The sequence below is a fragment of the Dendrobates tinctorius genome, unplaced genomic scaffold, assembly GCF_039654945.1.
Source record: "Dendrobates tinctorius isolate UK_male_01 unplaced genomic scaffold, ASM3965494v1 ptg000030l, whole genome shotgun sequence".
NCBI classification, from domain to species: domain Eukaryota; kingdom Metazoa; phylum Chordata; class Amphibia; order Anura; family Dendrobatidae; genus Dendrobates; species Dendrobates tinctorius.
The window spans coordinates 13,929,089-14,001,177 of NW_027361698.1; positions in this window are offsets into that span (position 1 = coordinate 13,929,089).

Here is a 72,089-nt window from a genome sequence, read left to right on the forward strand (position 1 = left end):
ACTTTTGCGAAAGTCGGCGACTTTTGAAATTGATCTACCCATTTCGCTCAACTCTAGTGGCCAATAACATGCTCCATATTAATATATATGCCCCATATAATGCTGCACAAAGGTTATTGGTGGCCCATAACATGTTCCATATATGCCCCATATAATAATGCTGCTGCGATTTAAAAAAAAAATGACATACTCACCTCTCCTTATGGCATGGCTGGCTCACCCTCCCTCAGTGATACTCACCCTCCTGGCATCTGCATATCTGGCTCTGCTACATCTCAGTCCCGGCATCTGTCTGTATCTCCCTTCCTGTCTTCTTCCTGTGCGGTCGCATGGTACCGCTCATTAAAGTCATTAATATGCGTCTCCACCCCTATGAGAGTGGAGACATGTCCATATTCATGACTTTAATGAGCAGTACCATGTGACCGCACAGGAGGAAGACAGGAAGGGAGATACAGATGCCGGGATTGAGATGTAGCAGAGATGGATATGCAGACGCCAGGAGGGTTGAGTATCATGTTTCCTGCTCCCCCTCCCTCGCTGGCTTTCAGGTGTATGATTCGTGTATAAGCCGAGAGGGACTTTTTCAGCCCAAAAAAGGTGCTGAAAAACTCGGCTTATACAAGAGTATATACGGTAAGTGCAGTAGCGTAGCTACCGGGGGGGCAGAGGGGGTGGTCGCCCCGGGCCCCGAGCTCTGAGGGGGCCCACCAGAGCTATGCTACTGTAACTGTATCGGTGTGCACAGCGCGCCAATACAGTTACATTCTGCGGCAGAGCAGGGAGAATCGATCTCCCTACTCTGCCGCCCAGCCGCTATGGGCCCCAAAGAAGGCGGTGGGGGGCCCCGGTGTCAGCAGTGCGCCCCCCACTCACAGCCAGCAATGTCATCCTGGGCTATTCTGTGCGCACAGGATCTGTGATGAGGTCACGGGAGGGGCGGAGTCAAGGGGTCACATGATCAGGGGCTTCAGCGGCTGCAGGGCTCTGCTGTGCTGTTGTCATGGTGCTGGATGAGGTGAAGTAAGTTTCTGTGTGGGCTCAGGAGGGGTTTACAGGGTGGATGTAGCAGTGCTGTGTGTGTATGAGGTGTACAGAGTGGAGCCGTGTGTGTAGAAGCTGTACGGAGCAGAGATATGCATGTACGAGGTGTACAGAGGAGTGTTGTGAGTTCATTTTCCCCTTCACCGTTGATGTCTGATGAACTCCCTCTGCTGGTGAAGAGAGGTAGTGAAATTGATTGGGTTAGGAAGAACCTGTCATCTGAACAGGTGAAGCCTGATTGGACACCCGGAATCACTGAGTGGATATAAGGCAGCCGACGCCCTACAGGGGTGCTGGTGATCCTTTCTGCTCTGAGCTCTTGCAAACCAGTTCAGTACCTGTCTTCTGAAAGCTAAGTATTTGCTCTCTTATTTTTCCATGAGATATTGTCTGTTTACTTATTATTTGTGTTCTGCCTGCCCTTGTTGGAACAGGCTGAGCTCCATTTTTGTCTCTGGTCAAGTTGATCTTTTGCTCAAGTCTTCAGAATATACCTGAGTGCTGATATAGTGATTTTGAAGTCTAGTGACTTCAGGGCCTTTTTTCTGTCAGACGTGTTGGACATTACTTTGGCAGAATTTTTGCAGATTGCAGCCAGCATCTTTTCTGTCTTTTCCTATTTAGTTAGTTGGGCCCCATCGTTTGCTCAACCTGTCTTTCTGTCTGTGTTTGTGTTTTCATCTGCTTTTCACCGACAATACATGTTGGGGGCTGTCTATTGCTTTGGGGTCTACTCTGGGGCAGTTTAGATTTCCCCTTTCTTTCTTTAGGCTTATTTAGCTCTCCGGCTGTGAACGAGGGGTCTAGGGCACTGTAGGAACCCCCCACGGCTACTGCTAGTTGTGTGAATAGGATCAGGGGTCTGCAATCCGATAGCTACCAACCTCTCCGGTTTTCTGGACTTAGCTTGTATTTTTGTTTTTTCCTCCTTTGGTGACTCAATCATAACAGAATCACCAGCCATACCGCAGATTCTAGGGTACTCAATAGCAGGAAAGAATTGTACAAAAAAAAAGTGTCAGAATTTTTTTTTTTTGTATATTTTTTCCTCTATGTCTTTGAGGCTGTAGGGGGAATTTTTTTTTTCTTCTCAATTGAGATGAAGCAATTGTCTGATCGTGTGGAGCAGCTCACTGCTGAAGTGCGGGGAATTTCCGCCTATCTTGCTCATTCACATGTTGCTGAACCAAAGATCCCTACTCCTGATGTGTTTTTTGGGGATTGATCTAAATTTTTGAACTTTAAGAATAATTGTAAATTATTTTTTGCCTTGAAGCCTAACTCATCAGGGAGCTCCGCGCAGCAGGTGAAAATTGTCATCTCTTTGCTGCGCGGCGATCCTCAGGATTGGGCATTTTCTTTGAAACCTGATGATCCTATTCTAGCTAATGTGAACGCATTTTTTCAAGCCTTAGGGCTGTTGTATGATGAACCTAATGCTATTGATCAGGCTGAAAAGGCCCTGTTGGCATTGAGCCAGGGTCAGGATTCTGCAAAGTTGTACTGTCAAAAATTCCGAAAGTGGGCGGTCCTTACTACTTGGAATGATGGTGCCTTGGCAGCTCTCTTTCGGAAGGGTTTGTCAGAAACCGTAAAAGATACTATGGTGGGATTTCCTGTTCCCTCTGGTCTTTACAATTCTATGTCATTAGCCATTCAGGTTGATCAGCGTTTGCACGAACGCAAAACTGCACGAGAGGTGTTGCCACCTGTTGAACAAATGTCTGAACCTATGCAAAGTGATACAGTTTTGTCTAGGGCGCAATGTCTGGAGTTCAGAAGGCGTAATAAGCTGTGTTTTTTCTGTGGAGATGCCTCGCATTTTATTTCTGTGTGCCCTAAACGAGAGAAACGTTTTGCACACACATTTGCTGTGGGCGGTGTTCAACCTAAGTTTCTTCTGGCAATTACTCTGATCTGCTCCCTGTCCACATTTTCCGCTAAGGCTTTCGTGGATTCACGAGCAACTCTGAACCTGATGGACTTGGATTTTGCTAAACGTTGTGGATTTCCTATGACACCTCTGCGGACGCCTATCCCTTTGAGGGGTATTGATGCTACTCCTTTGGCGAAGAATAAACCTCAGTTTTGGACCCAGGTGGTAATGCGGGTCTCCCCAGATCATCAAGAAAATTGCAGACTTTTGGTGTTGCATAATCTGCATGATACCATTGTTCTGGGGTTTCCCTGGTTACAAATCCATAATCCAGTCTTGGATTGGAAATCTGTGTCTGTGGTGAGTTGGGGTTGTCGGTGTGCCCTTAGTGACGCTCCTGTTTTCTCCACCTCTCCCCAGTCGCATGATGTTCCTGACTATTTGGCTGATTTTTATGATGTATTTAGTGAGAATGAGTCTGCGTCTTTGCCTCCTCATAGGAGTTATGACTGTGCAATTGAGCTGAGCCCTGGGTGTAAATTTCCCAAGGGTCAACTTTTCAATTTATCTGTACCCGAGCACGAGGCTATGCGATCCTACATTAAGGAGGCGTTGGAGAAGGGTCATATTAGACCATCCTTTTCACCCTTAGGTGCCGTTTTTTTTTTCGTGGCCAAAAAGGATAGTTCATTAAGGCCTTGTATTGATTATCGTGCCCTCAACAAAATTACTATTAAATATCAGTATCCGTTACCCCTGATTTTGGATCTATTCTCCAGAGTTAAAGGTGCTTGCTGGTTTACCAAGCTTGACCTCAGGGGGGCGTATAATCTTATCTGCATTAAGCATGGGGATGAATGGAAGACAGCGTTTAATACTCCGGAGGGACATTTTAAGTACCTGGTGATGCCTTTTGGGCTCACTAATGCCCCTTCTGTCTTCCAGTGCTTCATGAATGATATTTTCCGAGACTTTGTGGATAAATTTTAGAGAATTCCCTGTATGTCAAGGGATCGAAATGCCTTTTTGGGGTACAGAGGATTTCATTTTTGGGATTTATTTTGTCTCCGTCAACTATTGAAATGGACCCGGCCAAGGTACAGGCCATTTATGATTGGGTTCAGCCCACTTCTTTGAAGGCCCTCCAGAAATTTTGGGGTTTTGCTAATTTTTATCGTAAATTTATAGCTAATTTTTCTGGTATTGCCAAACCATTGACTGATTTGACTAAGAAGGGTGCTGATGTGCTGAATTGGTCTCCGGAGGCTGTTTCTTCCTTTCAGGAGCTGAAGCGAAGGTTCACTTCTGCTCCAGTTTTGCGGCAACCGTTTCAGGTAGAGGTGGACGCTTCAGAGATTGGTGCAGGAGCTGTTTTGTCCCAAAAAAATCCGGTAACATCTAAGATGAATCCCTGTGCTTTCTTTTCCCGAAAGTTCTCCCCATCTAAACGTAACTATGACGTGGGGAATCGGGAATTGTTGGCCATGAAATGGGCATTTGAGGAGTGGAGACATTGGTTGGAGGGAGCTAAACATCAAGTCGTGGTCCTTACTGACCACAAGAATTTGATTTACCTGGATTCGGCCAAACGCTTGAATCCTAGACAGGCTAGGTGGGCCTTGTTTTTCACACGTTTTGATTTTGTGGTCTCTTTTTTTCCGGGCACTAACAATGTCAAGGCAGACGCCCTCTCTAGGAGTTTCTTTGCTGATTCTCCTGTTATGACCAAGCCTGCTACCATCTTAGGTGAGGGGGTAGTTCTTTCTGCCATCTCACCCGATTTGAGACGTGCTCTGGAAGAGTTTCAGGAGGACAAACCTGAGCGTTGTCCCTTTGGAAAATTGTATGTTCCTGACCAGTGGAGGAAGAGAGTGATGTCTGAAGTTCATTGCTCTGCATTGGCTGGTCATCCAGGTATTTTTGGTACTAGAGATTTGGTGAGTCGGTCTTTTTGGTGGCCCGCTTTGTCTCGTGATGTCAGGAGTTTTGTGCAGTCCTGTGGGACTTGCTACCGGTCTAAACCTTGTTCTTGCTCTAGTGGGTTGCTGATGCCTTTGCCGGTGCCCAGGAGGCCATGGACCCATATTTCAATGGATTTTATCTCTGATATGCCTGTCTATCAGAGAATGACTGTTATTTTTGGTGATTTGTGATAGATTCTCTAAGATGGTCCATCTTGTACCACTCCCTAAGTTGCCATCTTCCTCAGAGTTGGTGCCTCTGTTTTTGCAACAGGTGGTTCGCTTGCACGGGATTCCTGAGAACATTGTATCTGACAGAGGAGTTCAGTTTATTTCTAGATTTTGGAGGACTTTCTGTTCCAAGCTGGGAATTCAGTTGTCCTTCTCCTCTGCGTTTCACCCTCAGACCAATGGGCAGACGGAGAGAACAAACCAGACTTTGGAGTCGTATTTGAGATGTTTTATTTCTGCTGATCAGGATGATTGGGTTTCATTTTTGCCCTTGGCCGAATTTGCTTTAAATAATAGAGCTAGTTCTGCCACTTTGATGTCACCTTTTTTTGTAACTTTGGGTTTCATCCTCGATTCTCTTCAGGGCAGGTGGAGTCTTCTGCCTGCCCAGGTGTTGACACTGTGGTGGAGAGAATGCACCAGATCTGGGACCAAGTGGTGGATAGGTTGTCTCTCTCCCAGGAAAAGGCCCAGCGGTTTTCCAACCATCATAGGACCATTGGTCCCCAGTTTAAGGTGGGTGATATGATTTGGTTGTCATCAAAGAATATCTCTATGAAGGTGGCTTCTCCAAAGTTTAAACCTAGATTTATTGGACCTTACAAGATTTTGGAGATTCTTAATCCTGTCTCTTTTCGATTGGTTCTTCCTGTTACATTTAAGATCCATAACGTGTTTCATAAGTCTCTGTTAAAGAGGTTTGTTGAGCCAGTAGTTCCTGTGGTGGCACCTCCTGACCCTGTATTGGTGGAAGGTAATGTGGAATATGAGGTTGAGAAGATAATGGATTCTCGCCTGGCTAGACGGAGACTCCAGTATTTGGTTAAATGGAAGGTTTATGGCCAGGAGGATAATTCTTGGGTCTCTGCATCCGATATTCATGCCGAAAGATTGGTTCGTGCTTTTCATCGGGCCCATCCTGATCGTCCTGGTGGCGTGGATGAGGGTTCGGTGACCCCTCCTCAAGGGGGAGGTACTGTTGTGAGTTCATTTTCCCCTTCACCGTTGATGTCTGATGAACTCCCTCTGCTGGTGAAGAGAGGTAGTGAAATTGATTGGGTTGGGAAGAACCTGTCATCTGAACAGGTGGAGCCTGATTGGACACCCGGAATCACTGAGTGGATATAAGGCAGCCGACGCCCTACAGGGGTGCTGGTGATCCTTTCTGCTCTGAGCTCTTGCAAACCAGTTCAGTACCTGTCTTCTGAAAGCTAAGTATTTGCTCTCTTATTTTTCCATGAGATATTGTCTGTTTACTTAGTGTTTGTGTTCTGCCTGCCCTTGTTGGAACAGGCTGAGCTCCATTTTTGTCTCTGGTCAAGTTGATCTTTTGCGCAAGTCTTCAGAATATACCTGAGTGCTGATATAGTGATTTTGAAGTCTAGTGACTTCAGGGCCTTTTTTCTGTCAGACGTGTTGGACATTATGTTGGCAGAATTTTTCCAGATTGCAGCCAGCATCTTTTCTGTCCTTTCCTATTTAGTTAGTTGGGCCCCATCGTTTGCTCAACCTGTCTTTCTGTCTGTGTTTGTGTTTTCATCTGCTTTTCACCGACAATACATGTTGGGGGCTGTCTATTGCTTTGGGGTCTGCTCTGAGGCAGTTTAGATTTCCCCTTTCTTTCTTTAGGCTTATTTAGTTCTCCGGCTGTGAATGAGGGGTCTAGGGCACCGTAGGAACCCCCCACGGCTACTGTTAGTTGTGTGAATAGGATCAGGGGGCTGCAATCCGTTAGCTACCAACCTCTCCGGTTTTCTGGACTTAGCTTGTATTTTTGTTTTTTCCTCCTTCGGTGACTCAATCATAACAGAGGAGTGGAGCTGTGTGTGTATGGGGTGAGCTGAGCCATTTGTGTACGGAGCGGAGCCAAGTGTGTACGGGTCAGGGTGTACAGAGCAGAGCCGTGTGTGTGCAGGGTGTACGGAGTGGAGCCGTGTGTGCAATGTGTATGGATTGGAGCCGTATGTGTATGAGGTGTATGGGGTGTGTAGCCGCGTGTGTATGGGGTGTGCGGAGCAGAGCCGTGTGTGTACAAGGTGTACGGAGTGGATCTGCATGTGTACAGAGTGTACGGAGCAGAGCCGCATGTGTACAGCGTGTACGGAGCAGAGCCGAGTGTATACGGGGTGTAGGGAGCAGAGCTGCATGTGTTCAAGGTGTACGGAGCAGAGCCACATGTGTACAAGTGCACGGAGCGGAGCCAGGTGTTTACAAGGTGCACGGAGCGGAGCCGCATTTGTACAGCGTGTATGTAGCAGAGGTGCGTGTGTACAGCGTGTACGTAGCAGAGACGCGTGTGTACAGCGTGTACGTAGCAGAAGCACGTGTGTACAAGGTGTATGGAACAGAGCCGCATGTGTGCAAGGTGTATGGAACAGAGCCATGTGTACAAGGTGTACGGAGCAGAGCTGTGTGTGTATAGGGGGTGTGGAGCAGAGCCGTGTGTGTATAGGGGGTATCAGGTGCAGTAATAGGGAAACATATGGCAGCAGCGGCTCAGCATTGGGGTATCAGGTGCAGTAATAGGGACACATACGGCAGCAGCGGCTCAGCATTGGGGTATCAGGTGCAGTAATAGGGACACATACGGCAGCAGCGGCTCAGCATTGGGGTATCAGGTGCAGTAATAGGGACACATACAGCAGCAGCGGCTTAGCATTGGGGTCTCAGGTGCAGTAATAGGGACACATACGGCAGCAGAGGCTCAGTATTCGGGTATCACGTGCAGTAATAGGGACACATACGGCAGCAGCGGCTCAGCATTGGGGTATCAGGTGCAGTAATAGGGACACATACGGCAGCAGCGGCTCAGCATTGGGGTATCAGGTGCACTAATAGGGACACATACAGCAGCAGCGGCTTAGCATTGGGGTCTCAGGTGCAGTAATAGGGACACATACGGCAGCAGAGGCTCAGTATTCGGGTATCAGGTGCAGTAATAGGGACACATACAGCAGCAGCGGCTCAGCTTTGGGGTATCAGCAGGATGAGTGGTTTGTGCAGGTTGGGGATACATGGTGATGGGGCTGGAATATGAGAAGTGAAACGTGTCGTTGTTGTATTCTCTGTAGCAGAGCCGTGTTGGACATTATTTTGGCAGAATTTTTGCAGATTGCAGCCAGCATCTTTTCTGTCCTTTCCTATTTAGTTAGTTGGGCCCCATCGTTTGCTCAACCTGTCTTTCTGTCTGTGTTTGTGTTTTCATCTGCTTTTCACCGACAATACATGTTGGGGGCTGTCTATTGCTTTGGGGTCTGCTCTGAGGCAGTTTAGATTTCCCCTTTCTTTCTTTAGGCTTATTTAGTTCTCCGGCTGTGAATGAGGGGTCTAGGGCACCGTAGGAACCCCCCACGGCTACTGTTAGTTGTGTGAATAGGATCAGGGGGCTGCAATCCGTTAGCTACCAACCTCTCCGGTTTTCTGGACTTAGCTTGTATTTTTGTTTTTTCCTCCTTCGGTGACTCAATCATAACAGAGGAGTGGAGCTGTGTGTGTATGGGGTGAGCTGAGCCATTTGTGTACGGAGCGGAGCCAAGTGTGTACGGGTCAGGGTGTACAGAGCAGAGCCGTGTGTGTGCAGGGTGTACGGAGTGGAGCCGTGTGTGCAATGTGTATGGATTGGAGCCGTATGTGTATGAGGTGTATGGGGTGTGTAGCCGCGTGTGTATGGGGTGTGCGGAGCAGAGCCGTGTGTGTACAAGGTGTACGGAGTGGATCTGCATGTGTACAGCGTGTACGGAGCAGAGCCGCATGTGTACAGCGTGTACGGAGCAGAGCCGAGTGTATACGGGGTGTAGGGAGCAGAGCTGCATGTGTTCAAGGTGTACGGAGCAGAGCCACATGTGTACAAGTGCACGGAGCGGAGCCAGGTGTTTACAAGGTGCACGGAGCGGAGCCGCATTTGTACAGCGTGTATGTAGCAGAGGTGCGTGTGTACAGCGTGTACGTAGCAGAGACGCGTGTGTACAGCGTGTACGTAGCAGAAGCACGTGTGTACAAGGTGTATGGAACAGAGCCGCATGTGTGCAAGGTGTATGGAACAGAGCCGTGTGTACAAGGTGTACGGAGCAGAGCTGTGTGTGTATAGGGGGTGTGGAGCAGAGCCGTGTGTGTATAGGGGGTATCAGGTGCAGTAATAGGGAAACATATGGCAGCAGCGGCTCAGCATTGGGGTATCAGGTGCAGTAATAGGGACACATACGGCAGCAGCGGCTCAGCATTGGGGTATCAGGTGCAGTAATAGGGACACATACGGCAGCAGCGGCTCAGCATTGGGGTATCAGGTGCAGTAATAGGGACACATACAGCAGCAGCGGCTTAGCATTGGGGTCTCAGGTGCAGTAATAGGGACACATACGGCAGCAGAGGCTCAGTATTCGGGTATCACGTGCAGTAATAGGGACACATACGGCAGCAGCGGCTCAGCATTGGGGTATCAGGTGCAGTAATAGGGACACATACGGCAGCAGCGGCTCAGCATTGGGGTATCAGGTGCAGTAATAGGGACACATACAGCAGCAGCGGCTTAGCATTGGGGTCTCAGGTGCAGTAATAGGGACACATACGGCAGCAGAGGCTCAGTATTCGGGTATCACGTGCAGTAATAGGGACACATACGGCAGCAGCGGCTCAGCATTGGGGTATCAGGTGCAGTAATAGGGACACATACGGCAGCAGCAGAGGCTCAGTATTGAGGTATCGGGTGTAGTAATAGGGACACATACGGCAGCAGCAGAGGCTCAGTATTGGGGTATCAGGTGCAGTAATAGGGACACATACGGCAGCAGCGGTTCAGCATTGGGGTATCAGGTGCAGTAATAGGGACACATACAGCAGCAGCGGCTCAGCTTTGGGGTATCAGCAGGATGAGTGGTTTGTGCAGGTTGGGGATACATGGTGATGGGGCTGGAATATGAGAAGTGAAACGTGTCGTTGTTGTATTCTCTGTAGCAGAGCCATGGCTGGAGGAGTTGTCATGTCGGTCTGGGCCAGATGGAAAAGACGTGAAAAGTGACCGATTCCATCAGAAAGAACGTCAGCGGTAAGACATCAACTATACCTGTGCAGTAATCACATACAGTATGTTTTGTAGGACTGGTATTTACCACTGATCAAATTGCGGTAATATCCAAGTTGGTCTTTATATAGGGATTATTTTCAGTAACAGCGCAGTCATCTCCTACATCCACTATTAGGGTGCGTCACTGAGTTGTAATCACAGTTACCTAGTTAGGGGCCCACTCAAAAGTTTCGCCCCCCTGATCCGAAACCCTAGCTACACCTCTGGGTAAGTGAATATAAAAATAAGTGACATGAAAAATTAAATGAAATGGTAATTCAAAAACTGTGATGAATTTTCTGGCAAAGATCAGGAGGAGAGAATTTTTCCATATTTATAAAGCGTCTAACCATTTTCTTTGTCTATGTTCACATCTGTGTCATGACTTTCAATTATAATGGAGGCCTCAACAATCTGCCCAATGTATTGCATTGTTATGATGAATGTACAGAAAAATCATAGACTATTCGATCAGAATTGGCTTTTCTTTAACAGCAGATTCAAATATTAGTCTTTTTGGGAGCTGGATCAAAAATACTAATACAAACCCAAATCTTGCCCAAGACCACCAATGAAGGTGTCATTAACATTTCCAGTTCCCTTGAACACTAGGGATGCAAATGCTATACCTCCCTTTGCTCTATTTACCCAAGACAGTGATCTTTTTACTACTCTGAACAACCAGAGATTGCTGTTATTAACCTCTTCCCATCCCTAGGCCATAAGGGACTTTAATTAAAAAAAACTCCCTGTCTGTGGCCATGATAGATTCAGACATTAGAAACCTACACTGATCAAAATAACCAAGATATTGTTTAAGACCCAGCTCATTGAGGTTAATAATTTGACATCATACTGGAATATATATTTGTTAATATTTTTGAAAAGCCCAGTTTAGACTAACAGTACCCAGGTCCCGAACTCAATTTGATATTTCCTACAAGGTATAGAGAGAACATTGCATTCAACACCATTTAATGTTAATGAAGTTGTTAAGCCTGTGTGGTTCTTCATAACTTCACCAGGATACATGATTGTTCCTCCTCTGCTGGTGTTGTGCGTTGGTTGGACAATGTGCGTAGGGCGAGACCACCTAGCAACCCTCAACGTAGACCGCTCTCTGGCCTCAAAGTGCATGATATTTTCACAAATTACTTTATGTCACCTGAGGGGGAAACTTCTTGGCAAGAGCATGCTGTGTCTATGTTATAATATATTGGTTTATGTGTGTCTAAATATATATATTTCTTCCCCTTCTCATTCTATGACTGTTGAATTGCATTGGTAAGCGTATGTTAGTATGCTGACATAGTTTTTTGGAATTGAGACAGAGACGTAAAATGTAGTAGACAAATTTTTACTTTTGCCTTTTTTTTGTTTTTGTTTTTTTTTAAAGCAAAACATATTCTTGCCATATCACAAATGTGGAAATGGGCCAATTTGGCCTTTTTGCAGATGTGAACATTGTTTCACAATAAAATTTTCAAACAGAGAAAATACAAAAAAAAAACCAAGGGAATAACAAAATGGAAAGATTATAAAGTTTGGTATGTTAGGGGAGGAGAAGGCAGAAGACTAGCCTGTGTTTGGTGCTGGCTACTTTGCCCAACTTGCCCATCGCCCTGTGTGGGGCCATACTGTTGCCCATGATGTAGGTATTGTACTGCCTCCTGGGATTGGTCTTGGTACTGGCCAGAGTGATACTGACCAGGGGCATCTTGTTGGGTCGGGTAGGCCCGTGTCTCATACCCACCAATATAGCCATGTCGTCCCCAACCAGGTTGGGACCAGCCTCCAACACTAGGTAGGAAAAAGTGGCCATACTGGTGGGGTTGGCTAGAGGCAGACATATGTGGCTGGTGTTGGAAAGGTTGGGTAGGGGGAGGAAGGGGTGAGGTGTAGGCCCACGTATTTGAGGATCCTCAGAGCCTGCTTGAGCAAGCATGTGTGTGGGTGGTCTAAGGCGCATTAGATTTCTGGGTGAAAGCTGCCACCTCTCCAGATATTCAAATAGCTCATATGGGGTATTGAGGGGTGTGCTTGCATCAAGCAGGATCTGAAAACATCCTCGAATACGAAGCCTCACCTCACGGGAAAGGGCTCAAAGATAAAGGGCCAGGCTCCGTGAGTATGCCTCCTCTCCATCATCTGTATTCACTCTAGACAGTTCAGTACCCCTGTGTCAACATTGGTACGGGTATCTTGGGCAGGGATCTGTCGCCTTCTTCTTCCTCGCCGGGATGGTTCAGCAGGCTGTGGGGAGCCCCGGATCAGGGCAGTTGGGCTGCTGCTCATGTTGCCCTGCTCCTCCTGTATGGCTGATGGTGCAGCAGCAGACGGTCCTGGTTGTGGATGTTGTCCTGGTGGTGGAGTTTCTGGCGCAGGCAATGGGTTCTCCTGCGAGGATTCTTCACCCATGCTTCTTGTAGGGGGAGAAGATGGGCCAGTCACTTCATCCCCTACAGGATCAATGATGGGCTCTGTATCTGAGCCAGTTCCTCTATCCATAAGGTTGGACTGAGTTCTGTTATGAAATAGAACAGAGCCAAAAATAAATCAATATTTTTGGCCCTGTAAAGTATCTGTGTAATGTGGTGTGAGGTATCTACTTACGGTCTCAGATCCAGAATAGGGGCGAGGAAGGAGAGGCGGTCATGATATATGTACAGTATTTCCGCTTTAGGCGGCCCGCATCACCACTCCTGGACCGCTGCTGATGTTCCCGCCTGTATTGGTTGCAGATGCTGCGCCACCGTTTCATCACATCTTCCACTGCAATGTGACAGTAAAGATTCTCAATTTCACATATTTGATAGGTCTAATTTGCTACCAGTAGCCTAGGCATGTGGCCTTCTGGGGTGTGCTTTCTACCCAGGGAGGCATATCTAATTGGCCCATCCAGCCCAGATACACAAGGTCAATATAGTTCATGTATCAAGTATCTACACTTAAAATAACTTGTTTGGCTAGGAGAATGAGGAGCTTGTGGCCTGTGCCAAATGATGGCAGTGTTAAACCATGGGTCACATCAAAATCTACCCGCCTCATGAGGAAAAATGTACAAGCACAGGAAGGGGGGGGCTGATTCTATATGCATCTTTTGATGTGATGTCTTTTGAAACAGTTTTTAGGTTGTACTTACTCAGTTTCTGCTGCTCCTCAGGTGGCCGATCACCAAAATCATGGAACATCTGACGACTTATGCGCCTCCATGACGCCTCCTTTCTTGCCCGGTTGGCATAATGGGCATCACGTTGGTCCCAGAGTTCTGGCCGCTCCTGCACTAATGCAATAAGCATCTCCACATTGAGGAAATATGGCGCCACGACGTTGCTGTACTCCGTGGAGGCGTACTTCCTGGAAGTCTGGAGAGCTTTTTGAGCTCATTTGCATGTCTAGGCTTCCTGATGATGGATTGGCCCATTTCCTGTCACCAGCCAAAACACCTGCGTATTTCTCGCAAGTCACACGTGTGGTCAGTGTGTAATCCGTATTTCTTGCGCACCCATAGACTTGCATTGGCGTACTACGGGCGTAGACTACGGACAAGAAATATACGGCTTTTGGGAGCAAACCCATAGAGAATCATTGGTCCGTGTGTAATGCGTGCTTTTAAAACCTCTCACTCGTCCGTATTCCTCTCTAGTGTGACCCCGGCCTAAGTAGTAAACAAGCATCTACAAACACAAATAGACATACTGCATGAAGACAGTAAGCAAAAGAGAAAAAAACACCTTCATGCGAGTAAGCACCGTAAACACACTGAGTTAAACGTCACTCGGTGTGAACAGAGTGCAAAGTGCCTGACTCTGTTACTCCACAGAGCAGTACCAAAACTGAGAGCACTCTAAGCAATGCCCTGTTATATGTCACAGGAGCATAGTGGAAATGACACTAGTGGGGTCCCTCTAGCTCCCCCCACTATGCTGGTGATTGAACTTGCTCTGACACATGTTGGCTTTTGAACACTGCGCCTGAGGATGCTAAGTTCAAGCGGGAGTTCCCACCCTTCACTGCCTGTCTAGAAACACACTCGTAGTGCTATTAACGGCATATGTGCATACAGGGTGGTTACTGTCCCACTTACACACACAGACACACACACACACTCACAGCAAATATGCATGATCTTAGCGCACCAACGGGCACGCCAAAGATCCTTTTATAGATTGTGCCAATCAGACAGGACCTTGTTTACGGACCAATCCGTAGCCGGCACAGGACCTGAGCAGCTGATGACAAATCACCAATGAGAGGTCGCCACCACACCAGCCTGCTTAGTAGAGCGAATCCTGGACTTAGCCTCAGGAATGACTGCTTGCCGCTGTCTATTGCAAGTTACCATAGCTTGACCTGGAGAGGCAGCGATAAAGCGCACAGCCCAAATCTGAGCAAGACATTGAGACCAACATCTTTGCTGAGCAGCATCCACTGCGATTGACACTGAATGGGAGATCCATCCTGTGCAGAGGGAGAATCCTGGCGCCTAACAGAGGTTAATAAAAACAATGTATAAAGTGCTGGTGCAATAAAAGCTTGTACTATCTAAGAGCTTGGGTCTAAAAACACACAGCTGCTGTGAATAACCTATAGTATTTTATTTTTAACTGCCTTAACGTTTCTGAACCCTGAAGCAGATGAAAGAAGTGACATAAGATGCAACATGTGCACAGGAATGTTCATTTAACATTACCGTGCACTATGTCCATTTTATTCGATGCCAATGCAGCACTTTTTCAGGCAGATTCCAGGCTTGTTCACATACTATAAAAAAATATTTTTTGCAGCAACCTTGACATGGGTTGTGAGTGTCTGCATTCTGGCAAAAATATCAACTAATAAGGGATGAGCGAATCATTTTGAGAAATTCAGTTCTTCAGAAAGGGGTAAAAAAAATACACCAGATGTCACCTGTTTCATCGCCATCACACCCCTTCATCCATTCCTCTGTGTAGCTTAGGCTAGTTTAAAATTACATCTTTGTGTACTGCGCATCGTGCGCAAGTAGAAACGCATGCAAAAATGCATGCAAACGCAGCATTTTTTATATGCATCAGCATACACATGACGACAAAAAAAGCAGCGCTTGCATGCATTTTTGCATGCGTTTGCATTTTTTAGGCACATGCCTTCTCTAGGTGTCACATTTCACAGGAGGAAAATCCTTGAAACAGACTCCACCAATGGGACACTAGTGGGCGTGTGTCATGGAAATTCTTTATATAGACCCTGTTACAGCTGAATTCTTCAGATTTTGTTCTGTTTCCTGTGCCACCATGGATCTGTGTTGGGAGAGTTTTTGCTTCAACTTGGATCTGGACATCGTGCTGTCTCAGGCTTTTGCATTTGGTTGCCAGCAAGAAAGGCTGAGAGAGAGAAAGCGAAGATGGCAGCAGCTGAATTTTTGGATACATCCGATTATTGAAGTCTGGGAGAGCCGTGGAGCGTACCATACCCTTTACAGCGAGCTCCAGACAAACCCGGCGAAAAGTATTGACTATACGCGAATGTCCCACGAAAGCTTCATGGACTTGATGGTCATGTTCAAGGAGACATCCGGAGACAGGACGCATAGCTCCGTCGTGCGATTCCTCCTGAGAAACGGCTCTTGGTCACATTACGGTACGTAATATTTAAAAACCAATGCCTGCATAATTGTCTTTGTTCTGCCATGTACTAATCCAAAGCCTGCAGAATTATTGTTCTGCCATGTAGTAAACAAAAGCCTGCAGAATTATTGTTATGCCATGTACTAATATTTTTTCATTTCAGTGTTTTGCAAAACCCTTGACATAAATATTAATTTTTTTCTTTTTCTGTTTGGCAGATTCCTGGCTACTGGAACAAACTTGTGCATGATGGTCCTATCCAGAGGCCTTCTGCCGCTGGCGGGAAGTACCCGTAAAACTAGTGTCAGAGACCTGGGACAGGGGAACACCTGACATACCAGCTTCTTGGTCTCCAGCTGCCTGTGGTGCCGACCAAACACAATACAATACAACAGCAAAATACTTACAATCTGGTGGCAAGGACCGGTCTTAAGAAGGCCAATGCCCAATGATATCTTTATTTGGTTGAGGCCCTTGCCGCAGCACCACTGGGAACCTGGCTCTCCTTAAGGACATCCCTGTTGAAGCGGTCCTTCATCGAGCACCAATGGGTTTTAACTTTGTTCACTTTGGAAAAAAAAAATTAGACAATGCACTGTAGGCCGAGATGACACAAATGCAGGATTTACTAGCATCACACACAGTTGTGTGATCCCAGCCAAGGTCACTGCCGCATCACACAGCATTGAAATACTTACGAAATTCCTTGCGGACCCGTGGAGAGGCGTTGTCCCAGCCATCCACCAGCACTGCAGCCACCTCATTCCAGAGCCGCCGGAGCACCACGTTGTCCGAGTGCAGTGGATCACGGCTGTCCCACAACGGGACTCGCTCCTGGACCAAACTGATGAGGGCCTCATTTTCCGAGTTCTTCATCCCGTTGTGGAGTTTAGAAAAGAAAGAAAAACATTAATCTTGTAAATATTTGGAAATGGAAAAGATAAAAAAAACAGACAGAAAAGAAGCAAGATTGAAGAGGAAAAACAGGCCAGAAAAGTCAGGGAAAAAAAGAGTATGATCAGTCAGTCTATACCTACATGCCGTCACCCCGCCTGTACTTGGACTGGCTGTTCCTGCTGTTCCTCTGCTGACGTGGACGATGAGGTCTGAAACAGAAAAAAAATTAATTTGCCGCATGTGTATATGCGACAGCAATTGCTTACCAATCAGTAGGGAAGGAAGGTACTCACTTCACTCTCCGCTTGTGCCAGTTCACCAGGGGCCGGTGTAAATTCCTCTCCAGAAGACATGCTGCAATAAAAAAAGAGACATTAGTACATAATAAATTGAGAAAAAAGGACAGGCAGACTTTAGGTGTAATACTCACATTATTCCAGTTGATGCTTCTGTCTTGCAGGCTGTAGAGTAATGGACTGCCAGTGCCAACACCTTCTTTTTATAAGCACTACCCCCAAACAATGTTTCTTTGTGTAGAGGGTGGTTTAAACCACTGTCTAGACAAGTTAATTAAAAAAACGCATGCGTTCGAAAACGCAGGCGTGCGCATGTCCATGCGCTCGTATGCATCTCCATAGACTGTAATTGTTGTATTGACGCATTCTGTGCGCAAGCAAATGCATGCTTTTTTTAACAACTTTGGGCGGACCCAAAAATGCAACAAGTTGCGTCCGGTGCGTCTAGTCGCAAACCTGGAAAAAATGCATGCGCACGAAATCGCAGATGAATGCGTGCAAACGCAAGACCATGTGCACGCCATGTTAAACATAGGTGCGCATGACACATTCGATTGGATGAGCATGATGTGCTGCGAATAAAAAACCGCTAATGTGAAACCAGCCTTAGTCTGGGATCTTCTCTTTAGTCCCGGGATGGCAGCGCGGGACATCGGAAGGCAAATATACCCCGATTTTTTATTTTTTATTATTTTTTTTACAGGGGTATGGTACCCAGGGCCTGGAGGACAGTCTCCTCTCCTCCACACCGTGGGTACCAACCGCACATGAGACGCTTAACTTCCCGCATGGTGGGCATAGCCACATGCGGGAAGTAAGCGATTCTCATGCATTCCTATGGGTGCGGAATCGCGGCAATTCTTTGCGATTCCGCACAAAAAAATGATCATGCTGCGATTTTTTCCACGATGTGATTCCGCCGCGGAAAAAAGCGCAGCATTAGCACAGCATGTGCGGAATGCCATAGGAATGCATGGGGGGCGTTCTGTACACCATTTTTAAACGTTTTCGCAGTGTTTTCGCGCCGAAAATCGTGGCAAAAACGCTTAAAAATCGCATCGTGGGCACACAGCCTTAAAGTTATGTTTTAATTGTCATCTATGCTGTATATCACATTACTTTTTGGTGAGATTTAGGTATCTATTGAATATTGGTACTACCATACTTTAGCTTTTTTCAGGTTGCAATCAGAACCAATATTTAATCTAGGCCAGGACTTTTCGCTGCCCAGTAGGCACGGTAACATGTGCAGTGAAATCAAAGGACTGTTTGTGGTTGGAATTTATGGATTAGAGTGAATATAGTGTCAGAGATTTGATGCAATGGATGCACAGAGGACTAGATAGACAGATAGAAGCGGGGGCAGCTGCAGTGGCTATCTGTTAGTGACCTCATGCTGAAGCGCACTTGGGTTATGCAGAAGGACAATCATCTAAAGCACTCCAGCAAGAGGGAGACTCTAGAGATGTTTGGAAACCCTCCAATGTGGCTGAATTATAATTCTGCAAAGACAAGTGCGCCAAAATCCATCTAGAGTATTGTAAGAGTCTCATTGCCAGTTACTGCAAATGCTTGACTGCAGTTGTTGCTGCTAAGGGTGGCCCAACCATTTAATAGTTTTAGAGGGCAATCACTTTTTCTCATCGGTCCCTGTAGGTTTGGACTTTTTCCCATAATAATAAATACCTTCATTTAAAGCTGCATTTTGTGTTTACTTGTGTTATCTTTGTCTAATATTTAAATTTGTCTGGTGATCTGATACATTTAAGTGTGACAAACATGTGAAAGAATAGGAAATGAGGAAGGGGACAAAGACTTTTTCACACAACTGTAAATTATGAAGTCCAAATTGGTATGAATAAAAACATCAACTCATCCTACAGAAAAAAATCCCCACACAGCTCGTTCAAAAACAAAAAAAATTATTATAGCTCTTAGAATATGGCAATGCAATAAATACTTTTTTTTGTAACTAAGTGTTTTAGAATGCAAAAATATCAAATTATGAAAATACTTTTATAACTCTGGCAGCACTTTAATTGTGCTGATCCACAGAATAATCTTACTGTGTTTATCGCACAGTGAACAGTGTAAAATGGCATAAAAATTAAGGACAATTCATGAATTGTTTCTTATTTGTTCATTCTGTATCTCAAAAATTTAAATAAAAAATAAACTGTTATTTACCCCCAAATGACACCATTACAATCTTAATCTCACCCCACAAAAAACAAGCCCCTACTCAAAATCTGTCAATGGAAAAATAGAGGTTGTCTAGGTTGCTAGTAGTTCAGAGGCATTGTAAAAACAACATGGCTCCCAAATAACAATCCTGTAAAAGCCAAGATTTGAATGCCAAATGGCCCCCTCTTCTCAGCCCCACAGCATGCCCAAACTACACTTAACATCAACATGTATGGCACTTCTGCAGAGGGGAGAATGCACTTAAAGGTTTTCTACAGAATTAATTATTGATTATCTATCAGTTGGATAGTTTTTCAATATGAGATTGGACGAGGTCCAACACCAGGACATCCACCTTTTCAGCTGAAAACTGCTCAGGCAGCAGCCAGTCTTAAGCTGAGCATTCACCAAACACAGGCAAAAATTGGGTTGTTTCATCTTCTGTCTGGCCGGCATTCCCTTATTTAACTGTATAGGTAACCACGGCAGGCTGCACTTTCCAATACTGGGGCTTACTGCAAATAAATGTATGCCATAAGATATATGTCTATTTACAGTGGATTAATATAATGGAAGGATGCTTCAGGGTCCATCCTGACAGCGCACACTGATGGGCATATACCTCCCAAGTGCATGTACCCAAATATGTTCACAAGCATAGTGTGGACCTAGTCTAAAGGGCGTTTTACACATATCGATATCGCTAGCAATATCGCTAAAACATCACTGATTTTGTGGCGTTATAGCGATATTGCTAGCTATATCGCTATGTGTGATACTTACCTCCGACCGGCTCCCCCGCTGTCCATCGCTGATCGCGCGAGATTGGGCGGCTCCATTTCTCGTCGTCTGCTTCCTGCTGGGCTTCCTGTTGTGTGAGATGAGCGACGCTGGACGCGGGCGGGAGGACGTCAGGATCGCTGAGTGTGAAAGGTGAGTATCGTGCGCTGCGTCGCTGCTGCATCGCTGTGAGATCTTTCTGCATGGAAGCTCACTAGCGATCATTTAGCGCTGCACCAGCGATCCTGACAGGGTCGTATCACTGGTCAGATTGCTGGTGCATTGCTAAATGTAAAAGGGCCTTTAGTTTGAGCCTCAGCAGGAGCAATTTTAGCTGAGCATGAGAGTGTCAGACCCCTACCAATCTTATATTGAGATGAGTCATCAATTGTTAGGTCCTGGACAACCATTTTAACAATCTATGTGGTATATATCTCTGGAAGCACAAACTGGGCCCTATGTGTTGGACACTAAAAATGACACATCTGCAATTTTCACTCTGCAATATCAATTGTGCACTAATTTATGGAAAGCGTCAGTGGGGTTAAAATAATCACTACACTCCTGCATCATTTTCCTGAGTGTAGTTTACAATTTGGGTAAATTTTGGGGATTTCTGCTGCTTTTGAAGCTTAGAGGCTCTGCAAATGGTACGCAGAAAGAACTCCAGGAAACTCTGCTCCCTAAAAGTCAAATGTTGCTCTCTCTCTCTTCTGAGCTCTGCCATACATCCAAACAGAAGTGTATGACCATAAATGTTTTGGTCCATTTCCCTCTATTTTTCTGTAAATCACTTGGGGGTTCAAAATGCGCAGCACACCCTTAGAGGTCTAGTTTCCAAAATGAGGTCATTTGTGGGGGTTTACTGCTCTTCTGGCATTATATGGGCTCTACAAATGTGACATGGTTCCCCCAAACCATATAAGCATAGTATGACTAACAAAATGCCACTTCTTTCTTTTGGATCTCTACTGTGCCCAATCAATAGTTTTCCCTAACATATGCGGCATTGACCTTCTCAGGAGAAATTAGATAACAAATTGGGTGAACAATTTTCTCTTGTTGCCCTTCGGGGATAAAGCAACATTGTTGTCAGAAAAATGTATCTTTTCAATTTTTTATTTTAACTGCCCATAGACATAAATTCTGTGAAGCCCCTTTTGGTTCAAGATGCTCACAACACCTTTGGACAATTTCCTTGATTAGTGTGGTTTACACAGTTTAAGACAGGGCCAGCTCAAGGTTTTCATGGGCCTCGGACAAAAGAGTCTCAGTGGGCCTCCTTAACACATTCCACGATTCATGATGCACAGATAAAAAATATAGGTATAGTAAAATGCCAAATATTTCACTTACTTCTTACATTACGTGAGTGATATCTATTGTAAATTTTGCAATAGCTCAGAAACCGGCAAATCCTCATAGCACATGCACTGATTGGATTCAGAAGTTTGTAGTCACATAGACTGTTCATTTTAGATAGGACAGTATCGTTCTCCTCATAGTATTATGGACACCATACTATATATTGCTACATAAAGTATAATGGGCCACACATATTACTTATTTCTCAGTATAGTATAATGGGCATCACATAGTGCCCCATGCAGTATAATGGGCACCCTTTAATGTTCTATACAGTATAATGGGCCTTATATATTGTTCCAAACAGTATTATGGGTCTTATATAATGCACTATACATTATAATGGGCCCCAGATAGTGCTCCATACAGTATAATGGACCCATATAGTCCTCCATTCAGTATAAAAGGTTCCATATATTACTCCATACAGTATTATGGCCTTCCTATATTGCTTCATACAGTATTATGGGCCCCATATATTGCTATACAGTATTATGGGTCCAATATATTGCTCTGTACAGTATTATGGGCCCCATACATTGCTCCATACAGTAAAATGGGCCCTATATATTGCTCCTTCCCTAATAATAGGCCTGATATAATGCTGAATACAGTATAATGGGCCCCATATATTGCTCCATACAGTAAAATAGGCCCTATATATTGCTCCTTCCCTAATAATAGGCCTGATATAATGCTGAATACAGTATAATGGGCCCCATATAATGCTCCATACAGTTCATTGGCCTCATAAAATGCTGCATACAGTATAATGGGCCCATTTTAAAGCTCCATAGAGTATAATGGACCCAATATAATGCTTAATACAGTATAATGGCACCATATAATGCTCCATACAGTATGATGGATTTAATATATTACTCCATTCAGAATAATGGTCCCCATAAATTGCTCCATACAGTATAATGGGCCCCATATAATGCTCCATACAGTATAATGCCCCATACATTATAATGACCTCATATACAGTTCCATACACTATATAATGACCACATATATTGCTCTTTACAGTATAATGGCCCCATATATTGCTTCATACAGTATGTAAAGGCCAGTTATATTGCTTCATACAGTATAAATTGGCACCATATATTGTTACATGCACTGTAAGAGTCATGTGGTGCTTTTTCCCTGCTGTGCAGCCCAACAGTAGTTTTCCACCAAATATGGGGAATTGGTGTACGCAGGAGAAACTGCACAACAATTTTTGGTCCATTTTCTCCTGTCACTCTTGTGAAAGTGAAAATGCAAAATTTAGGGCTCAAGCAACATTTTTGTGACAAAAATATATTTTTTCATTTTCATGCCTCACCGTTATAGAATTCTGTGAAGCACGTGTGGATTCAAGGTGCTCACCCCACTACTAGATACATTCCTTCAGGGGTAGCCAAACTGTGGTGATCTTTGGCCTCAAACTGTCCCTATGGGTGAGACCTTAACTATCCATGTCCCGGAGGTACTCTTGAAGGTTGAAAGGCCTGAGTCTCTCACCTTGCTGTGCTTGTGTTAAATATTCTGTCCCCTCCCCCACCCAAAAAGGCATGGAACACAAATGTAAGGTAAATAAGACACAAAGACAATACAGGGATAACAGAAAACCTCTACCATACAAAAGCTCAAACCAGCAATATGGAAGAGGATAGGGACAGGGAGGAATAAACTAAATGGGAATAGGGACCAGGAGATAAACACACACGTACCACAAAAAACTACTGAAACAAGTTCAATCCAACCATTTAGCTTTAGTACTAGGTAAAACAGGAAGACAAATCTTTCACTGGCAGAGACTAAATGCTATATGCCAGTACATATAGAGACAGTAAATGATAAGCAGTTACAGCTGAGAGCAACCAGGCTGCATGATATCAGCCAGCATGATAATAGTTCTTAACCCTCTCGGCACTAAAGGAAAGGCAATCCATTCAAAATAGGACATGAATACCAAAATCTCTAAAGGAGAGTGTGATTCACTACCCGACGTGACTGTCTACCTTCCGGTCTCCCAGGGGGATGTGACACCCTCATGACACCATGATAATATATAACTGTTTCTGACCTATCTTTCTTTATCTTTCTTTAATGAAGGCAAGAGGCAAATGAGATTGCAAGAGTTAAGAGCTCTGATTAAAACTGTATGGACAAGGTATATTTTATACATCAAATTATGCATTTTCTATATGCTATATGGCTAGAATTCTATGCAAAACATTATTTTAATTTTCAAATACAACATTTTATGGATACTGTGTAACAGTCAGAGCTATCAGGTATATAATTGATTTCTTCTTTGAAGTCATTCCTAAGATGTGATTCAGAAAGAGATAAGAGACAAAGAGTTCTTAAACATTATCTTTGGGTGTACATAATGGAGAATTTCAGCAGCTGTGCTAAAGTCATTTCAAAGAAGGTTTATTTGCATTTTTGTGAAGTGGATAAAAGTTTTGCCTTTTAATCAGTGATTATCTGGATAGGTAGTTTTTTTATTCAGCAATATATAATTAAATTCTGTTTTGCGGTTTTCATTGTTTCAAATTTCAATGATAACGTAGATATTTTTAAGCTATAGCACATCAGTTCTCTTAAAAAGCCAATTGTCAGATAGCTAACTAATCTACAATGGTAAGATACATTATTCATATGTGGAATAGTTGCTAATAGAATCCATGGGTATGTCTGATCGCAAAATAATGAAGTAATTGATTTAACACTTAGCTAAATAATAGCCCTGAAAAAGATTTGACAAGCAGATTATTAAGAACACTAAATCAGGATTACAACTTTTTAAAGTAGTCAATTGGCTGGATTTTTTTAAACTAATCTATTAGGTGTTTTCCAGGCTTAAGAAATTCCTGACCAATCTCTGGAATAGGTCATCAAAATCAGATCAGGTTCAACACCCAACAATTTGACATTTGAATTTCACAGCTTTGATGTCAAAATGGCATTAAAAAATTCTCAGGCACATATTGTCTGGCAACACTACATGGAAACACAGATCTACGCGTTTTGTTTTAAGGTCTTTATCAAAACATTATGTGCCTGAGAATATTTTAATGCCATTTTGACAATAAATATTTGTTTTTAACCGTCACCCGACATCGATGGATCCTTCAGTTTTTTGTACTCCTTGAAAAGAGATATAAACATGTCTCACAAATTTCTAACAGAAGCCTAATTTATTCTTTAAAATCTATAACAATTTGATGTTGCTGCATTTACACTTAGGCCATGTTGACATGTTCAGTATTTGGTAAGTATTTTACATCAGTATTTGGAAGCCAAAACCAGGAATGGGTGAAAAATGCAGAAGAGATGCACATGTTTCTATTATACTTCTCTGATGGTTCCACTCCTTATTTTGGCTTACAAATACTGATGTAAAATACTGACCAAATACTGATCGTGGGAGAGTGGACTTACATGAACAATTATGTTCACAGGACATTTTAACTATATAATGAAGTAAAAAAAAACTAAAAAATCAATGACAGAATTGCATTTATTCACTATCAGTTTATATTGCACTGTGGTGAGGAGTGCAATTTCACTTTCACCTCAGGCTACAGAAAAGCTAGAATTAGCCCTACAGTCAAAAAAAGAACATACAGTGTAGCACAAAACAATCTTTTTCCAAATCTCTAAGCATCTAAGACATTATGTCACCTTTAAAAAAGTTTGAGGACCCTATATGTTTCATGTATTAATATAAATGGGTACAACACAGGACAGATAAGATAGACTTTCACACATTACATTAAAATGTCTCTATAAATGCATGAGACTTTGAGGCATTTTTACAGGTATTCGCTAAATAAATAAATATATATATATACACAATGCACTCGACAGTAGGATCAATCCTCCTAAGTTGTCTATATGGTCATGTAGATCTTATGAAGCTGAATTAAATGATACCTTGATATCTGCAATCTAATGCTTTATTCTAGAAAAACAACATGTTTTTCTTATATGAAAATTAACTACTAATATCTATAATCTCCATGAGAATTTTCCTCCAGAACTTATTTTTAAAAAAAATAGGTGTAATGATGTGTAATGTGTGATGTGTAGTGTTGAGCTTTCCGATACCGCAAGTATCGGGTATCGGCCGATATTTGCCGTATCGGAATTCCGATACCGAGTACCGATACTTTTTTCGTATCGGATACCGGAATCGGAAGTCCAAAATGCAATGAGCCACTTTTGTGGCTCTGATTGGCTGCCGAAATGACGTCATCATGATGCGCTGTCTGTGCGCATCATGATGCGCCGTCAGTTCGGGCCTTCGGGGGGCTGTGCCGACTGTCCGGGGGTCTGTGCCTGCCTGCCGGTGGTCTGTGCAGGCCTGCCGGTGGTCTGTGCAGGCTCCGGGGGTCTGTGCCGGCCTGCCGGGGGGCTGTGCCGGCCTGCCGGTGGGCTGTGCAGGCTCCGGGGGTCTGTGCCGGCCTGCCGGGGGAGCTGTGCTGGCCTGCCGGTGGGCTGTGCAGGCTCCGGGGGTCTGTGCCGGCCTGCCGGGGAGCTGTGCCGGCCTGTGGTCATGCTCTAAATGTATTTAGGAGGCCGTAATGGCACAGCATTTATTAAAAATATATAGAGTAGGAACCCCCATATGAGATTGCCTTGGCGCGGCGGGGTGGCTCAATTGAATTGATCAATTTTTTTGCTAAATATCTCATTTTTGAATACAGCTAGACATTATGTGCATATGCACTCCAATTTATGCGTTCTAACCTTAAGCAGTGCTGGCTTCCCCCCCTATTTTCTTGTTGTTGGTTTGTGGCTCACCACCACTGTTGCCGTGCACGCTTGGTTATGTCTGCCATAATTTTTCTGTGTTCATTGTGATGGATTAGGTTGCTGTGCACACACACGGCAGCCCCACCCTGCCCCAAGCTTTATTTAATTGTGCACCTGTGTCTGGACCAACATCACCCATCATCTATGTTTGCTGGTCAGGCAATGTGTAGAGGCCATTCCTGATATGTCTGTGTTCAGACCTGGTTGGCCTTCATCTGCACTTGCTTCATCTGGCTTCATGGGAGCGATCCAGTAATGTTCAGGTACAGATTGCACTTGATGTGGTCATGCTCTAAATGTATTTAGGAGGCCGTAATGGCACAGCATTTATTAAAAATATATAGAGTAGGACCCCCCATATGAGATTGCCTTGGCGCGGCGGGGTGGCTCAATTGAATTGATCAATTTTTTTGCTAAATATCTCATTTTTGAATACAGCTAGACATTATGTGCATATGCACTCCAATTTATGCGTTCTAACCTTAAGCAGTGCTGGCTTCCCCCCCTATTTTCTTGTTGTTGGTTTGTGGCTCACCACCACTGTTGCCGTGCACGCTTGGTTATGTCCGCCATAATTTTTCTGTGTTCATTGTGATGGATTAGGCTGCTGTGCACACACACGGCAGCCCCACCCTGCCCCAAGCTTTATTTAATTGTGCACCTGTGTCTGGACCAATATCGCCCATCATCTATGTTTGCTGGTCAGGCAATGTGTAGAGGCCATTCCTGATATGTCTGTGTTCAGACCTGGTTGGCCTTCATCTGCACTTGCTTCATCTGGCTTCATGGGAGCGATCCAGTAATGTTCAGGTACAGATTGCACTTGATGTGGTCATGCTCTAAATGTATTTAGGAGGCCGTAATGGCACAGCATTTATTAAAAATATATAGAGTAGGACCCCCCATATGAGATTGCCTTGGCGCGGCGGGGTGGCTCAATTGAATTGATCAATTTTTTTGCTAAATATCTCATTTTTGAATACAGCTAGACATTATGTGCATATGCACTCCAATTTATGCGTTCTAACCTTAAGCAGTGCTGGTTTCCCCCCTATTTTCTTGTTGTTGGTTTGTGGCTCACCACCACTGTTGCCGTGCACACTTGGTTATGTCCGCCATAATTTTTCTGTGTTCATTGTGATGGATTAGGCTGCTGTGCACACACACGGCAGCCCCACCCTGCCCCAAGCTTTATTTAATTGTGCACCTGTGTCTGGACCAACATCGCCCATCATCTATGTTTGCTGGTCAGGCAATGTGTAGAGGCCATTCCTGATATGTCTGTGTTCAGACCTGGTTGGCCTTCATCTGCACTTGCTTCATCTGGCTTCATGGGAGCGATCCAGTAATGTTCAGGTACAGATTGCACTTGATGTGGTCATGCTCTAAATGTATTTAGGAGGCCGTAATGGCACAGCATTTATTAAAAATATATAGAGTAGGACCCCCCATATGAGATTGCCTTGGCGCGGCGGGGTGGCTCAATTGAATTGATCAATTTTTTTGCTAAATATCTCATTTTTGAATACAGCTAGACATTATGTGCATATGCACTCCAATTTATGCGTTCTAACCTTAAGCAGTGCTGGCTTCCCCCTCTATTTTCCGGGGGTCTGTGCTGGCCTGCCGGGGAGCTGTGCCGGCCTGTCGGAGGAGCTGTGCCAGCCTGCCGGTGGGCTGTGCAGGCTCCGGGGGTCTGTGCCGGCCTGCCGGTGGGCTGTGCAGGCTCCAGGGGTCTGTGCAGGCATCGTCCGATGGGACTACAAGTCCCATCGGGCGATGCCTGCTACCATGACAGTGATTGACACATTAGCCAATGATGGGACAGTAGTAGTCCCATCATCCGGCTAATGTGTTGAATGTAAAAAAAAAAAAAAATTTACATGCTACATGCATACTACATACATGCTACATGTAACATACATACAAAATGCAACATGCATACTACATACATGCTACATACTACATGCATGCTACATACATGCTACATACATACTACATACATACTACATATATACTACATGTAACATACATACTACATGCAACATGCATACTACATACATGCTACATACTACATGCATGCTACATACATGCTACATACTACATACATGCTACATACATACTACATATATACTACATGCATGCAACATACATACAACATATATACTACATGCATGCAACATGCATACTACATATATATTATATATACTACATGTAACATACATACTACATATATACTACATGCTACATACATGCTACATGCTACATACATGCTACATACTACATACATAATACATATATACTACATGCATGCAACATACATACAACATACAGTGGGGAAAAAAAGTATTTAGTCAGTCAGCAATAGTGCAAGTTCCACCACTTAAAAAGATGAGAGGCGTCTGTAATTTACATAATAGGTAGACGTCAACTATGGGAGACAAACTGAGAAAAAAAAAATCCAGAAAATCACATTGTCTGTTTTTTTTTCATTTTATTTGCATATTATAGTGGAAAATAAGTATTTGGTCAGAAACAAAATTTCATCTCAATACTTTGAGATATATCCTTTGTTGGCAATGACAGAGGTCAAACGTTTTCTGTAAGTCTTCACAAGGTTGCCACACACTGTTGTTGGTATGTTGGCCCATTCCTCCATGCAGATCTCCTCTAGAGCAGTGATGTTTTTGGCTTTTCGCTTGGCAACACGGACTTTCAACTCCCTCCAAAGGTTTTCTATAGGGTTGAGATCTGGAGACTGGCTAGGCCACTCCAGGACCTTGAAATGCTTCTTACAAAGCCACTCCTTCGTTGCCCTGGTGGTGTGCTTTGGATCATTGTCATGTTGAAAGACCCAGCCACGTTTCATCTTCAATGCCCTTGCTGATGGAAGGAGGTTTGCACTCAAAATCTCACGATACATGGCCCCATTCATTCTTTCATGTACCTGGATCAGTCATCCTGGCCCCTTTGCAGAGAAACAGCCCCAAAGCATGATGTTTCCACCACCATGCTTTACAGTAGGTATGGTGTTTGATGGATGCAACTCAGTATTCTTTTTCCTCCAAACACGACAAGTTGTGTTTCTACCAAACAGTTCCAGTTTGGTTTCATCAGACCATAGGACATTCTCCCAAAACTCCTCTGGATCATCCAAATGCTCTCTAGCAAACTTCAGATGGGCCCGGACATGTACAGGCTTAAGCAGTGGGACACGTCTGGCACTGCAGGATCGGAGTCCATGGTGGCATAGTGTGTTACTTATGGTAGGCCTTGTTACATTGGTCCCAGCTCTCTGCAGTTCATTCACTAGGTCCCCTCGCGTGGTTCTGGGATTTTTGCTCACCGTTCTTGTGATCATTCTGACCCCACGGGGTGGGATTTTGCGTGGAGCACCAGATCGAGGGAGATTATCAGTGGTCTTGTATGTCTTCCATTTTCTAATTATTGCTCCCACAGTTGATTTCTTCACTCCAAGCTGGGTGGCTATTGCAGATTCAGTCTTCCCAGCCTGGTGCAGGGCTACAATTTTGTTTCTGGTGTCCTTTGACAGCTCTTTGGTCTTCACCATAGTGGAGTTTGGAGTCAGACTGTTTGAGGGTGTGCACAGGTGTCTTTTTATACTGATAACAAGTTTAAACAGGTGCCATTACTACAGGTAATGAGTGGAGGAAAGAGGAGACTCTTAAAGAAGAAGTTACAGGTCTGTGAGAGCCAGAAATCTTGATTGCTTGTTTCTGACCAAATACTTATTTTCCACCATAATATGCAAATAAAATGAAAAAAAAACAGACAATATGATTTTCTGGATTTTTTTTTCTCAGTTTGTCTCCCATAGTTGAGGTCTACATATGATGTAAATTACAGATGCCTCTCATCTTTTTAAGTGGTGGAACTTGCACTATTGCTGACTGACTAAATACTTTTTTTCCCCACTGTATATACTACATGCATACTACATATATACTATATATACTACATGCATACTACATATATACTATATATACTACATGTAACATACATACTACATATATACTACACGCTACATACATGCTACATACATACTACATACATGCTACATACTACATACATAATACATATATACTACATGCATGCAACATACATACAACATATATACTACATGCATACTACATATATACTATATATACTACATGTAACATACATACTGCATATATTACATGCTACATACATGCTACATACTACATACATGCTACATACATACATAATACATATATACTACATGCATGCAACATACATACAACATATATACTACATGCATGCAACATGCATACTACATATATACTATATATACTACATGTAACATACATACTACATATATACTACATGCTACATACATGCTACATACATACTACATACATGCTACATACTACATACATAATACATATATACTACATGCATGCAACATACATACAACATAGAATCATAGAATCATAGAATCATAGAATCGTAGAGTTGGAAGGGACCTCCTGGGCCATCTGGTCCAACCCCCTGCTCAAAGCAGGATTCGCTAAATCATCCCAGTCAGATGTCTGTCCAGCCTCTGTTTGAAGACTTCCATTGAAGGAGAACTCACCACTTCTCGTGGCAGCCTGTTCCACTCATTGATCACTCTAACTGTCAAAAAGTTTTTTCTAATATCTAATCTGTGTCTCCTCCCATTCAGTTTCATCCCATTGCTTCTACTCTTTCCTTGTGCAAATGAGAATAAAGTTGATCCTTCTACAATGTGACAGCCCTTTAGATATTTGTAGACAGCTATTAAGTCTCCTCTCAGTCTTCTCTTTTGCAAACTAAACATTCCCAAATCCTGCAACCTTTCCTCATAAGACAGGGTTTGCAGACCGGTCACCATTCTGGTCGCTCTTTTCTGAACTTGCTCCAGTTTGTTGATGTCTTTTTTAAAATGTGGTGCCCAAAACAGGACACAATATTCCAGATGAGGTCTGACCAAAGAGGAGTAGAGGGAAATAATGACTTCACGTGATCTAGACTGTATGCTTCTGTTAATACATCCTAGAATTGCATTTGCCTTTTTTGCTGCTGCATCACACTGTTGACTCATATTCAGTCTGTGATCTATTAGTATACGTAAGTCTTTTTCACATGTGCTGTCACTTAGCTCTATTCCTCCCATTCTATATATGGTTTTTTCATTTTTATTGCCCAGATGTAGTACTTTGCATTTCTCCCTGTTAAAAACCATTCTGTTAGTTGCTGCCCACTTCTCCAGTTTATTTAAATCTTTTTGAATCCTCTCTCTATCTTCTCTAGTATTAGCTATCCTCCTAGCTTTGTGTCATCAGCAAATTTAATCAGTTTACCCTCAATTCATTCATCTAAATCGTTGATAAAGATGTTGAACAATACAGGGCCCAGGACAGAGCCCTGTGGTACCCGACTTGAGACATTCTTCCAACTGGATGTGCAGCCATTTACGACCACTCTTTGGGTCCGATCACTAAGCCAGTTATGAATCCACCTAACAGTTGCCTTGTCCATTCCATACTTAGTAATTTTTTCAATAAGGATTGTATGAGAGACTTTGTCAAATGCTTTGCTGAAGTCAAGATATACTATATCTACAGCATTTCCTTGATCCACCCAATCAGTGATACCGTCATAGAAGGAAATTAAGTTAGCCGTTGCAGCTGAAAAGAGGAAATCGGAAAACCAGGGGAAGAGTCTTGAGGAGATCATTTGCAGTGCCCTCTGGGATAAGTGAGGAGTCTCTGCGAGCTCAACGATCACTGGGTTTTGGCTCATCTTTCATCATTTTTAAGAAATCTCAAGATGGAAGAGGCCAGGAGCCATCTGGTGAGCTGCATTTCTTGCTACATGTTCACAGATTTACCAGTGGAAAAGCCAAACTTCACATGCCACAAATGCAAGCTTGTGTCCCTGTTGGAGGAAAAGTTGCAAAATCTCGAAGAGAGGTTAGCTACGTTGAAGATCATTAAGGAAGGGGAAGAGTTCTTGGACAGAGCAGAATTATCTCTTCATGTTACAGAAAGAGAAGAAATTCAAAGTGCACCTGAAGAAACAGAGGAATGGAGACATGTGACCCAGAGAAGCAGGAGGATCAGGAGGCAGTCAGCACCCATACTGCTCAGAAACCAGTACCAGGCTCTCACACAGGAAAACGATGAAAAAATACATCAGGATAAGACTTTGCCAACAAACAGCAACCTTGTACGCCTTCAGAGTCCTCCAGGATGGAGAAAGAGAAATGTTGTGAAGAAGAAACGGAGAGTGGTGGTCATGGGGGATTCCTTGTTGAGAGGAACAGAGGCCGCTATCTGCAGACCGGATATAACTTCAAGAGAAATGTGCTGTCTTCCAGGTGCAAAAATTAAAGATGTGTCTGACAGGATATCAGGACTCTTCAGACCTACAGATGACTACCCATTCCTGCTGCTACATGTGGGGACAAATGACACCGCAAGAAACGACCTGGAAACCATCTGCAGAGACTTTGAAGACTTAGGCAAGAAAGTGAAAGAACTGGGAGCGCAGGTGGTCTTCTCTTCCATCCTCCCAGTGGATGGCCATGGAACAAGGAGGTGGAATAAGATTCTGCAGGTGAACAACTGGCTACGTCGATGGTGCCGTCAGCAACGATTTGGATTTCTGGATCACGGAGTGAACTACTTATATGATGGACTACTTGCTAGAGATGGGGTGCACCTTACGAAGACTGGAAAGCATGTATTTGGAAGTCGCCTTGCTACACTTGTAAGGAGAGCTTTAAACTAGAACAACATGGGAAGGGAAGCAAAAGACCAGAAAAAGCCATACACCTGACAAATGCTATTGAGAACTCTGCTATTAGAAGTGGAAAGGAAGAACAAAGACGAAAGAATCTAATTAATAAAAATATTGGAGAAAGAGAAACCAATCACAAACTAAAGTGTTTCTATACTAATGCACAAAGCATGGGCAACAAACAAGGAGAATTGGAACTACTAACACAGGAAAAGAAATATGATGTCATTGGAATCACTGAAACTTGGTGGGACAATACACATGATTGGAATACAAGACTAGAAGGATACAACTTATTTGCAAGAAACAGACTTGATAAACGAGGAGGGGGTGTCGCATTGTATGTTAGAAACACGTATATCTGCACAGAGATTGAAGCTTCAGAGACTGGGAGTTCTGTGGAAACTGTTTGGGTAAGAATACAAGGACAGAACAATGGAAAGGACACCATTGTAGGCATTTACTACAGGCCGCCTGTGCAAGCTGAAGATATGGATGAACTCTTTATGCATCAAATGGCCAAGTTCTCCAAAAAATATGACATAGTTGTCATGGGAGATTTCGACTATCCAGACATTTGTTGGGAATCTCTCTCAGGCAAAACTAACAGGTCAAGGAAATTCTTATCCTCTCTTGCTGACAACTTTATCTTCCAAAAGGTAAGGGAGAAAACAAGGGGAACTGCTATCTTGGATCTAATCCTTATAAACAGGGAGGAAATGGTTGAGGAGGTAAAAGTGGCTGGGACCCTAGGAGGTAGCGACCATGCTATTTTAGAATTTTGGATAACTAGAGGCGGAAGACCTGTGAAGACTCAGACGTCAAGGTTAGATTTCAGAAAAGCAGATTTTAAGGGATTCAGAAAGAGAATTGGAGGGATCCAATGGCTGGATATCCTTAAAGACAAAAATGTCCAGGAAGGATGGGAAATCTTGAAAAGTGAAATTCTCAAAGCACAGTTGTTAACAATTCCGAAAAGAGGGAAGAATAGGAAGCATTTAAGGAAACCAGGAAGGATGAACACAGAACTTAAGCACATGCTAAAAAGGAAGAAAAAGATGTTTATAAAATGGAAAGAGGGAGGCATATCTAAAGAAGAATATAATGCTGTCTGCAGAACCTGCAGGGCACAAATCAGATTTACTAAAGCTGAAAATGAATTGAGGCTTGCAAGAGATGTCAAAAGCAATAATAAAGGATTTTGGGGATATGTCAAAAGTAAAAGAAAAGTCAAAGATGCTATAGGATTTTTACAGGATGAAAATGATGAAATGGTAAGACAGGATGTTGAGAAGGCTGAACTTTTAAATTCCTATTTTGCATCTGTTTTCTCTCAGAAAGGAAATGTAACATCAACTGTTCTTCACTGTCCTATTAAGGGAATAGAAGAATCCAGGATATCTATAAACAGAAAGATAGTGAGGAAACACTTAGCTAACCTAAATAAATTCAAGTCTCCAGGTCCAGATGAATTACACCCCAGAGTACTGAAGGAGATAGCAGAAGAAATTTTTGAACCCCTCTCCATAATCTTTGAAAATTCTTGGAGAACAGGAGAAGTGCCAGAAGACTGGAGAAGAGCAAATGTTGTTCCTATCTTCAAAAAGGGGAAGAAGGTGGACCCAGGCAACTATAGGCCGGTGAGTCTGACTTCTATACCAGGAAAGATCTTTGAACAAATTATTAAACAACATGTATGTCAATACCTGGATAAGAATGAAGTGATTAAACAGAGTCAGCATGGGTTTGTAAGTAATAAGTCATGTCAGACTAGAATCATAGAATCATAGAATCATAGAATCGTAGAGTTGGAAGGGACCTCCTGGGCCATCTGGTCCAACCCCCTGCTCAAAGCAGGATTCGCTAAATCATCCCAGTCAGATGTCTGTCCAGCCTCTGTTTGAAGACTTCCATTGAAGGAGAACTCACCACTTCTCGTGGCAGCCTGTTCCACTCATTGATCACTCTAACTGTCAAAAAGTTTTTTCTAATATCTAATCTGTGTCTCCTCCCATTCAGTTTCATCCCATTTCTTCTAGTCTTTCCTTGTGCAAATGAGAATAAAGTTGATCCTTCTACAATGTGACAGCCCTTTAGATATTTGTAGACAGCTATTAAGTCTCCTCTCAGTCTTCTCTTTTGCAAACTAAACATTCCCAAATCCTGCAACCTTTCCTCATAAGACAGGGTTTGCAGACCGGTCACCATTCTGGTCGCTCTTTTCTGAACTTGCTCCAGTTTGTTGATGTCTTTTTTAAAATGTGGTGCCCAAAACTGGACACAATATTCCAGATGAGGTCTGACCAAAGAGGAGTAGAGGGAAATAATGACTTCACGTGATCTAGACTGTATGCTTCTGTTAATACATCCTAGAATTGCATTTGCCTTTTTTGCTGCTGCATCACACTGTTGAATCATATTCAGTCTGTGATCTATTAGTATACCCAAGTCTTTTTCACATGTGCTGTTGCTTAGCCCTATTCCTCCCATTTTGTATATGCTTTTTTCATTTTTATTGCCCAGATGTAGTACTTTGCATTTCTCCCTGTTAAAAACCATTCTGTTAGTTGCTGCCCACTTCTCCAGTTTATTTAAATCTTTTTGAATGCTCTCTATCTCTTCTCTAGTATTAGCTATCCCTCCTAGCTTTGTGTCATCAGCAAATTTAATCAGTTTACCCTCAATTCCTTCATCTAAATCGTTGATAAAGATGTTAAACAATACAGGGCCCAGGACAGAGCCCTGTGGTACCCCACTTGAGACATTCTTCCAACTGGATGTGCAGCCATTTACGACCACTCTTTGGGTCCGATCACTAAGCCAGTTATGAATCCACCTAACAGTTGCCTTGTCCATTCCATACTTAGTCATTTTTTCAATAAGGATTGTATGAGAGACTTTGTCAAATGCTTTGCTGAAGTCAAGATATACTATATCTACAGCATTTCCTTGATCCACCCAATCAGTGATACCATCATAGAAGGAAATTAAGTTAGTCTGACATGACTTATTAGTTACAAACCCATGCTGACTCTGTTTAATCACTTAATTCTTATCCAGGTATTGACATACATGTTGTTTAATAATTTGTTCAAAGATCTTTCCTGGTATAGAAGTCAGACTCACCGGCCTATAGTTGCCTGGGTCCACCTTCTTCCCCTTTTTGAAGATAGGAACAACATTTGCTCTTCTCCAGTCTTCTGGCACTTCTCCTGTTCTCCAAGAATTTTCAAAGATTATGGAGAGGGGTTCAAAAATTTCTTCTGCTATCTCCTTCAGTACTCTGGGGTGTAATTCATCTGGATCTGGAGACTTGAATTTATTTAGGTTAGCTAAGTGTTTCCTCACTATCTTTCTGTTTATAGATATCCTGGATTCTTCTATTCCCTTAATAGGACAGTGAAGAACAGTTGATGTTACATTTCCTTTCTGAGAGAAAACAGATGCAAAATAGGAATTTAAAAGTTCAGCCTTCTCAACATCCTGTCTTACCATTTCATCATTTTCATCCTGTAAAAATCCTATAGCATCTTTGACTTTTCTTTTACTTTTGACATATCCCCAAAATCTTTTATTATTGCTTTTGACATCTCTTGCAAGCCTCAATTCATGCAACATACATACATACATACATGGGAATTTCCCACGCAGCAATGGCATAAAGTGAGACTAGGGACTTTTTTTTTACAGTGGTGGAGGAATACAGTGCGGAGTTCCGTCATTGTATTCCTGGAGCTGGTAGAGAACGGTAGCATCAGCTGATGCTGCTGTTCTCCACGCAAGATCGACGTGGGACCCTCGTGGACTTCTGCGGATAGGGGTAAGTATATTGGTGTTTTTTTATTTTGATATTTATTCCTCAAGGGGACAATGGCTTCGGGGATCAAAGTGACAAGTGACGGTGAGTATGTACTCTATGTTATATGTACTGTATGTCTATATGTATGTATTGTATGTAGTATATATGTATGTTGCATGCATGTAGTATATATGTAGTATGCATGTTGCATGCATGTGGCATGTGGCATGTATGTAGTATGTATGTAGCATGTAGTATATATGTAGTATGTATGTTACATGTAGTATATATAGTATATATGTAGTATGCATGTAGTATATATGTTGTATGTATGTTGCATGCATGTAGTATATATGTATTATGTATGTAGCATGTATGTAGTATGTATGTAGCATGTATGTAGCATGTAGTATATATGTAGTATGTATGTTACATGTAGTATATATAGTATATATGTAGTATGCATGTTGCATGCATGTAGTATATATGTTGTATGTATGTTGCATGCATGTAGTATATATGTATTATGTATGTAGTATGTATGTAGCATGTATGTAGTATGTAGCATGTATGTAGCATGTAGTATATATGTAGTATGTATGTTACATGTAGTATATATAGTATATATGTAGTATGCATGTACTATATATGTTGTATGTATGTTGCATGCATGTAGTATATATGTATTATATATGTAGTATGTAGCATGTATGTAGTATGTATGTAGCATGTATGTAGCGTGTAGTATATATGTAGTATGTATGTTACATGTAGTATATATAGTATATATGTAGTATGCATGTTGCATGCATGTAGTATATATGTTGTATGTATGTTGCATGCATGTAGTATATATGTATTATGTATGTAGTATGCATGTAGTATGTAGCATGTATGTAGTATGCATGTTGCATGTAGTATGTATGTTACATGTATGTATATATGTAGTATGTATGTAGTATGTATGTAGCATGTATGTAGCATGTATGTAGCATGTAAACATTTTTTTTTTTTTTTTTACATTCAACACATTAGCCGGATGATGGGACTACTACTGTCCCATCATTGGCTAATGTGTCAATCACTGTCATGGTAGCAGGCATCGCCTGATGGGACTTGTAGTCCCATCGGACGATGCCTGCACAGACCCCCGGAGCCTGCACAGCCCTCCGGCAGGCCGGCACAGCCTCCCGGCAGGCCGGCACAGACCACCGGAGCCTGCACAGCCCACCGGCAGGCCGGCACAGCCCCCCGGCAGGCCGGCACAGACCACCGGAGCCTGCACAGACCACCGGCAGGCCGTCACAGACCCCCGGAGCCTGCACAGACCACCGGCAGGCCGGCACAGCCCCCCCGGCAGGCTGGCACAGCCCCCCGAAAGGCCCGTACAGACCCCAGAGAGGCTGTACAAGGCAAAAATAGGGTTTTTCTTATTCCGATACCGGAATTCCCATAGACTTGAATGGGACTTCCTGTATCGGAATCGGCGATACCCGATATTTTTTTTAGATCGGCCGATACCATCCGATACGATACTTTTAAGTATCGGACGGTATCGCTCAACACTAGTGATGTGTAATGGTTGCTATCTGCTCTACTGATCTAATTGCTTAGCGATGCTTGATTACAGCTGACACAGTACAGCACTAAACACATCTGCAGGTGTCCTCTCATAGTTCTTCAGCTTCCATCTCTCAGACAGGCCGTGTTGCAATACAGCAGAGCTCCAAGAGCTGCGTTTGGAAACATATATGAGAAAAAAGTTCAGTTCTACTGTTCTGTGTTAGTTTTATGTTTTAAACTTGTAGCTACCCCTTTCATTTAATCCCATTAAGACCTATGATGTATAGGTGCATCATAGATTGCCTTGCCCTCTTTGATGCGGGCTCCAGTGCTGAGTCTGCATGTTTCAGCTACAGGGGTTAGCTGAGACCCTGGAGAACATGTTCAGAGCCATATGTTCCTGTCCCCATCAAATGATCTCTGTTATTCAATGAAAATAATAGTGTGCCCACTATTAAAATCATTTCTCTCTTTTCTGAAATGATAAATTGTATTTCTTGGACTATAAGATGCACTGGACCATAAGACACACCTAGGTTTTAGAGGAGGAAAATAGAAAAAAAATTGAAGCAAAAAAATGTGATCAATTCTGTACTAATATCCCCCATCTTGGTATATATGTATATATATATATATATATATATGTCCTCAATCCAGGTACACATGGCTCCCCATTTTCATCTTGGCATGCATGGTCCCCTCATCCTCAACACGGTATACATGGTCCCCTCATCCCCAACCTTGTATACATGCTCCCCTCATACCTATCCTGGTATGCTTGGCCCCCTCATCTCTATCCTGGTATGCATGCCCCCCTCATGCCTATCCTGGTATTCATGGCCCCCTCAACCCTCTCCTGGTATGCATGGCCTCTATCCCCATCCTAATATGCATCGCCCCATCAGAATAACATTTAAAAAAAATAAACCATCCTAACCTTCCCTGCGCTCCCTCACAGTGCAACCCCCATTTTCCTTCAAATTTTTTGAGGAAAAAAGTGCGTCTTATAGTCCAAAAAATATGGTATATGTCAAAGGAGAGATAAATTATGTCCCCAAATCACCCCAGTATCTCCGCCATGCCCTAGTACGCTCCTCTTCCCTCATGAGGCCCTCTGCCTTCTTTTCATGAAAAAAATTGGTGAAACCACATACTGAACACAGATAATCATATACATCAACTTAAAGGATAAATGAACAAGTGTAAAAGAGTAGGGACATATATTTGCTTAGGATATGAATGGTAGACCATTCAGAATAAGACAGGAGATCTAAAAGAAGAACACGGAAATTATGGACAAAATGTAGATCAAGAAGAACCTGAAGACCAACCTGTTCCAGCAAGCCTACAGCCTGCAATGATCCTCAGTCTACTGAACCGCCGCACAACCAGCTCTATCCTCTCCTAGTGTATCCTCACCCATCCCTGTAGACTGTGAGCCCTCATGGGCAGGGTCCTCCCTCCTTCTGTACTTGTGTGTCCCTTGTCTTGCACATGTTTATTGTACTTGTCTATATTTCCCCTTTTCACATGAAAAGCGCCATGGAATAAATGGCACAAAATAAATGTATAATATTAATAATAATAGATTGGAAAAATAAAAAATCTTCATTAACCCCTACTGACAGCTGATGGGCTAGTATGTCAATGGTCAGACTCCTCTGCTTTGAGGTGGGCTCCGGCTGTGAGCCCACCTCAAAGCCGCGACATGTCAGCTGTTGTGAACAGCTGACATGTGCCCGCAATAGACGCGGGTGGAATCGCCATCTGCCCACGCCTATTAACTAGTTAAATCCTGCTGTCAAGCGCTGACAGCGGGCATTTAACTAGAGCTTCCGGCCGTCGGGCCGGAAGTGAGCTCATCGCCGACCCCCGTCACGTGATCTGGGGTTGGTGAAACATTGCCTGGACAACCAGAGGTCTCATGGAGACCTCTATGGTTGTTGCAGGCAGATCGCTTTGAGCACTGCCCGGTGGCCGGCGCTCAAAGCACTGCAGCAAATCTGCTACATATAGGCGATCTGCTCATCGCCTATATGTAGCAGAGCCGATTGGGTTGTGCATGCTTCAAGCCTCCTATGGAAGCTATTGAAGCATGCCAAAAGTAAAAAAAAATGTTTAAGAATAGAAAAAAATAAAAAACCTTAAAGTTCAAATCATCCCCCCTTTCGCCCCAATCAAAATAAAACTATTTAAAAAAAGATCACACATACACATATTAGGTATCGCCACATTCAAAATCGCCTGATCTATCAACAAAAAAAGCATTAACCTGATCGCTAAACAGCATAGTGAGAAAAAAATTAAAAACGTTAGAATTACAGTTTTTTGGTCGCCACGACATTGCATTAAAATGCAATAACGGGCAATTAAAAGAATGTATCTGCACAAAAGTGGTATCATTAAAAACTTCACCTCAACCCGCAAAAAATAAGCCCTCACCCAACCCTAAATCATGAAAACTGAAGACGCTACGGGTCTCGGAAAATTTTGCATTTTTTTTTCTTTTAACAAACTTTGGAATTTTTTTCACCAGTTAGATAAAAGAGAACATAGACATGTTTGGTGTCTATGAACTCATAATGACCTGGAGAATCATAATGGTAGGTCAGTTTTTGCATTTATTGAACCTAGCAAAAAAGCCAGGCAAAATAATAGTATGGGATTGCACTTTTTTTGCAATGCCACGGCACTTGGAATTTTTTTCCCGTTTTCGAGTACATGACATACTAAAACCAATGATGTCATTCAAAAGTACAACTTGTCCCGCCAAAAATAAGCCCCATGTGGCCATATTAACTGAAAAATAAAAAAGTTATGACTCTGGAAAAGGAGGGGAGCGAAAAACAAAAACGAAAAATCGAAAAAAGCACCGGTCATGAAGGGGTTAAGCAAACAATTGTATATTGTGACACTATGTGTTCACACACAGTGGTTTTTTTTGCGTTTTTCCCACGGATTTACCAAAAAATCCGTTCAAAAAACGCTTAAAAGAAGCTTCCCATTCATTTTAATGCATTTTGCACTTTTTGTGCATATTGATGCGATTTTTACAGCAAAAAAAATGCTTTGCGGTAAAAATCGCAGCATGCTCATTAATTTTACGGTAAATTCCACATTTCTGGCTATTTTCTATGTGTCTGGGGATGCGCGGAAAAAGATCGCGGCAAAAACGCATGGAAAAAAATGCGCGTTTTCTTGGAAGGGGTCCTGTTTTTATGCAGAAATTTTCTGCATACGTGTGCACAAGAGTGCCCACACTACATATGAAGCAAAATAAAATACAAAAAAAGATACATTTATAATAGTCATGGACCATACAGTTAGAATTCATAAATATATGCAATTAAAATCAATTCTAATACCAGACAAAAGTGGCTGATTATTGTATAGTAGGAAAACGAACATGCGGAATCTGAAATGATATACTCATATAATGAATATGCTTAGTGAGGTACAATAAATAATACTAAAATATTACTGTATATTGTAAATATGCAAACAACCATACAGTGCTTAAAAGAATAGTCTTGTATGATGAATACATACTGCGTGGTAAAATAATTAGTCACTTTTTTATCTAGAAGAATGGTTAATTTAACCAAATATTGAAATAATTGGCCATATACTGCAATTTTAGATGTCAAGACTGGGCCAAAAACTGAAGACAGACTTTTCAAATGTGTTATTGACTGATGAGATGAGAGTGACTCTTCACAGACCAGATGGATGGGCACATGGATTGGGTCAGTAACAAGCACAAACCTCTACTTTGACTGAGACATCTGCAAGGTTTAGGTAGGGTAATACTATGTGCTAATAATATTAAAAATAAGCTAGATGAAGCATTTCAGATTGAAGATGGACCTACTACAAATATTTTGATTGATGTGCTACAAATCAATAAGATTTCAAGCTTCAGCAGTTTGGAACTGGAAAATGTTCATAAAAATGATGATATGGTCAAGATACTCAGTCACTTAATTGTGCACAAGGTGTATACTATGCAGCTGACAAAACTTTTGACGTCAACATATTTGACTCACTTCGAGGAGGACGAAAACATGCAGTTCATGCTAAGTATTGGAATTATTTTCAGGAACTAAATATTCTTTACTAGAGTTGAGCGACTTTTGTTTTTTTATGGTCGAGTTTCGTTTCGTGAAACCCGACTTTTCCAAAAGTCGGGTCGAGCAAGATCGTCCTATTATAGGGAAAAGTCGGGGTCGTCCCGAAACACGAAACCCAATGTAAGTCAATGGGGAATAAAAGTCGGCAGTGAGAGGAGGACAGGAAACACACCTACAGTGCTCATTTGAATGCCAAAAGCATCAATTCTTCTTACTTAAGCTGGTCAACCTTAATTAACTTCATAATACAAGTTACGCACTGAAAAATGGGGGTTATTTGGCTAAAGTTGTGGGGGGGTAGGGCTGGCTCCAGGTTTTCATGTGCCCTGGGCGAAAGAGCGCCCCTTTAACACATAATACCACAACTCATCATGCTCCGATACGGCAGAGAAATAGCGGTATAGTACAATGAAAAATACTTCACTTTTTACATCTCATGACGAGGCCCATCTATTTCTCCATACAGAATCATTGGTCCCATATAATGTTTGAAACAGTATATGATGAGCTCCACATAATGCTACAGTATATGTTGGTCCCCATGGATGAAGCTCCACTGTCTTATGGGCCCAAATAATGCTCCAAACATAATGGGCCCCATTTCTAATGCTCTAGTGTATAATGGGCCCTGTAAATACTGCTCCAGTGTCTGATGTCCACCTTTGGAATGTTCCAGTGTATGGTGGGCCCCATCTATCATTCTCCAGAGTATAGTACTCCCCAAAAATTAATGTCCCAACATTGAAAACAATGAAATAAGTCTCCTCGCTAGGGAATCCCTGTACTAGTCTGGACTCCTCGTCGTCCCCATCTTCCATCTCACTGCACAGTATTTCAAAATTGCAAGTGCTGTGATCCTGAGCAAGCAGGGGGGGCCCACTCGTTGCACTGGCACAGGGCCCCTGATAGTACGTTGGTGTGTCTGATGGCGGGTGGGCCGAACCTGCACTTTCATCTGCAGCTTCCTCTTTGTCACCGTGTAAGATGGAACTGTATATGGGAAGGGTAACCTGAGTTTCATCAGGGTCAGATTCAGGCCGGGTAGCGTGCGAGGGGAATGTAGTGGTCTGGGTCAATGTACCAGCAGATTCATCGAGCAGTGGCTGGGCATCAGTGCACTTGTGTCGCCCCCAGGAGTACGGTCGCCACAGTGGCATTACCTTCCTCCTAGGGAGTGTGATGTCATGCTTGGGAGCAACGAAGGATCTCTCTAGCAGGTTAACTGATTGGGCGGCGTTATTCCCACGAGTCATGACCCTCCAAACAGCGTTCATGAAGGCAAAGTGTTTGTTTGACGTGGGCAGTATGGTTGCAAAGCTGAACCTTAAAGGAATGTCCAGAAGGGCACCACCAGTAGTGGAGCCTACGGCGTAATTTGACTCAACACGGGCAACCTCAACCATGCCAGCTACAGAACAGATGCACACATTGCAAGCTTAATTCCGTTAACGAACGAGACTCCGTCATGCCCCGCGGTCCGAGTCCGGCTTACTAGAGGGACACGTGAGGCTCTGGCACATGAGTTTGGCCAATAACTGGTGTGTCATGCCCTTACATGTCCGTGGCTGCATGTGCGCTACACTGAAAAGGCCAGCGTTTGTCGCTTACAGGTGCAGATAACCCGCTGAACAACGTTAGTGATGGGGCTCACTGATTACAATTATTACTCGCGAACGATGATTTCCCAGTAAGTGCAGGTCAACCGCAGTTCCGGAATTAGGCCTAACTGTCATTCCTGAAAAAAATGAAAAACTTACGTGTGCAAACCACAGGTGCTGTAGCTTGCTTAACAGCTCGCCAGCCGTTCTCACGCCCAGTATGGGTTACACGTGATTGCACAAAGGTGAGAAAGGGTACCGTATCCCCGGATAACATGTATGGATAGCGTACACATTCAAAAGATATGTCTATACATCAGGAGGCAGGCTCAGACGGTGTTAGGCCCAGTATGGCTTGCACGTGATTGCACAAAGGTGAGAAACGGTACCGTATCCCCGGATAACATGTATGGATAGCGTACACATTCAAAAGATATGTCTATACATCAGGAGGCAGGCTCAGATGGTGTAAGGCCCAGTATGGCTTGCAAGTGATTGCACAAAGGTGAGAAATGGTACCGTATCCCCGGTTAACATGTATGGATAGCGTACACATTCAAAAGATATGTCTATACATCAGGAGGCAGGCTCAGACGGTGTAAGGCCCAGTATGGCTTGCAAGTGATTGCACAAAGGTGAGAAAGGGTACCGTATCCCCGGATAACATGTATGGATAGCGTACACATTCAAAAGATATGTCTATACATCAGGAGGCAGGCTCAGAAGGTGTAAGGCCCAGTATGGCTTGCAAGTGATTGCACAAAGGTGAGAAAGGGTACCGTATCCCCGGATAACATGTATGGATAGCGTACACATTCAAAAGATATGTCTATACATCAGGAGGCAGGCTCAGACGGTGTAAGGCCCAGTATGGCTTGCAAGTGATTGCACAAAGGTGAGAAAGGGTACCGTATCTCCAGATAACATGTATGGATAGCGTACACATTCAAAAGATATGTCTATACATCAGGAGGCAGGCTCAGACGGTGTTAGGCCCAGTATGGCTTGCACGTGATTGCACAAAGGTGAGAAAGGGTACCGTATCCCCGGATAACATGTATGGATAGCGTACACATTCAAAAGATAGGTCTATACATCAGGAGGCAGGCTCAGACGGTGTAAGGCCCAGTATGGCTTGCAAGTGATTGCACAAAGGTGAGAAAGGGTACCGTATCCCCGGATAACATGTATGGATAGCGTACACATTCAAAAGATATGTCTATACATCAGGAGGCAGGCTCAGATGGTGTAAGGCCCAGTATGGCTTGCAAGTGATTGCACAAAGGTGAGAAAGGGTACCGTATCCCCGGATAACATGTATGGATAGCGTACACATTCAAAAGATAGGTCTATACATCAGGAGGCAGGCTCAGACGGTGTAAGGCCCAGTATGGCTTGCAAGTGATTGCACAAAGGTGAGAAAGGGTACCGTATCCCCGGATAACATGTATGGATAGCGTACACATTCAAAAGATATGTCTATACATCAGGAGGCAGGCTCAGACGGTGTTAGGCCCAGTATGGCTTGCACGTGATTGCACAAAGGTGAGAAAGGGTACCGTATCCCCGGATAACATGTATGTATAGCGTACACATTCAAAAGATATGTCTATACATCAGGAGGCAGGCTCAGACGGTGTAAGGCCCAGTATGGCTTGCAAGTGATTGCACAAAGGTGAGAAAGGGTACCGTATCCCCGGATAACATGTATGGATAGCGTACACATTCAAAAGATATGTCTATACATCAGGAGGCAGGCTCAGACGGTGTAAGGCCCAGTATGGCTTGCAAGTGATTGCACAAAGATGAGAAAGTGTACCGTATCCCCGGATAAAATGTATGGATAGCGTACACATTCAAAAGATATGTCTATACATCAGGAGGCAGGCTCAGACGGTGTAAGGCCCAGTATGGCTTGCAAGTGATTGCACAAAGGTGAGAAAGGGTACCGTATCCCCGGATAACATGTATGGATAGCGTACACATTCAAAAGATATGTCTATACATCAGGAGGCAGGCTCAGACGGTGTTAGGCCCAGTATGGCTTGCACGTGATTGCACAAAGGAGAGAAAGGGTACCGTATCCCTGGATAACATGTATGGATAGCGTACACATTCAAAAGATATGTCTATACATCAGGAGGCAGGCTCAGACGGTGTAAGGCCCAGTATGGCTTGCAAATGATTGCACAAAAGTGAGAAAGGGTACAGTATCCCCGGATAACATGTATGGATAGCGTACACATTCAAAAGATATGTCTGTACATCAGGAGGCAGGCTCAGACGGTGTAAGGCCCAGTATGGCTTGCAAGTGATTGCACAAAGGTGAGAAAGGGTACTGTATCCCCGGATAACATGTATGGATAGCGTACACATTCAAAAGATATGTCTATACATCAGGAGGCAGGCTCAGACGGTGTAAGGCCCAGTATGGCTTGCAAGTGATTGCACAAAGGTGAGAAAGGGTACCGTATCCCCGGATAACATGTATGGATAGCATACACATTCAAAAGATATGTCTATACATCAGGAGGCAGGCTCAGACGGTGTCAGGCACAGTATGGATTTGACGGCGGAGGAGCAGGGAGAGGTAAAGATTGCAAATGCTGGAGCCCTGCCCAAGCAAGGGGGGCGCACTCGTGGGAGTCGGTTATGGAACTGGGCCCCTCATAGTATGGCGGTGTGTCTGGCACCACCACCGTCAGAGACACTTGATTGCACTATGAGGGACCCTGTGCCAGTGCCCGTGCCCAAGAGTCGGCCTACCCACCTGTCCAGGGCAACGGCACTCGCATGGTGTCATGCGCTAGGTGGTGACCCCGGCCATGGGGGGGGGAGGCAGCACAGTTAGGGTGTTTTAGAAAGTGGCATATGTTGATGTTGGACATTCAGCTGATGCAAAAGATGAAATAGGTCAAGTCCCAGGAAGAGGTGGACCAAAGCAAGCCATTTTTCTGTCACCCTATGTGTCATCAGGGGAAGGTGGGACAAAATCCTTGGAAACCCATGCATGGTTCATTTTAATGAAGGTTAGATCATCCACATTTTGGGTTGACAGACGGGTCCTTTTTTCTGTCAGGATTGATCCAGCTGCACTGAAGACTCTTTCCGATAGCACACTTGCAGCTGGGCAAGCGAGCTCCTGTAAGGCATATTGTGCCAATTCAGGCCAGGTGTCCAGTTTAGCAGCCCAATAGTCAAAGGGGAATGACCTGTGTGGGAGAACATCGATATGGGAGGAAAAGTAGTTTGTAACCATGGTTGACAACTGCTGTCTCCTGTCACTTTCCATCGATGCTGTATTACCAGTTGTGTGAGCGGTACTTGAAAAATCAGTCCACAACATTGTCATGAAACCCCTGTCTCCAACGCCACTTCTGCTGTGTGCACTATGAACACCTCTGCCAAGCTGCCCCCGGCCCGTACGGCTCGTGTGGGAACCATCACCGCTGCTGTGTGCTGGGAATGCCTCAAGCAACCGATTTACCAGAGTTGCTTGTTTATTAGCCAATATTAGGTCAAGGTTCTCCTGTGGCATGATGTTTTGTAATTTGCCTTTATAGCGTGGATCCAGGATGCTGGCCAACCAGTAGTCGTCATCGTTCATCATTTTGGCAATGCGGGGGTCCCTTTTTAGGATCCGCAAGGCATAATCTGACATGTGGGCCAATGTTCCCGGTGTCAATGATGCACTGCGAGTGCTGGTTGGAGGAGCTCTTTCTGGCAAATCCACATCCCTCCAGTCACGCACAATCCCTGTACCAGACCTTGCCACGCCAACATTTTCACTTGCCCCACGAGATGCATCCTCCTCCCCTAAGTAATCATCCCCATCATCATCCTCCTCCTCCTCTTCTTCCTCCAACTCGTCCAGGAGAGGTCCCTGAGCAGACAATGGCTGAATGTCATCAAGGATTCCCTCCACCTCTTCCTCCTCGTCAACATTGGCTGCAGACGCCTGCTCCTTAAGGTGCGTCAAAGCTTGCATGAGCAGACGCATAAGTGGGATGCTCATGCTTAGGATGGCGTCGTCTGCGCTTACCAGCCGTGTGCATTCCTCAAAACACTGAAGGACTTTACAGAGGTCTTTCAGCTTCGACCACTGCACACCTGTCAACTCCATGTCTGCTCTCAAAGTGCCTGGCCGTGTATCCTCCCACAAATGCATTATGGCCTGCCTCTGCTCGCACAGCCGCTCCACCATGTGCAGGGTGGAGTTCCACCTTGTTGCAATGTCGATAATGAGGCGGTGGTTGGGAAGGTGGAGCAATCGCTGCAGCTTCTGCATACGAACGGAGTGTACAGGCGACCGGTGGATGTGCACGCACAGTCTTCGCACCTTATGGAGCAGGGCTGTTAACTCCGGATAATTTTTGAGGAAGCACTGCACCACCAGGATCAAGGTGTGAGCCAAGCAAGGTATGTGGCTGAGTTTTGAAAGGGCTATGGCTGCCACAAAATTACGGCCGTTATCACTAACTACCTTGCCTGCCTCAAGATGTACACTGCCCGGCCATGACTCAGTTTGTCGCTTCATTTACTCGGCCAGCACCTCGGCGGTGTGTCTGTCGCCCAAACACATCATCTGCAACACAGCCTGCTGACACTTTCCACTAGCTGCTCGATAGGGGGACACCTCGTGTGCAACAGTGGCAGCTGCAGATGGAGTGCTCGTACGACTGCGCTCTGTGGACGAGCTTTCGCTTCTGGAGGAGGAGGAGGGGGAGGAGGGTGGAACGCCTACAGCCAACTGTTTCCTATACGTGGGCTAGGCAGCACTGTCCCACCACCGCTGTCCCCTGTGGACCCTGCATCCACCACATTAACCCAGTGCGCAGTGATGGACACGTAACGGCCCTGGCCATGCCGACTGGACCATGCATCAGTTGTGAGGTGCACCTTTCCACTCACTGACTGCTTGAGTGCATGGACAATGCGGTCTTTCACATGATGGTGGAAGGCTGGGATGGCTTTGCGAGAGAAGAAGTGGCAACTGGGTAGGTCATAGCGTGGTACTGCATAGGCCATGAGTTCACGGAAAGCTGCGCTTTCCACCAACCGATAGGGCATCATCTCAAACGAGATTAGTTTGGCAATGTGGGCGTTCAAACCCAGTGTACGCGGATGAGAGACTGAGTACTTTCTTGACCTACTCATAGTGTCTGGGAGGGTGAGCTGGACTTGAGAGCTGCATATGGTGGAAGTAACGGTGGACAGGGCGGACTGAGAGAGGGTTGATGATGGTGATGGAGTTGGTGTTCTTTCTGATGGCCTAGATTCAGTATTTCGTTGATATAACAGTGGGATTCCCTGACTGCTGTGGCCTTGCAATGACACCTCAACATTTGCTGCTGTGCTAACCGGTGGGCTTACAGTGGGGGAAACAATGTAGCGTTGCTGACTACCTTCTTTGTGATCAGTTGCACATGTGGCACTTGAGGTTTGGTGTTTTGTCCACGCTTGCAAGTGCATGCTGGTTAAATGTCTAAGCATGCAACTGGTATTCAAATTTTTCAGATTTTTCCCTCGGCTAAAGGTCTTTGCGCACTTCTTACAGATAACCTTGGCCTGATCATGAGGATTTTGTTCAAAAAAGTGCCACACTGCACTCTTCCTACTTTGGCAGACATTTTGCGGCCTAGCACGCTGTGATGTTTTGACCCTCTGGACAAGCTGTCCAGCAACTCTTTTGATTTTTGGAACCTGTCTTTGGAGTGCTCCGGGCCTGCCATATAACAGCTGTTGCGATGTTGATGTCTGCTGTGGATGCTCCTCATCTGAGCTATTGGAAGCAGCACCCTCTTCCCCCAATGGATGCCAATCTGGGTCAACAACTGGGTCATCCATCACCTCCTCTTCAATGTCATGTGCACCTTCCTCTGTGTCACCGTGTATGGTGGTATAGTGTGCGGGAAGGGGCACCTGAGTCTCATCAAGGTCAGAATCTGGCTCTGTACACTGCGAGGACAATGTAGTGCTCTGAGTGAATGTACCAGCAGAATCATCTATCAGCGGCTGTGCATCAGTGCACTCCATGTCAGATTCATCTTGGCCTGGGTAATTCACCATTTCACTTGATAATTCAGGCATGGTATGTGAAAACAGCTCCATGGAGTAATCAGTAGCATGGCCTGCGTCATCCTTCAATCTTGGTTGTGGTGAAGGACACAAGGAAAGGTGTGGTTCATGAACATGAGCCTCCAATGACGACTCAGTGCTTTTACTTTTTACAACTTCAGAAGAGGAGGCGATAGAGCTGGAGGCTGAGTCAGCAATGTAAGACAAAACTTTTTCCTGATGCTCTGGCGTTAAAAGCGGTTTGCCAACTCCTAGAAAACTAAGCCTTCGAAGCCTTATGGAGCCAGACGATGACGCAGGCTCAACACCTCCTGCATTCGGTCCTATTTTGCTTTTGCCACTACCATCAGATCCACCACCAACACCATCATTACCAGCTGCCAACCCCCGCCCAATTCCACGGCCTCTTCCACCAGCCTTCCTCATTTTTGGTAGAAATGTAGACAAAATCCTACAAACTATATAGTAATGTAAAACAAGGTACAAGGTGTCTATAGGACAGGGAAGATTTAGATTTTCTGCAGACACTTGTGGACACTGGACACTTGGATTGTGTGAGGCCCACTGAATATCACAGCGCTATGTCACAGGCTCGATGGCACAGGTGTGAAAAAAGTGACTGCAGGATAAGGGAGATTTTGAATTTCTGGGAGATTTTGAATTTCTGCAGACACTTGTGGACACTGGACACTTAGATTGTGTGAGGCCCACTGAATATCACAGTGCTATGTCACAGGCTCGATGGCAGACATTTTGCGGCCTAGCACGCTGTGATGTTTTGACTCTCTGGACAAGCTGTCCAGCAACTCTTTTGATTTTTGGAACCTGTCTTTGGAGTGCTCCGGGCCTGCCAGATAACAGCTGTTGCGATGTTGATGTCTGCTGTGGATGCTCCTCATCTGAGCTATTGGAACCAGCACCCTCTTCCCCCAATGGATGCCAATCTGGGTCAACAACTGGGTCATCCATCACCTCCTCTTCAATGTCATGTGCACCTTCCTCTGTGTCACCGTGTATGGTGGTATAGTGTGCGGGAAGGGGCACCTGAGTCTCATCAGGGTCAGAATCTGGCTCTGTACACTGCGAGGACAATGTAGTGCTCTGAGTGAATGTACCAGCAGAATCATCTATCAGCGGCTGTGCATCAGTGCACTCCATGTCAGATTCATCTTGGCCTGGGTAATTCACCATTTCACTTGATAATCCAGGCATGGTATGTGAAAACAGCTCCATGGAGTAATCAGTAGTATGGCCTGCGTCATCCTTCAATCTTGGTTGTGGTGAAGGACACAAGGAAAGGTGTGGTTCATGAACATGAGCCTCCAATGACGACTCAGTGCTTTTACTTTTTACAACTTCAGAAGAGGAGGCGATAGAGCTGGAGGCTGAGTCAGCAATGTAAGACAAAACTTTTTCCTGATGCTCTGGCGTTAAAAGCGGTTTGCCAACTCCTAGAAAACTAAGCCTTCGAAGCCTTATGGAGCCAGACGATGACACAGGCTCAACACCTCCTGCATTCGGTCCTATTTTGCTTTTGCCACTGCCATCAGATCCACCACCAGCACCATCATTACCAGCTGCCAACCCCCACCCAATTCCACAGCCTCTTCCACCAGCCTTCCTCATTTTTGGTAGAAATGTAGACAAAATCCTACAAACTATATAGTAATTTAAAACAAGGTACAAGGTGTCTATAGGACAGGGGAGATTTAGATTTTCTGCAGACACTTGTGGACACTGGACACTTGGATTGTGTGAGGCCCACTGAATATCACAGCGCTATTTCACAGGCTCGATGGCACAGGTGTGAAAAAAGTGACTACAGGATAAGGGAGATTTTGAATTTCTGGGAGATTTTGAATTTCTGCAGACAATTGTGGACACTGGACACTTGGATTGTGTGATGCCCACTGAATATCACAGCGCTATGTCACAGGCTCGATGGCACAGGTGTGAAAAAAGTGACTACAGGATAAGGGAGATTTTGAATTTCTGCAGACACTTGTGGAGACTGGACACTTGGATTGTGTAAGGCCCACTGAATATCACAGTGCTATGTCACAGGCTCGATGGCACAGGTGTGAAAAAAGTGACTACAGGATAAGGGAGATTTTGAATTTCTGCAGACACTTGTGGACACTGGACACTTGGATTGTGTGAGGCCCACTGAATATCACAGTGCTATGTCACAGGCTCGATGGCACAGGTGTGAAAAAAGTGACTACAGGATAAGGGAGATTTTGAATTTCTGCAGACACTTGTGGACACTGGACACTTGGATTGTGTGAGGCCCACTGAATATCACAGTGCTATGTCACAGGCTCGATGGCACAGGTGTGAAAAAAGTGACTACAGGATAAGGGAGATTTTGAATTTCTGCAGACACTTGTGGACACTGGACACTTGGATTGTGTGAGGCCCACTGAATATCACAGTGCTATGTCACAGGCTTGATGGCACAGTTGTGAAAAAAGTGACAACAGGATAAGGGAGATTTTGAATTTCTGCAGACACTTGTGGACACTGGACACTTGGATTGTGTGAGGCCCACTGAATATCACAGTGCTATGTCACAGGCTCGATGGCACAGGTGTGAAAAAAGTGACTACAGGATAAGGGAGATTTTGAATTTCTGGGAGATTTTGAATTTCTGCAGACACTTGTGGACACTGGACACTTGGATTGTGTGAGGCCCACTGAATATCACAGCACTATGTCACAGGCTCGATGGCACAGGTGTGAAAAAAGTGACTACAGGATAAGGGAGATTTTGAATTTCTGCAAACACTTGTGGACACTGGACACTTGGATTGTGTGAGGCCCACTGAATATCACAGTGCTATGTCACAGGCTCGATGGCACAGGTGTGAAAAAAGTGACTACAGGATAAGGGAGATTTTGAATTTCTGGGAGATTTTGAATTTCTGCAGACACTTGTGGACACTGGACACTTGGATTGTGTGAGGCCCACTGAATATCACAACGCTATGTCACAGGCTCGATGACACAGGTGTGAAAAAAGTGACTACAGTATAAGGGAGATTTTGAATTTCTGCAGACACTTGTGGACACTGGACACTTGGATTGTGTGAGGCCCACTGAATATCACAGTGCTATGTCACAGGCTCGATGGCACAGGTGTGAAAAAAGTGACTACAGGATAAGGGAGATTTATGAATTTCTGGGAGATTTTGAATTTCTGCAGACACTTGTGGACACTGGACACTTGGATTGTGTGAGGCCCACTGAATATCACAGCGCTATGTCACAGGCTCGATGGCACAGGTGTGAAAAAAGTGACTACAGGATAAGGGAGATTTTTAATTTCTGCAGACACTTGTGGAGACTGGACACTTGGATTGTGTGAGGCCCACTGATTATCACAGTGCTATGTCACAGGCTCGATGGCAGAGGTGTGAAAAAAGTGACTACAGGATAAGGGAGATTTTGAATTTCTGCAGACACTTGTGGACACTGGACACGTGGATTATGTGAGGCCCAATGAATATCACAGTGCTATGTCACATGCTCGATGGCACAGGTGTGAAAAAAGTGACTACAGGATAAGGGAGATTTTGAATTTCTGGGAGATTTTGAATTTCTGCAGACACTTGTGGACACTGGACACTTGGATTGTGTGAGGCCCACTGAATATCACAGTGCTATGTCACAGGCTCGATGGCACAGGTGTGAAAAAAGTGACTACAGGTTAAGGGAGATTTTTAATTTCTGCAGACACTTGTGGAGACTGGACACTTGGATTGTGTGAGGCCCACTGAATATCACAGTGCTATGTCACAGGCTCGATGGCACAGGTGTGAAAAAAGTGACTACAGGATAAGGGAGATTTTGAATTTCTGCAGACACTTTTGGACACTGGACACGTGGATTGTGTGAGGCCCACTGAATATCACAGTGCTATGTCACAGGCTCGATGGCACAGGTGTGAAAAAAGTGACTACAGGATAAGGGAGATTTTGAATTTCTGGGAGATTTTGAATTTCTGCAGACACTTGTGGACACTGGACACTTGAATTGTGTGAGGCCCACTGAATATCACAGCACTTTGTCACAGGCTCGATGGCACAGGTTTGAAAAAAGTGACTACAGGATAAGGGAGATTTTGAATTTCTGCAGACACTTGTGGACACTGGACACTTGGATTGTGTGAGGCCCACTGAATATCACAGTGCTATGTCACAGGCTCGATGGCACAGGTGTGAAAAAAGTGACTACAGAATAAGGGAGATTTTGATTTTCTGGGAGATTTTGAATTTCTGCAGACACTTGTGGACACTGGACATTTGGATTGTGTGAGGCCCACTGAATATCACAGCGCTATGTCACAGGCTCGTTGGCACAGGTGTGAAAAAAGTGACCTACAGGATAAGGGAGACTTTAAATTTCTGCAGACACTTGTGGACACTGGACACTTTTGGATTGTGTGAGGCCCAATGAATATCAGAGCGCTATGTCACAGGCTCGATGCAGCAGGTGTGAAAAAAGTGACTACAGGATAAGGGAGATTTTGAATTTCTGCAGACACTTGTGGACACTGGATACTTTTGGATTGTGTGAGGCCCACTGAATATCACAGCGCTATGTCACAGGCTCGATGGCATAGGTGTGAAAAAAGTGAATTGTAGAATTGGGCAGAATAGGAATCTCCCTAGAGTGTAGGTCTGTAAGAACGGAACAAGTCCTCCACTTATCCTTCCACAGTGACACACAGATAGCTTCACTGTGGCTGTGATAACAGCTGTTACACGGTACTGTTTGAGGAGCGTACACCGCTGTATGGTGTGAATAAATGCACGCTCAGTACCTTAGCAGGACAAAAAAAAAATTGGGATTGCTTTTAAAAAAGCAGTTTGCGGAGCAGTGGGGAAACAGCAATGCAGCTGTCAGGAAGCCTTAGAAGGCAGCCTAACAACCAACACCGCTGATCCACCACAATATAGCCTCCCCTTGCACTGCACACACAGTGACTGGTGTGTTGCACAGGCAAAATCGCTAGCAGCAGAAGCAGTTTTTTTGTCTTCTTCCCTGCCTAACGCTCTCCCTACAGAATCAGCAACCTCTCCCTATGCTATCGGTAGAAGTAAGATGGCGGTCGGCGTGCACGCCCTTTTATAACCCCTGTGACGCCCACCAAAGCAAGCCAATCACTTGCATGCCCTTCTGAAAGATGGTGGCGACCCCTGCCTATGTCATCACGTTGCCCACAGTGTCCGTGGATCCTGATTGGCTGAAAAAGAGCGCTAAACAAACTTTTGAAACGCGACTTTGGCGCGTAAGTCGCCGACCTCGTGGCCGACCTCATCCTAGGGTCGAGTTTCGTTTCATGAAACCCGACTTTGCCAAAAGTCGGCGACTTTTGAAATTGTTCGACCCGTTTCGCTCAACTCTATTCTTTACCAGATGAATGGTCAGTTTTACCAAATAAGAAAATAATTGGCCATAATCAAACCTTACAAAAGACTTCAAATTGTAATTGATGCAAAATGAGGCAAAAATCATAATAAGAACTAAAGGTCTGTATAATTTTGAAAAGGACCACTTAAATTTCTTACAAAACAATTTCAATAAAATATTTCAATAAAGTACCCTCAACAGTCTGTAACTTACATTATAATCATAGACTGATAGAATTGCCGATTTAGTTATTTAGCAATGCTTTGATACAAGCTACCTTTTTTTTTTTCAAATCTAGTAAGTTTTCTTCAAAGTTAGTAATCTTCCTCCATATTTTGGTATATGGTGAACCAAAAAAGGTAAAAATAGGACCTATCTTTGTGATATGGCATTCTGTGATACATAATTAATTTGAAACATATAGAAAAAGTAAACATGTTTTGTTGAATAGATTTTATTTTAAGAAACAAGAATTATTAGTAATATCAACCCCTCAAACGCTTAAGGAGCCACTATAATTTCTCCACCCAACACTAAAATCTTAAGATTGATAGCTCACTTTTTGCTTTCCTTGCCTGGTTCCTATTGTAACAGACAGTCAAGCTAAAGAGGTTGGTGCTAGGTGGGGAAAAGATCAGAAGTCAGAGGCTTTTTAAGTGCTCTGTCATGTTCACAGCACTTTGGGCCTAATTTACATATGAATGAAAATAACTTCTCAGGAATGTAGCAAGAGATAAGAGATATGAAAGTGTTGATGGATTTACATTTCAAACACCTGCATGTCCATTGACTCACCCATGATGTGATTGTATGGTGCAGATGAGTTGCTGTAGAAGTCCGGGTGGCAGGCTGGGGCGGAGGGTAGCATGCTGTGGTATTTAGGAGGTGTGACTGGTAGGCGGCGGAGGTGTGCTGTACTCACAGGAATGGGGGGTGACATGCTTCTAGGACGTCGACAGGCACGAGACAGTGGCAGGAATTGTATTCAACAGGTTTGCTTTTATTGGCCGCCCTCACGACGACTTGAACAAAACACGACAGATGTTTCACATTGTTATCCTCCTGCAGACAGGCCCGGGTACCTTCACTTGTACACTTTTTTCCATCAGGCGTACTTCGTGGCTCTATCTGCCGTGGCTGCCCTAGGCCAATCCACCACGGCGTCTCACCTTACAAAGTCCACCAATAATCCAGGTCCTCACAGGCCGTCTCTGCCTGTGACCAATGTCCTATAGGGTCACCCCCCCGTGACCGTTTCCACTGTCCAAAGTCTCTGAGGGGTCTCCTTTGTGTGACAGACTCTCCTAACCTGTGAGCTCCCCTGGCTGACTGAAGCTTCTGGAAGCTTACCTCAGTATTTATTCAGACAGACCGGGTGCCCCACCCTCTGTCACCTGACAGTCACCTCTGCCCAATCAGAGTCACCTTGACCTCTGGCAGTTATGTAACACTCAAATGACAGTTACATAATCACTGCCATCGGCGCTCTCCAGTGACCGCTGATGGGCAGACTGCCACATGACACCTGCTGTCAAATTCTCTGTCTCCTATCACAGACAGAACCGTACCCAGCTCAACCTCCCCACATTGCCATGACAGCTAAGGGACTCCAGAAGACCCCTGTGCCTGTGATTATAATTCTCCTGTGAAAACCAGCTGGTGGTTGGCGTTAATAGAAGTTTGTGATTTCTGCTATACGTAGCTATATGTACAACCTGTGATTGGACTATGGCAGCTTCAAGTCCCTATGGGGGCTAGCAAACACAGTAAAACATGAGAAGAAAAAGCTTTCAAATATAAGAAAAATCTGATTTGTAAACAGCACAATGAAAATAAAAAAAGAAACTCCAGAATTATGGTTTTTTTTGGCAGCTGCAACATTGCAAAAAAATGTAATAAGAGGCAACCAAAACATTCTATCTACCCCAAAATGGTATCAGTAAAAACATCAGCTCAGGGTGCAAAAAATAAGGTCATATAATACAGCCCCAGATCCCAAAATATGAAAATGTTATGGGTCTCAGAAAATGACGACCCAATCATTTTTTTTCTTAATAACTTAAAAAAAATCACCAGTTAAATAAATTAAAAAAAAATTGCATGTTTTGTATCTGCATACTTTTACTGACCTGGATAATTATATTGCTTGTTCAATTTTACTGTATCGTGATCAGTGTAAAAAAAATAAAATAATTATGAAATTGCAATTTTTTGGCTATTTCAACACACTAGGATTTTTTTTTTTCTACCACCTTCCAGTGTATGACATGATGAAATGAATGGTGTCATTCAAAAGTACAACTTGTTCCACAAAAAATAAGCTTTCATATGGCTAAAGTAAAAAAAAAAGCTATGTCACCTGGAGGAAGCGGAGGAAAAAACAAAATGAAAAAATGGAATATACCCACGTCGTAAAGAGGTTAAAGAGGATATGCCACTAGACCATAAACTGCATAGACTATTAAATAGATGTCTAAGATCTGATGATGCTGTTGTACTTATTTTGAAAATCTTTGGTCTGTGTAATCCTAAAATAAAAATGAGCACTTTATTATTTCAGTTAGAGTAGTATCATCAGGTCTAAGAGAAGTAGTAATGTAAACAGTTTGCGCTGCAAAATTCGGTGACTCACCTGCTTTTAAAAAAATGTAAAATATGCTATAAATTCAGCCTAGGGTATGTCAGTATATGAACATATCTGTGTATTCTGTATATAATCTACTAACTGTGCCGTGCTAGTAATTGAATCATAAGCATGCAGGGATTTCAGTGAAGAATGAACGTTTGACACAAATTATATTTTCCAAATACACAATCTTTCATGCTTCTTAGTTTTTAATTTGTGAACACAGTTTGCTATATATCGGATACGCAATAAGCGGTTCTACCTCTCTAAGCCTAGCTTGCCATTTGTTGTATATTAAAAAAACTCAAGTCATCAGTACTTAGAGAGGCGAGTCACCATTGAGTGAAATATAATTCTGGGCTGATGAGAAGTGCATTTGCTCTTTCGGAGAATTATATATAAATTGATAATCTCCTTTGCAGACTCAGCAATATTCATTTCCCAGCAGTGGTTAGGATAGCATTTCAAAGCGGTGTCCCAATTCGGCACTGCACAGACACATAGAGTAATTGCACAGATTTCTTTTGAGACCAGACACCCCCTTTAAGTATAGTGACAATTTTGACATTTCGGCTCCTCTTTTAGACCATAAAAATGTTTGTTTTTATGATCTGTATTACAACCACAGGGTAATGTGATTCATGTGAATATTTTTGGGTTTATTATGAAATATTATGATGATTTGAGTTCAGTTCACTTACATTTGGTCTAGTTTAGGTCTTGTAATTATGGATGATCAAATTCAATTCTGGTACAACTGCCTGAATCTAGTCCAAATGCATAAAAGATCATTTCACTCAATGCATAAGCGACATTGTTGTTCATCAGGTGACTGGAAGCTTGTTTGCATAACAAGATATTTGTGAAACAAGTTTTTTAGTTACGCTCGTTCACTATTACCTTGCAGTGTATATGCCTCTTAAGTCACTAAAGATTAAATGAACCAGAGAAAAGGCATGGGTAGAGCTGTGGCAATGAATAATATTCTATTTTGTCATTGTAGCTTACATTATAGGACAAATACAGCTTATTAAGATGTGATATCCACAGAAATACGTTAAAAAAGTGGGGAAATGTTATGAAGATGGGTGCAAAAAATATATCTTTATATTTTTAATGCACACCAGAAAACAAAAAAAATTACCTCACTAGTCAACCACTTCATTATTTATTAAACCCTTCATGATTCAGCTAAATTTCCTGGTTTGTGTTCTCATTTTTTCGTCACATTCTTCCCAGAGCCATTTTTATTTTTTTCTCTACATGAATATATGAGGGCTTGTTTCTGCTGAACAAGTTGTTCTTTTGAATACATTTTACCACATAGTATACTGCCAAAACGGGAAAAAAATTCCAAGTGAGGAGAAATTGTGAAAGAAAAGCAATTATGATATTGTTTTTTTGGAATTATTTTTATGATGTAGATTTTGACAAAAAATGACCTCGCAATATGATTCAACTCATCAGTCCAATTACAATGATACCAAACATAATAACATAATAATTCCAAACATAATACCTCTGACGCGAGTTACTGTAGTAAATATAATTCCCAGAAGTGGAGAGAGAGCCTACAAAAACAGATAGCAAAAATATATACCACTTACAGACTAAGTAATGGGAGGTCAGAAAATCCGAGGTCAGGTCCAGGAAATTGCGCAGTACAACAAGAGGAAGACAGAGACAAAATCCAATTCATGAGCCGAGGTCAGGAAAACCAGAAAAACAACAAAGTTTACAGGGAGCAGGCATGAGAACTCAGGTCACAAGAAAAGGGTCTAATTACAGGAAGGGAATCAAGTCAAGCTGTGTCAGGCACAGAGCACAGAGGAATCAGTCTTACACAGGCAGCAGCAAGTGCATATATGGAAGTATGCAACTGCAAAGGAGATGTGGGATGAGTTAAAGAAAGTACATGAAAGATCAAATCTCAACAATAAGCTTTATCTCATGAGAAACCTGTATCAGCCTAAGCTAAGTGATGGACAGAATATGCAAGACTATATTAGAAACACCCTAGAGATTGTGGAGCATCTCAGGGGTATTGGAGAAGAGATTAAAGATTTTCATATTGCTGCACTTTTAGTAAGTGGTCTTTCAGAGAGTTATTGTTATGAGCTCAGGGACCACACCAATAATAAGAAGATGGTAAAAAGGTGCATTTGCAGCCCGGGGTCCACTGCGCAGAGATGTTACCTGCTGCCCGGTAATGGCGGACACAAAATGGCAGTATCGCTCTGAACACACGTTGGTTAAACACCACCCAGTGTGTAGTAGCAACAGGCTCTGTTGCTTCACAGAGCCACGGAACCGCAGAACACAGATGCCGTACCCTGTTGACTATCACAGAGCACAGCTGAGTCAGTTCTAGTGTATGGTGACAAGACTCTGCCCCAAGGACGCAGGATAAGAGCCTCTCTAGACCCACTAAGTGCTCGGCGTCTAACCTGCAAACGCCACTTATAGACGCTGGCTACTGTGGAGTGCAAACCAAGTGCACAGTGGCACACAGGGAATGCCACTACTTGGCGCTGAAGCTAGTCCCTGACTCTGCCTCCTACCTGCACTAACAGCCTAGGCACTAACTGACAAGGCTGAACAACACATGCGTACCAAGGGTAGGGGTTTCATAATGAGTCATTCACCAGAGACAGTCATATGTGCATAAAACTCTCACCCACATGGTCTATACTAGCGTACGGCCGTGTGATCCTTTTATAACCGCAGCCTTCCAGGACCTTGCTGATGGCCCAATCTGAGCTGCTAGAGGACCTGAGCATGTGACCTCCGACCACCAATGAGCGGTCGTCTCACGGGCATGCTCAGATGGAGAAAAGCAGGACTTAGTCCCAGGAGCGTCTGCTCGCTGCTGACTAAAGCTGGATGCTATAGCTGAACCTGGGGAAGCAGCAGAAACCAGATGCATAGCATTAGTCTGAACAAGATGTTGGGACTGATGTCTCTGCTGAGCAGGGACCTCTGCGGCTGAAGAAGTATGGGAGACCGCAGAGGACATGGCTTGAGATTCCCCCTGTGCCATGGCGGGAACTCAACTACTAACAGTTATTACACACTTGTGACTGCACTAGATGAAAGGCCAGATGAAGAGCTGACACTAGAGTATGTTAAATGCAAACTTGTGGATGAAATCAAGAGAAAAATGCAGCATGTAAGCAGCAGTAATGAATCCAGAGAAGAAACAGCATTAAAGACACAGGATTTCCCTAAATATAAGAGCAATCTAAGAGAAACTCGTGAATGTTTTGTCTGTCAAAAGCCCTGCCACTTTAAAGCAAACTGCAGAATTTGGAAAGCAAGATTGAGTCAGCTTAACAAGCAGAACAGTCATCAAATGGTTAAAACAGGAAGAAAGACTCTGCATGTGTTGAAGCTGCATTTAATGCCAGTACAGGCCCATCTGCAAAGCATACAGTTGTGGCAAAATGTATTGACACCCCTGCAATTCTGTCAGATAATACTCAGTTTCTTCCTGAAAATGATTGCAAGCACAAATTATTTGGTATTATTATCTTCATTTAATTTGTCTTAAATGAAAAAAACACAAAAGAGAATGAAGCAAAAAGCAAAACATTGATCATTTTACACAAAACTCCAAAAATGGGCCAGACAAAAGTATTGGCACCCTCAGCCTAATACTTGGCAGGGTGCCTTCTCCAAACTGCCATTTTTAGATCTCTCCACAGGTGTTCTAAGGGATTCCGGTCTGGACTCATTGCTGGCCACCTTAGAAGTCTCCAGTGCTTTCTCTCAAACCATTTTCTAGTCCTTTTTGAAGTGTGTTTTGGGTCATTGTCCTGCTGGAAGACCCAAGACCTCTGAGAGAGACCCAGCTTTCTCACACTGGGCCCTACATTATGCTGCAAAATTTGTTGGTAGTCTTCAGACTTCAAAATGCCATGCACACGGTCAAGCAGTCCAGTGCCAGAGGCAGCAAAGCAACCCCAAAACATCAGGGAACCATGTTTGACTGTAGGGACCGTGTTCTTTTCTTTGAATGCCTCTTTTTTTCTCCTGTAAACTCTATGTTGATGCCTCTGCCCAAAAAGCTCTACTTTTGACTCATCTGACCAGAGAACATTCTTCCAAAACGTTTTAGGCTTTTTCAGGTAAGTTTTGGCAAACTCCAGCCTAGCTTTTTTATGTCTCGGGGTAAGAAGTGGGGTCTTCCTGGGTCTCCTACCATACAGTCCCTTTTCATTCAGACGCCGACGGATAGTACGGGTTGACACTGTTGTACCCTTGGACTGCAGGGCAGCTTGAACTTGTTTGGATGTTAGTCGAGGTTCTTTATCCAACATCCGCACAATCTTGCATTGAAATCTCTTGTCAATTTTTCTTTTCCATCCACATCTAGGGAGGTTAGCCACAGTGCCATGGGCTTTAAACTTCTTCATGACACTGCGCACGGAAGACACAGGAACATTCAGGTCTTTGGAGATGGACTTGTAGCCTTGAGATTGCTCATGCTTCCTCACAATTTGGTTTCTCAAATCCTCAGACAGTTCTTTGGTCTTTTTTCTTTTCTCCATGCTCAATGTGGTACACACAAGGACACAGGACAGAGGTTGAGTCAACTTTAATCTATGTCAACTGGCTGAAAGTGTGATTTAGTTATTGCCAACACCTGTTAGGTGCCACAGGTAAGTTACAGGTGCTGCTAATTACACAAATTAGAGAAGCATCACATGATTTTTCGAACAGTGCCAATACTTTTGTCCACCCTCTTTTTTATGTTTGGTGTGGAATTATATCCAATTTGGCTTTAGGACAATTCTTTTTGTGTTTTTTCATTTAAGACAAATTAAATGAAGATAATAATACCAAAGAATTTGTGTTTGCAATTATTTTCAGGAAGAAACTGAGAATTATCTGACAGAATTGCAGGGGTGTCAATACTTTTGGCCACAACTGTATATGGTGTATTAATTCTGGTGCAAGCAGCCATATGACAAATAACAAGGATTTCTTCAATGACCTTAGAATCATCGATTCATAGAATGATAGAGTTGTAATGGACCTCCTGGGTCATCTGGTCCAAAGCCCTGCTCAAAGCAGGATTCACTAAATCACTCCAGACAGATATCTGTCCAGCCTCTGTATGAAGACTTCCATTTAAAGAGAAATCACCACCTCCCGTGGCAGCATGTTCCACTCACTGATCACCCTCACTGTCAAAAAGTTTTTTCCAATATCTAGTCTGTGTCTCCTCCCATTCAGTTTCATCCAATTGCTTCTAGTCTTTCCTTGTGCAAATGAGAATAAAGATGATCCTTCTACAATATGACACCCTTGAGATATTTGTAGACAGCTATTAAGTATCCTCTTAGTTTTCTTTTCTGCAAGGTAAACATTTCCAAATCCTGTAACCGTTCCTCATAGGACATGATTTGCAGACCGGTCACCATTCTTGTCTCTCTTCTCTGAACTTGCTCCAGTTTGTTGATGTCTTTTTTAAAATGTGGTGCCCAAAACTGGACACAATATACTGTACACAGTATTTGACATGAGGTCTGACAAAAGAGGAGTAGAGGGGGATAATGGCTTCACGTGATCTAGACTCTATGCTTCTGTTAATACATCCCAGACTTGTATTTGACTTTTTTGCTGCCTCATCACACTGTTAACTCATGTTTAGTTTATGTTCTATTAGTATTCCCAAGTCTTTTTCACATGTGCTGTTGCCCAATTCCTCCCTTTCTGTATATGTTTTTTTTTTCATTTTTTTGTCCAGATGTAGTACTTTGCATTTTTCCCTGCTAAAAACCATTCTGTTAGGCTGGTTTCAGATTTGCAGATGTCAGAGCTGCAGAGGGCTGCGTAGTTCCTCTGTGAAGCTCTGCCCACTGCTGCACCTCCTCTGTTCAGCTCCGCCTACATCTGCATGTGGCCTGCATACCTATCTTTAACATTGGGTAGGGGGCGGAGCTTCATGGAGGAGCTACGCAGCCCTCCGCAGCTCTGACATCCGCAAATCTGAACCTAGCCTTAGTTGCTGCCCATTGCTCCAGTTTATTTATATCTCTTTAAATCCTCTCTCTCTTTTCTAGTTATAGCTATCCCTCCTAACTTTGTTTCATCAGCAAATTTAATCAGTGTACCCTGATTACCCGCTATTATGTTTGCTGTATATTTCCATTTTCTGCTGTGCAATTGCTGTAATTGCAGCTCTGTTAGTTAATGGTGTACTTCTTGCTTTGTTTAAATACAGTTTATTTGTCTCAACTTTGGTCTCAAATTATTTTTATCCCATGCTACCAGATTCCATAGTACCTACTGTACATAATTGATACACAGTGTCAGTCACATTATCTTCTACAGAAGCAGAAAATATGTCTGCTGCTTATGCAAGTCAAGAAGTAATTTGGTTAAACCAATAGTTATCTATGAGGACAACCAAGGATGCATTAAACTTGCCAGCAGTGAGAACATTAGTTCAAGGACTAAGCACATTGATGTAAAACATCACCACTTATGTGACTTAGTGGAACATGGTGTACTTGAGTTTATTTATTGCGAGTCTGACAAGTTGATAGCTGATTTTATGACAAAGCCTTTATCAAGCACCAAGTTTGTTGACTTCAGAAACACAATGGGTCTATCAGGATAAGTAGTTGCTGAGTGGGAGTGTTGGAATATGTTTGGTGCAACAACTCTATTCCTGTCTATGAATATTTAGTTACTAGATTTGTATGTTGTTTATAAATTTAAAAAAAAATCCCAGAGGCTCACACAGGGAGAGCATGTGACTGTATTTCCTGTGACTGTGTATGAGAGAAGCAGCCTGCTGTAGATGCTGCACAGATAGAGGCACACAAATGATCTATTCCTGATCTATTAAGCTTATCATATATTGTTCCTGTTTGTTCCTGAAAAAAGAAGCTCTGTTGTCACATGCTTAGAGAGTTTCCTAAATAATCCACTGCCAACAATAATGTATCAGACAGGAGAGTGGAGAATGTGACAGTACTCTCTCTTCAAAGGGGTGCCACTGGACTCCGAGGTTTCCCAGGAAAACTCCAATGAAAGGCCTGGACCAACCGATCAGCCCTTACAGAATGAGCTGGGACCCAGGACCGTTCCTCAGGTCCATACCACTTCCAATGTACCAGATATTGAAAGGAATTCCAGACCATTCTGGAATCAATGATCCTTTGTACCTCATGTTCCAAGCTTCCCTGAATAGACATCGGAGGAGGTGGGGGTGAGGAAGATAGAACAGGGGGAATAAACTCCTTCAACAATGACTTGTGCAACACATTAGGTATATGGAAAGACCGAGGGAGCTTTAATCGGAAGGCAACTGGATTGACTACCTCCAGGATTTTATACAGACCAAAGGATCTAGAACCCAACTTCAGCGAGGGCATCTTCAATCTAATATTCTTAGAGGATAGCCATACCTTATCTCCCACTTTGAAGATGACCCCTGACGAGCGCTTCCTATTGGCCTTATGCTTCTGCTAATGCTGGGCCACCTCAATGTTCTTTTTAAGCTTCCTCCAGACATCCCACAGCTCTTGAATGTTGACATCCACACCAGGACACCAATAACTTTTCCTGGAGAACTTACCAAAATGAGGATGAAACCTGTAATTACAGAAAAATGGTGAGTTGCCCGTGGACTGATTAACCCAACTGTTAAAGGCAAACTCAGCCAGAGGAAGAAATGACCAATTCTCCTGCTGATTGGTGACAAAACATCTTAAAATTTGACTGATTTGTCCTCTCTGTCTGACCATTAGTTTCAGGGTGATAAGCAGAGGAAAAGTACAAATAAATCCACAATTTTCTGGAGAAAGCCCTCCAAAATCTAGAGACAAATTGTACACCCCTATCCAATATAATATTAGGAGGAATCCCATGCAATCGTACCACATGAATAATAAACAGTTTGGAGAGAGTTTCAGCATTGGGTAACCCAGATAATGGGATGAAGTGAGCTTGTTTGCTGAAGCGATCGACTACCACCCAAATAGCATTCATCCCCCAGACAGAGGTAAGTCTGAAATGAAATCCATGGACAAATGAGTTCATGGTCTTTCTGGAATTGGCAAAGGAGCCAATTCCCCTGCCTGCCGGCAATGCCGATCTTTGGCGCATGCACAAGTTTCACAAGCAAACAAAAAATCTCTAATATCCTTATGCATAGCGGACCACCAAGACTCTAGCAACTGCCTTCTGGGTGGCAGTGATCCCAGCATGACCACTCAATACAGAAGCATGGAATTCCTGCAAAAGGGGTAATCTGAGATACACAGGGACAAATAGCTTGCATTCAGGGGTATTGGAAGGAGCCAAGGATTGAGCAGTAGAGATTTCAGCTTCCAGCTCAGAGGAAACCATGGCCACAACAATACCCTGAGGGAGAATGGAGGAAGGAGGTTGTGGAGGAGACACAGAATCAAGACTACAAAACAGGGCATCCACCCTCACGTTCTTAGACCCTGGTCTGAACGTAATAGAAAAATTAATTTGTCAAAAAAATAAAGACCATTGGGCCTGTCTAGGTGTCAACCACTTGGCAGATTCAATGTAAGCTATATTTTTGTGATCTATCACCATGGTGAATGGATGAACGGCTCCCTACAAAAAATGCCACCACTCTTCAAAAGCCAACTTGACAGCAAGCAACTCCCGATTACCCACATCCTAGTTTCTTTGAGCAAGAGAAAATTTTTTAGAGAAGAAGGCACATGGTTGCAGTTGAGTTAAAGTTTCAGGACCTTGAGACTATACAGCCCCTACCCTGACCTCAGAAGCATCTACCTCCACAATAAACAGCTTCTGGAGGTCTGGTTCCACAAGAACAGGAGCAGACATAAAACATTTCTTCAAATTTTCAAAAGCCCCAACCGCTTCCAGTGACCAAACCTTTAGCTCTGCTCCTTTATGAGTGAGGTCATAAAAGGTTTGATGATCTGAGAAAATCCTCTAATAAATATGCTAGAATAATTTGCGAACCCTAAAAAGTGCTGCAGAGCCTTGAGGTCGCTGGGTTGAACCCAATTAATGATGACCTGAACTTCCCAGGATCCATCTTAAACCCGGAGGCTGACACAATAAAACCCAAGAATGATATTTTTTGACTAATAAATAGAGTTGAGCGACTTTTGGTTTTTTAGGGTCGCGTTTCGTTTCGTGAAACCCGACTTTTCCAAAAGCCGGGTCGAGCAAGATCGTCCGATTATAGGGAAAAGTCGGGGTCGTCCCGAAACACGAAACCCAATGTAAGTCAATGGGGAATAAAAGTCGGCAGTGAGAGGAGGACAGGAAACACACCTACAGTGCCCATTTGAATGCCAAAAGCATCAATTCTTCTTACTTAAGCTTGTCAACCTTAATTAACTTCATAATACAAGTTACGCACTGAAAAATGGGGGTTATTTGGCTAAAGTTGTGGGGGGGGAGGGCTGGCTGCAGGTTTTCATGTGCCCTGGGCGAAAGAACGCCCCTTTAACACATACCACAACTCATCAATGATCATGCTCCGATACGGCAGAGAAATAGCGGTATAGTACAATGAAAAATACTTCACTTTTTACATCTCATGACGAGGCCCATCTATTTCTCCATACAGAATCATTGGTCCCATATAATGTTTGAAACAGTATATGATGAGCTCCACATAATGCTACAGTATATGTTGGTCCCCATGGATGAAGCTCCACTGTCTTATGGGCCCAAATAATGCTCCAAACATAATGGGCCCCATTTCTAATGCTCTAGTGTATAATGGGCCCTGTAAATGCTGCTCCAGTGTCTGATGTCCACCTTTGGAATGTTCCAGTGTATGGTGGGCCCCATCTATCATTCTCCAGAGTATAGTGCTCCCCAAAAATTGCTGTCCCAACATTGAAAACAATCAAATAAGTCTCCTCGCTAGGGAATCCCTGGACTAGTCTGGACTCCTCGTCGTCCCCATCTTCCATCTCACTGCACAGTATTTCAACCGTGCAAGTGCTGTGATCCTGAGCAAGCAGGGGGGGCCCACTCATTGGCGACGGCACTGGCACAGGGCCCCTGATAGTACGGTGGTGTGTCTGATGGCGGGTGGGCCGAACCTGCACTTTCATCTGCAGCTTCCTCTTTGTCACCGTGTAAGATGGAACTGTATATGGGAAGGGTAACCTGAGTTTCATCAGGGTCAGATTCAGGCCGTGTAGCGTGAGAGGGGAATGTAGTGGTCTGGGTCAATGTACCAGCAGATTCATCGAGCAGTCGCTGGGCATCAGTGCACTTGTGTCGCCCCCAGGAGTACGGTTGCCACAGTGGCATTACCTTCCTCCTAGGGAGTGTGATGTCATGCTTGGGAGCAACGAAGGATCTCTCTAGCAGGTTAACTGATTGGGCGGCGTTATTCCAACGAGTCATGACCCTCCAAACAGCGTTCATGAAGGCAAAGTGTTTGTTTTACGTGGGCAGTATGGTTGCAAAGTTGAACCTTAAAGGAATGTCCAGAAGGGCACCACCAGGAGTGGAGCCTACGGTTAAATTCGACTCCACCTGGGAAACCTCAACCATGCCAGCTACAGAACAGATGCACACATTGCAAGCTTAATTCCGTTAACGAACGAGACTCCGTCATGCCCCGCGGTCCGAGTCCGGCTTACTAGAGGGACACGTGAGGCTCTGGAACATGAGATTGGCCAATAACTGGTGTGTCATGCCCTTACATGTCCGTGGCTGCATGTGCGCTACACTGAAAAGGCCAGCGTTTGTCGCTTACAGGTGAAGATAACCCGCTGAACAACGTTAGTGATGGGGATCACTGAGTGATTACAATTATTACCCGCGAACAATGATTTCCCAGTAAGTGCAGGTCAACTGCAGTTCCGGAATTAGGCCTAACCGTCATTCCTGAAAAAATGAAAAACTTACGTGTGCAAACCACAGGTGCTGTAGCTTGCCAGCCGTTCTCACACCCAGTATGGATTACACGTGATTGCACAAAGGTTAGAAAGGGTACCGTATCCCCAGATAACATGTATGGATAGCGTACACATTCAAAATATATGTCTCAGGAGGCAGGCTCAGACGGTGTCAGGCCCAGTATGGATTGCACGTGATTGCACAAAGGTGAGAAAGGGTACCGTATCCCCGGATAACATGTATGGATAGCGTACACATTCAAAATATATGTCTCAGGAGGCAGGTTCAGACGGTGTTAGGCCCAGTATGGATTGCACGTGATTGCACAAAGGTTAGAAAGGGTACCGTATCCCCGGATAACATGTATGGATAGCGTACACATTCAAAATATATGTCTCAGGAGGCAGGCTCAGACGGTGTTAGGCCCAGTATGGATTGCACGTGATTGCACAAAGGTTAGAAAGGGTACCGTATCCCCGGATAACATGTATGGATAGCGTACACATTCAAAATATATGTCTCAGGAGGCAGGCTCAGACGGTGTTAGGCCCAGTATGGATTGCACGTGATTGCACAAAGGTTAGAAAGGGTACCGTATCCCCGGATAACATGTATGGATAGCATACACATTCAAAATATATGTCTCAGGAGGCAGGCTCAGACGGTGTCAGGCACAGTATGGATTGCACGTGATTGCACAAAGGTTAGAAAGGGTACCGTATCCCCGGATAACATGTATGGATAGCGTACACATTCAAAATATATGTCTCAGGAGGCAGGCTCAGACGGTGTCAGGCCCAGTATGGATTGCACGTGATTGCACAAAGGTTAGAAAGGGTACCGTATCCCCGGATAACATGTATGGATAGCGTACACATTCAAAATATATGTCTCAGGAGGCAGGCTCAGACGGTGTCAGGCACAGTATGGATTGCACGTGATTGCACAAAGGTTAGAAAGGGTACCGTATCCCCGGATAACATGTATGGATAGCGTACACATTCAAAATATATGTCTCAGGAGGCAGGCTCAGACGGTGTCAGGCCCAGTATGGATTGCACGTGAATGCACAAAGGTTAGAAAGGGTACCGTATCCCCGGATAACATGTATGGATAGCGTACACATTCAAAATATATGTCTCAGGAGGCAGGCTCAGACGGTGTCAGGCACAGTATGGATTTGACGGCCCAGATTACACAGCGGAGGAGCAGGGAGAAGTAAAGATTGCAAATGCTGGGGCCCTGCCCAAGCAAGGGGGGCCCACTCGTGGGCGTCGGTACTGGCACTGGGCCCCTCATAGTACAGTGGTGTGTCTGACAGCGGGTGTGCACCACCACCGTAAGAGACACTTGATTGCACTATGAGGGACCCTGTGCCAGTGCCCGCGCCCAAGAGTCGGCCTACCCACCTGTCCAGGGCAATGGCACTCACACGGTGTCGTGCGCTAGGTGGTGACCCCGGCCATGGGGGGGAGGCAGCACAGTTAGGGAGTTTTAGAAAGTGGCATATGTTGATGTTGGACATTCAGCTGATGCAAAAGGCGAAATAGGTCAAGTCCCAGGAAGAGGTGGACCAAAGCAAGCCATTTTTCTGTCACCCTATGTGTCATCAGGGGAAGGTGGGACAAAATCCTTGGAAACCCATGCATGGTTCATTTTAATGAAGGTTAGATCATCCACATTTTGGGTTGACAGACGGGTCCTTTTTTCTGTCATGATTGATCCAGCTGCACTGAAGACTCTTTCCGAAAGCACACTTGCAGCTGGGCAAGCGAGCTCCTGTAAGGCATATTGTGCCAATTCAGGCCAGGTGTCCAGTTTAGCGGCCCAATAGTCAAAGGGGAATGACCTGTGTGGGAGAACATCGATATGGGAGGAAAAGTAGTTTGTAACCATGGTTGACAACTGCTGTCTCCTGTCACTTTCCATCGATGCAGTATTACCAGTTGTGTGAGCGGTATTTGAAAAATCAGTCCACAACATTGTCATGAAACCCCTGTCTCCAACGCCACTTCTGCTGTGTGCACCACGAACACATCTGCCAAGCTGCCCCCGGCCCGTACGGCTCGTGTGAGAACCATCACCGCTGCTGTGTGCTGGGAATGCCTCAAGCAACCGATTTACCAGAGTTGCTTGTTTATTAGCCAATATTAGGTCAAGGTTCTCCTGTGGCATGATGTTTTGTAATTTGCCTTTTTAGCGTGGATCCAGGATGCTGGCCAACCAGTAGTCGTCATCGTTCATCATTTTGGCAATGCGGGGGTCCCTTTTTAGGATCCGCAAGGCATAATCTGACATGTGGGCCAATGTTCCCGGTGTCAATGATGCACTGCGAGTGCTGGTTGGAGGAGCACTTTCTGGCAAATCCACATCCCTCGAGTCACGCACAAACCCTGTACCAGACCTTGCCACGCCAACATTTTCACTTGCCCCACGAGATGCATCCTCCTCCCCTAAGTAATCATCCCCATCATCATCCTCCTCCTCCTCTTCTTCCTCCACCTCGTCCAGGAGAGGTCCCTGAGCAGACAATGGCTGAATGTCATCAAGGATTCCCTCCTCCTCTTCCTCCTCATCAACATTGGCTGCAGACGCCTGCTCCTTAAGGTGCGTCAAAGTTTGCATGAGCAGACGCATAAGTGGGATGCTCATGCTTAGGATGGCGTCGTCTGCGCTTACCAGCCGTGTGCATTCCTCAAAACACTGAAGGACTTTACAGAGGTCTTTCAGCTTCGACCACTGCACACCTGTCAACTCCATGTCTGCTCTCAAAGTGCCTGGCCGTGTATCCTCCCACAAATGCATTATGGCCTGCCTCTGCTCGCACAGCCGCTCCACCATGTGCAGGGTGGAGTTCCACCTTGTTGCAATGTCGATAATGAGGCGGGGGTTGGGAAGGTGGAGCAATCGCTGCAGCTTCTGCATACAAACGGAGTGTACAGGCGACCGGCGGATGTGCGCGCACAGTCTTCGCACCTTCTGGAGCAGGGCTGTTAACTCCGGATAATTTTTGAGGAAGCACTGCACCACCAGGTTCAAGGTGTGAGCCAAGCAAGGTATGTGGCT